This window comes from Bidens hawaiensis, unplaced genomic scaffold, assembly GCF_021521415.1.
Source record: "Bidens hawaiensis isolate Kalapana, Puna unplaced genomic scaffold, B.hawaiensis_p1.1 tig00010164_1, whole genome shotgun sequence".
In the NCBI taxonomy this organism is placed as follows: domain Eukaryota; kingdom Viridiplantae; phylum Streptophyta; class Magnoliopsida; order Asterales; family Asteraceae; genus Bidens; species Bidens hawaiensis.
In genome coordinates this window covers 99,622-171,710 of record NW_027491770.1, presented here as the reverse complement: position 1 = coordinate 171,710, position 72,089 = coordinate 99,622, and the positions used below count along the sequence as shown (strand labels likewise).

At 36.7% G+C, this 72,089-nt stretch overlaps 3 protein-coding genes, 1 non-coding gene and 2 pseudogenes across 5 annotated transcripts; 3 read left to right on the top strand and 3 right to left on the bottom strand.

Moving 5' to 3' along the window:
• The first annotated feature begins 31,308 nt into the window (after positions 1 to 31,308).
• Positions 31,309 to 34,482, top strand: LOC143534426 (aspartic proteinase Asp1-like). The gene is made up of 8 exons (XM_077028922.1): positions 31,309 to 31,633; positions 31,997 to 32,114; positions 32,212 to 32,432; positions 33,403 to 33,627; positions 33,708 to 33,846; positions 33,938 to 34,138; positions 34,223 to 34,295; positions 34,370 to 34,482. The coding sequence occupies exons 1-8, from the start codon at positions 31,461 to 31,463 to the stop codon at positions 34,480 to 34,482; spliced, it is 1,263 nt and encodes a 420-aa protein (XP_076885037.1). The 5' UTR covers positions 31,309 to 31,460.
• A 3,919-nt stretch (positions 34,483 to 38,401) lies between these two features.
• On the bottom strand, positions 38,402 to 38,690 carry LOC143534415 (uncharacterized; annotated as a pseudogene).
• A 15,961-nt stretch (positions 38,691 to 54,651) lies between these two features.
• LOC143534424 (uncharacterized) lies at positions 54,652 to 55,068 on the bottom strand. The gene has a single exon (XM_077028921.1). It carries the CDS (start codon positions 55,066 to 55,068, stop codon positions 54,652 to 54,654), a length of 417 nt encoding a protein of 138 aa, XP_076885036.1.
• Positions 55,069 to 55,084: 16 nt separating this feature from the next.
• On the bottom strand, positions 55,085 to 56,182 carry LOC143534423 (uncharacterized). Its single transcript, XM_077028920.1, has 2 exons — positions 55,962 to 56,182; positions 55,085 to 55,880 (listed from the first exon to the last, which is right to left on the bottom strand). The coding sequence occupies exons 1-2, from the start codon at positions 56,180 to 56,182 to the stop codon at positions 55,085 to 55,087; spliced, it is 1,017 nt and encodes a 338-aa protein (XP_076885035.1).
• A 235-nt stretch (positions 56,183 to 56,417) lies between these two features.
• LOC143534433 (small nucleolar RNA R71) lies at positions 56,418 to 56,522 on the top strand. Its single transcript, XR_013135550.1, has one exon. It is a non-coding gene; the product is annotated as a small nucleolar RNA R71 (small nucleolar RNA).
• Positions 56,523 to 63,684: 7,162 nt separating this feature from the next.
• LOC143534422 (clathrin light chain 1-like) lies at positions 63,685 to 66,320 on the top strand (annotated as a pseudogene). Its single transcript, XR_013135548.1, has 3 exons — positions 63,685 to 63,845; positions 64,344 to 64,497; positions 65,854 to 66,320. The product of XR_013135548.1 is annotated as a clathrin light chain 1-like (transcript).
• The last annotated feature ends 5,769 nt before the right edge of the window (positions 66,321 to 72,089 follow it).

The window sequence follows — 72,089 nt, the reverse complement described above, 5'->3', positions numbered from 1 at the left end:
CGAAGAAAAGAAAATAAACTAAAATTAAACTAAATTATCCTAATTTAAACTAAACTAAACTAGACTAAACTAGCACTAAGCGCATTGAGTCCCTGGCAACGGCACCATTTTGACGTAGGCTGTCGCGGTCTACTCAAACAATCAATTTTAAAGACTTAAATACCTATAAACTAGTACGGGTAAGTAAGGTCGTCTCCACAGGAACTCAAGGAAAGTGCTAATTTAATATTACTAAATTACTTATTAAACTAAGGCGGATATACGATGTCAAGTGGTTTTTAGTTGTTCGAAAAAGATTTAATTAAAACTAAATGATTACTAAAAAAGATTTGTAAATACTATTAATAAAAATCATTCATTCTAGGGTCGGGTGATGTGATTTTCAATTTAATTCCAGATTCACTTATCTTGATTACGCAGTAATTAGTAGACCTAGTAGTTTGATTGTGATGGCAAACGATACCCTAACCGAATTGATGACACAATTGAACTCGGTCTACCTAATTACCAATTTATGTTTTGTGAAAACCAATTAAAGAACAATATTTGATGATCAATAGTGCAATGACACAAGAGCCTAATTGTAAGTGTCGATGAACAAAACCAAACAAGTGATGTATTAACTAATAATACCAAAACAAAAATTGTTTAAATAATTAAGCAATAATTAAACAAGATATAAGCAATAACTCAATCAAGTTCTTAAACATTAAGCATATGAATATGGTCAGAAGTTTAAAATATACAAACCCTAGCCTATAATGAACATGGGATTTAGCCGAGCATCGACATATCGATTAAATGACTTATCTTTGATCACATGCAAACCTAAGATGAACCGAAAGCCTTGGAATGGTAGAAAATCGCCCTAAGCAGCCTCTTTTGCCTCTGGAAGTCGTGATGTACCGAATGGTGAGGTTATGGGGTTTATATAGGACAAAACCTAGATTTTTTCGATTTTAAGTCGGTTCGCGTCCCGCGAAGTTGCCTGGGCTTCATCTTCGCGTCGCGCGAAGGACAAAATAGTTGGGCTCAGATTCCTGCAACTTCGCGTTGCGCGAAGTTGCCCTTCATACATCTTCGCGCGACGCGAAGATGCAAAACAACAAGAACAATAATTTTCTTCTCTTTACTGCCTCGTGATGTGTGCGCTTCCAATCTCTCAATTCTAAATCTTCATTCCAAGCTTGTAAATATTCTCGATAAGCTCCATAACTTCCAAGTCCCTGAAAACACATAACAATGCTTGAAGTACCGATGTTCATTCATTTATTTAACTAAAATTAACTAATTAATATATAAAACTAACTAACTTTTACCCAACCATCACACACCCCTACCGCTATTTATCCATTTTATTTTATATTAAAAACAATCTTATCTTACTTTTCTAATAAGCAAATGTACACTCCGTGAAAATATCCCACCCAATTTTGGGTTAAAAATGTAAATTCTGGAAGTTTGAGGGTTGAAAATAAAAAATTTTGATATTGAGACTCATCGCTATGCGACAGAAAATTACGCAGTTCAAGAAAAAGGTGGGCGTCGTGCTACGCGACGGCAACCTTACTGGTCCATTTCGCTACGCGATGACCAGGTTAAGTAACCCAAGACACGTGTCTAACGACGTGTTAAAACGTGGCACAACCTAATTAATTGTGGCGTCGCGCTATGCGATGGCCCTGAGGGATGGCTCATCTCGCTACGCAATGGTCTGCAAAACTCAAGTATAGAAGGGCAGCTATGGGTTTAAACCATTTCATCCAATTTTCAACTTCATTCTCATATAGTTAACCTAGGGAAGCGTGCTAGGGTATTTCGAGGTTCCGAGGGCTTGATTTCGCGAAGAAACGAGGTACCGAGACGTTTTTGCACGATCTGTTGTGCTGTTAAACGAAGCACGAGCGGACATGCTGCCGATTTTCTTAGTTCATATTTTTGACTAGCCGACTAAGGTAGGATTATGCTTTAGTTATTCTATTACACAGTTACTATACCTAGTTAAGGGTATAGTCATTAAACTGTAAACGTTTTCCATGTAAAGTTTTATAAATCAAAGATGTTACTTCCACGTGAAGTAATGTTATCAAAAATATTATTTTGATGGGCAGGTAATAACTGGAAGGGGGATATCATTAGTAGACTCTTCTTGCCTATGGTAAGTAATTCGTACAAATCCCAATCAACCGCGGGAACAGTTTACTTACATGGAGAAGTTTGCCAACGTGATAGACTCTATTAGGCCAAGACGTGCTATACCAAACGTCATATGTATATATAAAGTATTTTCAGAAAACGACTATAACTCTACTAAGGTTAGGTCAGACCTAAGAGTCTGCTGATCAGACCTTGAGTTTGCTGAACTGAATCAGACTTCAAGTCTGCTGATCAGACCAAGAGTCTGTTGAACTGAAACAAACTTAAAGTCTGCTGAATAAGATAAGATATACCATCTAGTTACTTATGCATGCCTATTACAAATATAGGTTAATAGCATACCGAGGATAAGGATTCTGATATCACCGAACTGACAACATAAGGTGAACACATTAACCTTTTTTGGTCTGAACTGATTTTACTCTTGTAATAGATAGGTTGTTTATTGCAAAGAGTCTGATAAATGTTTGCAAGAGATTATTTGTCTCTAAAATTGTTCTAATACAAAATAGATAATAAAAAGCAACTCAGACCGAATACACATGTGTCTGGATCCATACATAACTAATAATTGGCATACAAAACCAAGTCAGTCATAACTAGTTCTCCAGCAGGGTCACATAGCCTAGGGGAAGGTTATATCCAAACAGGGTCTATGTACTCGGGGAACCTTTGAATTGTGTGTGTAGGGCAATTGTACAAATCCCGGGAATGACAGGCGTTACTACTGAGTTTGTGAAACAGGAAACTATATTTGTATTTAACGACTATTATAAACAGTTTTATCGAGTCAACGTTTCACCAGCATATAGCTGACGTGTTTTTCAACCCATGCAGGAAACTAGAGTTGATAGTGATATACAAGGATTTGGAGTCATAATGTTAGAATTTCGCACGGGATGGCTCTATTTTGGTTATTATAAAATCCTTGTATAAATAAGATAATACTGTTTTGTAAACTAAAATTCGGGTATTTAATTCCTGAGTAATTTTGACAACGTAAATTAATATTTAATATAAAGACTTCCGCTAAAATGAACTCGCTACTCTGATATATTTACAAAATAGGTACCAACCCGGGACGTCGCACCCAGGCCCTGAACCGGGGTGTGACAGCAAAAATAATAATGCTTAGGTATCAAGCCAAATTCAATCATATCCTAATTTTCCCTCTAAAGACTGTCCGTTGTGGATATGTGAACAAGGGCGTTAGCCAAAAGCTGCGTCCAAGTCGGGCGCGTACACCACAACGTCGTCTAGTGAAGGGGAACGCAAGCCAAGAAGCGTGAGCCCAATGTTTTCTTGTTGGATGTGGTGCCATGGAGCTTGAAGATAACCTGCAAAAACCCTAATTTAGGTTTGGAATTGTCGTGTTTTTTAATAACAAATAAAATGGATTAATCATGGACTTTTAATGTCAAGACTTTTGATGAATTAATTCACCGTAAATTTCATTTGGAATTGTCATGGCAAGCGTTGCATGAGCTTTGGTATCCAATTCTAATCAGAATAATCCTTAGGATCATTCTTAATCATTTTGTTTCCATCCAATGTGTGACATTCGTGACAAAACCACGTATACTACAGTACTTACATATCGAATAAACGATTAACCATTTATTCTGTAACGAACAAACGAATAACCAAATGATACTAGTTATGACCCGGATATCTCATGGGGGGGGGCTTCTATAAGTGATATACGTATATTAGAAGCTAACATGTTGATATTTTGGCCATAGTATATAGCAAACCAGTTAAACAAAAAGAGTCTCGTTTAACAATACGTTATGACTTTAAACACGTACGCTAGTACCAAAACAAGCATCGTATCTTCTGTCAAGCCGAAAAAGACTTACAAAACACTTATTTGAGATGTTTTAAGCAACTCATGAAAATATTTTGGATTTTTACAACCAAATGGTATGTTTTTCTTAATTTGCAAAAAATATGGTCGACAAACACTCGCTTTCGCGCTTTTCGTCACACCTGATCTATTTTTCTTGCCAAAAACCGTACCCAAAATAAATTTGGACTCGGGATTTCGCACATGGCACGCAAAACAATGCAAAATACGTCAAAGTGGGGTCCTCTTGGACCCCTCTGTAGGGCAGCCACAATAGGGGGACCCCGCCCCCCTTTGATATTCTCATTTATAAACTATTCCAAACCAACTCTAACTCACAAAATATCTTGAAGATACCTGGACCAGCTGCTAAACGTCTCTTTTTCATCAAAACTCTAAAGTAATCTTTCATTTTGATGAGTTTTGAGCTTGATTAAACATGTTTAAGTACGTAAAATTAAGGTTTGATTAGTAAAATCCATATCTAACCATGTAAAACTCTTCAAAATGATCCAAAAACATATTTGATGTTACAAAAAGTTAGGAAGCTAAATCAAATACTGTTTTTTGGCCAAAAACACGGATTAGAAGATTTAAATCGCGTTTTTACGGTTCAAAAACTCGATTTAGAACCCTAACCAAAACCCTATGTTACAAGGATGGATGATTGATGTTTAATGCTTGATTTTGTAGTACATGGGATACATTATCTAGGCAGCCAAGAACCTGGAAAGGCGAGAAGAGAGCTTAAGCGATCGAAAAACGCAAAGGTATCACCTGAAACACTCGTTTAGGGGCTGTTTAGGATTTGGTTATGACGTGCTTATTTTTAGCCTATGAAATTGTTCTAGGAAATCAGGGATCATATGTATGAGCCCCTGTCCAAAATTTGGGAATTTTTCGATAATCGGAGAATATTTGGCGATTTTATTATCGTTTGTTAAGGTTTATTGGGGAATAATAGTTAAACTCCTTGAAAGAATTATTATATTTTGTGGAGAACCCAGTTAATGCATCACAAGATCACATATAAATTTTGGGGTTAATTGGAGAACCCTAGCTATGATTACTGGATTCGCATTTATTCAAGTTTTAACGATCATTTTTGACTAAAAAAGGTATTTTAGCAAAATAGTTGAGTTCCGGAATTTTTACAAGGAATTTTGGAAGCCAATTTAATCACTCAAAAAATTATCGGATTTTTCAGAAATCGTTTGGTATAAACAGACTATTTACCTGTTAAAAATAGCATATAAAATGAAATTTTATAAATTAGTGAATAAGTAGATATTTTTATAAAAATCTACATATATAAATTAGTGAGTGTATAAATTTGTTGGGTCGGATTTTTGATAAGGAAGATTGGAATCTTCTCAACCTTCTCAGAAAACGGCGAAGTATGGACTTCGAGCAAGCATAGACGATTGAGCATGGTTTTACTACTTCGATCAAGGTCTTCTGAACCTTAAATGGTTGATTCTTCTAAAGGCTTCGAGCAAGCTACACTTCAACGAGCAAGAGTGTTCTTCTATCGAGCATGGATTGCCAATCGAGTAAACAGCTTGATCATACAAGTTTTAACCAAGTGTTACGAGCACAGGATGATCGAGCACATGGGGACAAGCATGGATGCAATAAGAAGATGTCACGTGATCAAAGCAAGGACTTCGATCACATTTCAGTTCCCCGAGCAAGATTTACATCCAAGCATGCTAAAGATTGCTGAATAAGAAGACTGAAGACATCAGGAAGAATGAGCTTGCTCGATGGACTAGTTCGAGCAAAGCATGGACTAGTCAAGAGGGATGAAGCTTGCTGGAGGAGAATATCTTCACTGAAGATATTCTAAGTAAAGTATGCTCGGGGACAATCGTCGAGCATACCTAGCATAGTGAGTCTGCTCAAGCAAGATTGCTATCTTTCTTGAGGACTCAACACTTGTATTATTTTGTATTTCATTATGTAATGATTAGGAACTTCTAGAAGGAATGTCAGGGTCTATAAATAGGGTCCTAGGTTTCTATTTAGGGCACGGATAACAACGCACACAATACGAGAAACATTCCCAAAGAATATTCTATTTGTTTCTTCGTACAACCGCCGCCGCCGCCTTCACACACGAAACCCTAGACATTCCTTTCACTGTTACATTAATGACTCATTTATTATAGTGAATCTTTGTCTGTGAATGTGCTCTTATTGAATACTTATTATCGTTTCGTGTTTGGTATCTTCACTCCTTCGTTCCCACTTGTTGGATATCCTGATTCCCCCGAGATATTCAATAGGCCTTTGGGTTACAGAGTTGGTGTGTTCTTGTCAACCTTTCCTAAGGTTTCACCCGACTCACGGTCCTGAAAAGTGGTATCAGAGCTTTGGAAGCTCACTGAAGGCCACAGGACAGAAGGCTTGTGAAAAAGCTTGAGGCTTTACTCTGTTTCTCTACTGCAAATCTCAGATCTGCTGAAATGGAAGATCAAGAAGTCTCTACCAACAAGATTCCTAGACTACTTGGGCAAGACAACTTTATCAAATGGAAAGTGCTCTTCAAAGCAGATGTAAACTACAACGACCCAGAGCTTTGGACTTCTATCTATGACGGAAATTATGTTCCTTCAACCGCTCCGAACAACAATGCCACCGTTTAGCTAAAGATGAAAAAGAGAGATGACAAAGCACTATTTATGCTGAAGTTAGGTCTGTCTTAGGAGATACTGACAACCGTCAACCATCACAAAACTGCTAAAGAAATGTATGATGCAGTTATTGATATGTTTGAAGGAAATACTGAACTGAGAGATATCAAGAAAGATAGACTGAAACAACAGCTTGATAGGTTCAAGTTTAAGGATGTAGAAAGACTGAAATCAGCTCTGCGAAGGTTCATGGTGATTGTTAATGATATAAGAACAACAGACCTACAGATATTAGATTTCGAGCTAAACAAGAAGCTTTTATCCTCTTTGTCTTGTGAGTGGTACACAGCCAGCAAATTCATCAAAGAAAAGGTGAGTTTCCCCAACTTTAAGTTGGATGATTTGATTGCATTTCTCAAGGCTGCAGAGCATGAGATGATCGAAAATCATATGATTAGAGAGGGCAAGCCAAGTTTTCAAGTGAACAAAGCTCTTGTAGCACCAATGGGCAACCTCTCAATCAAGAACCAGCAACCTATTATTGAAGAGCCATCAGAAACAAGTTCAACATGCAGTGGCCAGTCAAGATTTAATGTTCAGCAGATTGAAGATGATACTACCTCTACAGCAAATGGGCAGTCAACATTTATGCAGAACAATAATGCTTAAGGAATAGACTATCAAGCATTGTTCTCTATGTTTACTGAGTCATATCATGCCTTTGTCGCCAAGAACCTGATCAACACAAGTATTGTGCAGGAACATCTTGAGCAAATCGATGCTGATGACTTGGAAGACATGCACATAAAGTGGCAGGCAGCTATGTTAGCCGTGAGGAGCAAAAGGTTGTATAACAGAACTGGAAGAACAAGCTTTAATGGAACTAATGAGAAAATTTACTTTGACAAGTCAAAAGCCATCTGTTATAACTGTCAACAACCAGGATATTTTGCTAGAGAGTGAAACATTCCAAAGCAAGTTGGCAACCAAGTGAATCAGAACCAATTCTATCAAAATCAGAATAAGAATTTCCAGCACCAGCGAACTCAGATCACCAACCAAAACCCCTATCAAAATCCAAACAGACCCCAGCAACAAACCTTTCAACCCCAAAGAAACAACCAAATGCAGATTCACACTAATCAGAACAGAGTTAATTAGAACAATGTGAATCAGGTTAGGGATCAGGGAAACGTTGCAGTAACAAGGGTGCCTCAGGATGGGGAGTTTGATTGGAGCAATCATGCAGCTGAGATTGAGAAGGCAAATGTTGCATTTGTGGCAAAAGTACAGGATAAGTCTGAATCTTCAAATGCACAGGTACAATCTGATATTTCAATTTCTGATCTTCTTGTTACCATTGATGAACTCAATCAGGAGGTTGGAAATGGAAAACTGAGTGTGGGAGAAAGGAAGCATTCTTGAATGTATATGAAGCAAGTGAAGCAACTAATGAGACTCAAATCAAGGGGCTTGAAGAGGATTGTATGTAGGCATATCAAACCCAATCAAAAATTGAGGGTTTGAAAAAGATGTATGCTGAAGAGAAATTAAGGAATGCTAACTTGTTAATTCAAATGGTATTCTTGAAGAACCTTGTTTCTACAGGAAATATAGTGGGTTATGTGGATAAGATGATAGAGGAAGAGAAGTAAAAAAAGGTACCACCACCTTTCTGTGACAGCTACCCACTAAAGTATACAAGGAGAGCAGAAGTGAATATCTGAAACAATTCAAGAATGTGTTTGATGATAAAGTTGAATTTGTAAAACAATATGATGATGTGTTGTGGATAAGAATGGAGAGTTTGTAGTGAAACAGAATGAGGAACCAGAGATTAAGAAGAATGAAAAGAATGAAAGTGAGAAAAAGAAATGAAGTGAGTACTCAAGTGAAGATAGTAGTTGCAGCTGTGGGAGCACAAACTCATCTAAGGGCAAGAAGAACAAGGGATACAGCAAGAATAAAAGTGAAAATATTCCTCTTCTACTAAAGATGCCTCCAAAGTTGAAAAAGCACTATGAAAAGATTAGAAAATAACATGTGGTGTTTGACATTTGTGCTAGGCCACAGCCAGAAAACAAAAGAAAAACTGAAGAGACAATGAAATCTTCTTATGATCAGTCACATCCTTCAATTTATCCAGTCTTCTCAAACCATGAACTATTTGATATTGGAGATGTGGAGTATGTATCTATGAGAAGATTTGTTGGAGAAGAAAATGGAAGCTATTCAAGAACCTCATCCAAGTTAAAGCCTGTAGTGTTTGTCAAAGAGAAATATCATCTGGAGCCTGATTTGAACAAACCAATCAAAATGGATTTCAACAACTCTTTATGTCCTAAAACTTCCCTAGGCTTTTGACTTCCCCAAACCCAGTGACAAGATTAAAGACAAGCAATTACTTGAAGACATGGGGAGCTATGCCAAGGTCTGGTGCAAGAAGTGTGATGCCTATGGTCATCACACTGACTCTTGCTGGTTTGAAGAGGAGGAGTTTGTGGTTCCTGATGTGGTCTGTGGCTTTGACATGAAAGGATACAAGAAAATGTATCAAAGATACTTGAATGATGAAAAAGGCAGTTTAGATGATGAAGAGAAGAGATCAGTGCTAGAAAAGAGAATGAAATAAGTCTTGAAGATCAAGGATGATACACAGGTATCAAGCAAACCTGCAAAGAACAGAAGGTCAAATGATAAAGGAAAAGAAAAGATTAGACCTGGTGTTCTGAATGGGGATAAGAAATTTTTTATGAAGCAGGGTTATGAACCTAGAGTGTTTCAATGGAAGACTAACAAGGAGTTGACTAAAAAGAAAGACTATGTGATTGAGCAAACTGAAGAATTAATCAAGTCAAAAGTTGTGAAAGCTGAGTCAGAATCAGACTCAGAAGAAGAATGTGAAGTTGTATATGAAGACCCACTTCCAGTTCCAACTCCTGATGAATCTTCACCTGATACTAAATTACAAACTGATGCAGTTTGTGACTCAAAATCCAACTAATTCTGTTTTGAATGTATGTGCAGGAACAGTCCTTGAACAATAATGACTTAAGGTACATGGACAGTGGATGTTCCAGACACATGACCTGTGACAAAAGTGCACTAATCAATTATGAAAGAAAATATGAAGGGCCAGTTGCTTTTGGGAGTGATGAAAATGGAGGAAAAATAGTTGGAAGAGGAACACTCACCAATGGCAAGGTATCCTTTGAGAATGTGCTGCATGTTGAAGGACTACAATACAATCTACTCAGCATTTCTCAAGTTTGTGATAAAGAGTACAAGGTGGCATTCAATGATGAACACTGTCTGATTTTGAAGCCTGAGTTTGTGATTCCAGCCAACATGATCATGATGATGGCTCCAAGAAATGGCAACCTCTATGAGCTAAGAATGAATACTGCTACATCTAGAGGTGGTTCATGCTTTGTTTCCAAAGCCACTGAAAATGAAACCAAACTGTGGCATAGGAGGATGCGTCATGTAAATTTGAAGAACATGAACAAGCTAGTGAAAGGTGAACATGTTGTTGGCCTTCCCACAAGAGAGTTCAAGTTGGAAGAAAAATGCACATCGTGCCTTAAAGGGAAACAACATAAATCCTCACATAAGAGCAAAATGATAAACACCATTGATGAGGTCTTGAAACTGTTACACATGGATCTGTTTGTTCTAGTAAGTGTTCCAAGTATTGGAAAGAAGAGATATTGCCTAGTGATCACTGATGATTATTAAAGGTTTACTTGGGTATACTTTATGGGCAGCAAGGATGAAACCCCAGAATTGATCAAAACCTGTTGTTGAATATGGAAAATCAACTTGAAAGAAAGGTCAAAGTCATTAGAAGTGACAATGGGACAGAATTCAAGAATGGATCAATGGAAGAATTCTGCACTTCTAAGGGAATATTTCAACAATATAGTGCACCTAGAACTCCTCAACAGAATGGTGTTGCAGAAAGAAGAAACTGAACATTGATTAAAGCTGCAAGGACCATGATTGCTGATGCAAATTTGCCAGTCACTTTTTGGGCAGAAGCAATCAACACTGCATGTTATGTGTAGAACAGGGTTCTACTAAACAAGGCTCAAAACAAGACTCCATATGAGGTTATCTTCAAAAGAAAACCCTATGTGAAGTTCTTAAAGCCTTTTGGATGCAGATGCTCACTGTTGAATACAAAGGACTATCTAAACAAATTTCAATCAAAATCTCTGGAATGTTTCTTTGTGGGCTACTCATCTCATTCAAAGGCTTACAGAGTCTATGTGAAGGAGCACATGGTGTTCATTGAGTCATCAGACATAATATTCAATGAAAACCACTTTAACAATGTTGAAGGTCCCAAATGGCTTTTTGACTTAGAAAAGATGATCAAATCTTTCAATATTTACAATAAAGATATGGATGACAGCATGTACAAAACCAGCTTTAAAGACAAAGGAAAACAAAAACAAGTTGATCTGGACAAGCTATGGTCATCTGTTGCTCCTAATCCAAATGGATTTAACTTTGAAAGAAGCAACCAACAAACTTCTGAAGTTGAGATGAATAAACAAGATTCTGCAGTTGAAGTGTCTAATGAAGGTCCAAGTGATGTGGAGAGTGAACCCATTTAAAGTTAACAACCTGCTCAGACTAAAGGGATAAATCAATTTGAAGATAGGTTTCAGTCTTTGTTTGACTCTCTACAAATTGGGTCAAATGAAGCATCATCATTAGAGATTAATCAAATAGACATGTCTGTCTCAAGATTGGTCATATTTAACTCAGCAGATTCACTTTCAATTCTCTCTTGAGCATCATCATTAGAGATTAATCAAATTCAAGCAGCTGATGAAGCTCAAGAGAGAATTGAAAGTGAATCTGCTGAGTTAAATATGACCAATCTTGAGACAGACATGTCTACACAACAATTTGTACAGACTACTTCTGTTGAAAGAAATCACCCTACAGAGAATATAATAGGAGACTTGCATGGAAGAGTGACTAGAAACTCTTCTAAAAAGGCAAACATCTGTCTGTATGCCTGCTTCTTATCCCAAGTTGAACCAAAGAATATTAATCAAGCTTTAAAAGACAATAGCTGGGTAGAATCTATGTAGGAAGAGTTAGCCCAATTCACTGACTTACATGTATGGGACTTGGTTGACAAGCCCAGAGGCAAGTATGCTATTGGAACAAAATGGGTGTTCAGGAACAAGAAAAATGAAAGAGGCATAGTGATCAAGAACAAAGCAAGATTTGTGGCTCTAGGATGCTTACAGGAAGAAGGAGTGGACTTTGAAGAGGTTTTTGCTCCAGTTGCACGATTAGAGGCTATCAGGATCTTTCTTGCATATGCAGCATCAATGAATATTAAAGTCTATCAACTTGATGTGAAGTCTGCATTTTTAAATGGAAAGATTGATGAAGAAGTTTATGTCACACAACCTCTAGGATTTGAAGATCCAGTGCATCCAAACAAGGTTTACAAACTCAACAAAGCATTGTATGGACTGCATCAAGCACCAAGGGCCTGGTATGATGAGTTATCAAACAATCTATTGGAAAATGGCTTCTGCAGAGGAGCTATTGACAACACCCTATTTTACAAAAGGTGGAACAAGGATCTGCTGCTGTTGCAAGTGTATGTGGATGACATTATCTTTGGCTCTACAAATGAACAAATGTGCAAGGAATTTGAGCAAGTAATGAAATCCAAGTACAAGATGAGTTCTATGGGGGAAATGAATTTCTTCCTTGGACTTCAGGTGCAACAGAAAGCTGATGGAATTTTCATCAATCAATCAAAGTATGTACAGGAGATTCTTAACAAGTTCAAGTGCCAAGACTTCAAGACAGTGTCTACACCAATGGATACACATGAGAAAATGGTACCTGATGAGAAGGGGGAGCCAGTGGATCAGCATGAATATAAGGCCAAGATAGGATCACTGGTGTATCTCACAGCATCTAGGCCAGATATTATGTTTGTTATGTGTGTCTGTGTCAGATTCCAAGCTAACCCCAAGGTCTCACATATGCTAGCAGTTAAGAGGATCTTCAGATATCTAAAGGGAAAACCAGATTTGGGAATTTGGTATCCAAAGAACCCTTCCTTTGACTTGATGGCCTACACAGCTAGGGACTATGATGGTTGCAATATGAGTAGAAAATCAACCTCTGGAGGATACCAGTTTTTAGGGAACAGGCTGGTGTCTTGGCAATGCAAGAAGCAAACTACAGTGTCAATCTCTACTGCTGAAGCTGAGTACATTGCTGCTTCTGCCTGCTGTGCACAGGTTCTCTAGATTCAAAATTAACTGCTGGATTATGGTCTGAATTTCTTACTTACACCTATTTTAATTGATAATACTACTGCTATGTTCATTATTAAGAATCCAGTCCAACATTCTAAGACTAAGCACATTGAAATTAGACATCATTTCATTAGGGACTGTCAGGAAAAAGGTTTAATAGAAATGAAGAGGGTAGATACATCTAATAATTTGGCTGATTTATTCACCAAACCATTAGATAAAACCAGGTTTCATTTTCTGTTAAAATGCCTAGGAATGATAAATGCTGATGAAGTTTGATTTAGGATGTGTGCTTAAGTGAGGTGCTTACTGATTATCTGTGTTACTCACTTTGAATGTTTGCATGATGTTATACTATGCTTAACTGATTATTCTAGTTGCATAAATCATATATGTGACTGTTCTTGTATGAAAATCTTGTTGAAATTGCTAATTACAGCTTTTGGTACTTTGATATGTGCTTGCATGATGTATTTATGTGATTCTAAGTACTTCGAGCATGAATCTGTGCTTGATATTATGCTTGCTGCTCCTCGAGCACAAGCAAAGGTTCTTGTAAGACTATTCTAAGTCTTTCGAGCACAGATGTCATAGCTCAGTTGCTTGAGCATAGAATTTTGTCTTTAAAAACTTTTCCAAGCATTTCGAGCATAACTCTGTGTTTTTATGGTGTGTTTGATGTTCTTCGAGCATAAACAAACCATACTTGAGGTTTCTCAAGTAACTCGAGCACAAGTGTTGTGTTACTTGTGGTCGATCATGGACATGTGTTCTGGAAAACTCTAAGTATTCCAAGCACAAGTCTACTACTCGAACACGGAGCTAAGTCTTTCAAGCACAAGCACTAAAATGATAAATTTAAGGTTGCTCGACAGGCTTTCGAGCATGCTCGATGAATTTCTGAGCATGCTCGACAGACTTATATGTTGATTTGGTTTGTTCTATGCTATCTGAATGAATGTGTTTGACATCAGTTAAGTGTGTGCTTGTTAACTATGCTTAAGTGAAATCACTATCTTTCAAAATCAATCCTTAAATTGAATTTTCAGAAAATTTGATTTTTGAAATTGTGAAATAATTTTAACTAAGCAACACTATTTTTGGTGATCTCATGAAAGATATGATAAGACTATCCAGTTATAAACTTTGAAGAAGGATAAAAGTTTTTGAATAGAAATAGTATCCAACCTTTGGGAAGTGATAGAAAACTGTTTAAGATGACTAACCCATGGATTATAAGTTCAAAAGGCTTCGAGTACAGTCATTGGCAATGTATGGTAGCTTTCCATAGTCTGTAGTTGTCATATGTGATATAAATCTAAATCTGCTAAGTATGATGTGGTGAAACATTGGAAGATAAGGTATGCTCTCTAGCATATCTCTCGAAATGATAGGCAGAAAGGTTATTATCCAATCATACACGAGCCTGTTGATGTTTCTGGTCTAACAAAATATTTACATACATAATTTATCAAAAGAAAAGAAAAAGAAAGTTATTGAAAAATATAAAAGGATCAAAAATAGAATAAAGAGATAAGTTATCTGATATCATGACTTAAGGGGCACTAATGGAACTACAGGGGTGGGGCATCCAAATAAGTCCTAAACACCCTGAATGTAAGGCATGTAAGTCCGGATGGCATGTAAGTCCAACGTTCAACCTTATAGTCTGTTATCTACAATAAATATATATATAAATAAGCATCTGCTCATTATACAAAAAGCAATTTTGACCAGGGCATCAGGGGGTCAGAATCAATTCGGGGTGATTTGGAGAAAGCTAAATAAGCCTTGAGAAGAGATTAGAAGCAACCTGAAAATATAGTGATAACCATTCCTATCTTATGCTCTAATTGAACCCGAAATGTATCACGGAAAGCAATGACCATTATGCTATGTGTGCCTGCTGTCAACCTGACACAAGTCATAATAACACTGACCATGAAGTGGTGTGATCTTGTCTTAAATAGTCTGATCCCATGTTGAGATCTTTCTGTGAAATTATTTTGAATAAAATATTCCACTAGAATTTGATTTCTTATATCACCTTAAATAAATTGCTCAATTTAACTCACTATTCTGAGATGATTATCCTTTATGAAAAGTTGAAATTTTGAGCACAGAACATGCATGATCATGTTCGAAATTTGTGTCATAACAGCAGTGATTGATCAAACTGATTTGAAAATTCAATTAAGTGTTTCGAGCAAAGAAATTGTGCTTGCATGTGCTATATTGTTTCGATATACTATGTGACCTGTATGATTCATCTATATGATTACTTTTGAGCATACTGAGTTGAGCATGAATCTTACTTTCGAGCACCTGATATTATATGAAAATTGATGTTATGTGTTTCGAGCATGATTGCATGATGAATTGTCAGACCCAAGTCTACAAGCACAAATAATTTAGTGTTTCGAGCATAGCAATTTGCTAGGTGCTTTAGTACGAGAGTGCGAGCTTAAGAAGTTAATGGATCATTTTGTTAAGTAACTCGAGCAAACTTGTGTGCTAGACCCTTAGATTGTGCATTCGAGTACAGGCATAGGAAGGATTCAATCTACTAAGGCTTTCGAGCATAAGGGTACATCGAGCACATTGAGCTATAGCAATCTAAGTAAGTCGAGCAAAGGTTACAACACTATTAAAAATGCATCTCGAGCATAGGGTATTGTCATGATAGATTTCTAAGTATCTCGAGCATGATGCATAGTCGAGTAGGGTTAGATTGCAAGTGGGACTCAGGTATACATTTTCAGTAAATTTTACTAAGTACATTCGAGCACACTACCCCTTGAGTATAACTCAATACTCAAACATATAATCTAATGATCATTAAACATTGGCTAAGGCATCGAGCACAAGTCTACTCGAGCACACTATCACGAGTATACCAGTGCTCAAGGGCATCATATTCCAAGTACAACGAGCAAGGGTTGTACAATGTACTCGAGTACAGTGGGAGCCAGCTGTTGTTTTGGCTATATGCTCGAGCAAGGGAGGTACATTAAATTTGAATTAAATGACAATTGTCGTGCACTAGACGACAAAAAAAGGTACTGTACCACCCAAACGTTAGGTATAAAAGGGGGACTTAGAAACTTTTTCACGCATTTCTTATTGTCTCTATTAAACCTAGACGCAAACCCCCTTTTGCTCGTATTGCTTCCTGCTTGCTCGAATACTTTTACACACTCGATTATACTTCGAATACAGCCATTAGCTCTGTTTTGACTTCGGTAAGACATCGTTATTCAATAATCGTCACACCGATTTTGAAATTAGGGTTTCTAATTGATGTACAAACTAATTGTTTACTTGTTTTTGCAGGTACGCATATTACTACGGAATAGGTTATTGAAGAAGCTATTATCATCCACCTATCTTCGAATATTAGTTCTGCAACTTTGTGTACTGACATATTTTCTTGTTTTGCAAAACTGATGGCCTTCAAATTCGAAAAGAGGCACAATATGTGCGCTCAGTTAGAGCTTGATGATGAGAACATGGAGTTGGAAAACATGATAACTTTTCTCAGAAACTCCAACTTAAGGGTAGCACTAACTGAGAACCCCACAATTTACAGGAACCATCTTACATATTTTTGGGGATCAGCGACCTATGTCAATAATGTGAACGGGAAGAGAATTTAGGCCTCTATCCTCAATAATGACATTGAAGTAACAGAAGCCTCCATCAGAGCTGCATTGGAACTTAATGAAAATTTTGATGCTCAACCATCCTTTTCGGTCCCAAGACTGTTAAGAGTCTTTCAAGAGACTATGGGATACCAGGGAGGCGTAAAAGAGGCACAGTTTCAGAAAGGAAGTTTTCCACTTATCTATCGCTTCCTAATCCATCACGCTAACCAGTCCTTATCTCCAAGGAGAGGGACTTGGACATTATTGAGCAGAGAGCTCGGGACTCTCACTGTGGTATACTCTACCAACAACCCTTCAACATTCCAAGACTTATCTTCCAAGGGTTAGTGTCAAATGCAGAGAAGAAAATCAATCAGAGATTTCTAATGTATCCTTGTTTCCTGCAAATTTTGATAAACAGAGCATTCCCAGATCTTCAACGAACAGGTCAGATATTGAAATTACAAGATCCCAACATCTACAAACGCATGAAAGATGCCAAGAGCAACTTTTAAGACAAAGATGATTGGGATGTACTCCCATGGTTGCTTGTGCCAGCACTAGGTGCTATTGATGTGCCTCGAACTCCCACCAATAGTGATGATGAAGAAGATAATGATATGAATGATGATGGAGATGATAATGATCAAAACGATGATGGGGACAATGGTCCAGAAGGTGAAAATGCCATGGTTATTGGTGGTAATGATGATGCACAAGAAGCTATTGATGGAAATGTGCCCATGATCGAACAATCTACTCAGATAGGAGATGCTACATAATTGGAGGTAGGTCAAGAAACTAATGAACCGGTTGAGGGTGAAGCTGTAGAGGGTATGGATGACGATGTATTTGTAGCGAATGTTATATCCAATGTTGCTGATACCATCGAAAAGATAACTCCACCAGATTCACCACCACCTGAGGTTTACAATGATGACACAGACTCAATTTACTTCAATGATGTAAATGACAATGTTCCTTCCTCACCAGCTACAACTGAACCAGCCGTCTTAGAATCTGAACCAATCACACACACTCATATCCCTTCACCACCAACATCACCACTTATTGTACCTATCATCACATCACCTCTCTCTCAACCTTCCCAACCTAATCAAGCTACAAATTTTGAAACCCCACCATCCTCTCCATTACAAGAAACTCATGCCACTACCACTACCCAGCCAACACAACCACTTCCCGCAGAATCTGAGCCCTATAATGTCCCATCTCCAGAAACTGCTGAGTCAGAACCCTTCTCTGAACCTGCACCAAAGCCAAATCAAGAAATCCCACCTTCAAGTCTGAATCTGTATGATATTGTCTGTGAAAAAGCCAAGTTTGAATTAGAAAATATTATGCTGAAGGAGAAGAATGCGGTTTTGGAATCCAGGAACAAAGCTTTGGAGTCTGCGTTAAATGAGGCACTACTGAAAATTCGAACCCTAGAGGGGCAGTCTAAGGTTGAGAAGACCTCATATGCACCAAAATAGGGGGAGAAACCTGTTGAAGCAGAACATGATAGTGCAGAAGGATTAAAGGTGATTAGAGAAATATATGCCAGCTCTGATGAAGAAGTTGTGGATGTTGGACCATCAGATGCATTAAACATGATAAATCTAGCATATGAAGATGGAGAATCTGGTGATGAGGGGGAGAGTGAAAGTGAAGATGAAACTGAACAGGATAAGATGAAAAGGAAAGACAAAGGGAAAGGGATTGCTTTTACAGATGATGATTTACATCCCCTGTCCTAACACAAAGTTCAATCTGATGATATACTTCACAAAGAAAATATAATTGATCCTGATGTAGCAGAAGTTGAATCTGTCAAGACTGCCATAAGATTAATGAATGAAGATTTGGAGTCTTTGAATAAAGAAAATGAGGAGGAAATTCCTCAAGAATTCCTCGAAACACTAATCAAAATGAAAGAAAAAGATGAGGAGATTAAGAAAATGACAAAGGAGGCAGATGAGGAAATCAAGGCCACACTAGATGCTCTCAAAGCAAATCTGAATGTTGATGAAACAAGAGAGTACACAAACTGAAGAACCAGTGATGACTGAGCCTAAAGAGCCAGTGATGACTGAGCCTGAGGAGCCTATAGTAACTGAACATGAACAATCTGAAACTGAACCTGCCAATCCAGAGAATGAAACTGATAAAGAACAAGAACTTGGTTTGGGTCCAGTCAGTCAGGAAGAAGATGAAACTGTTGAAGTCTCTGCAAGTACAATGGTAAAACTGGTCATAATGAAGGATCTTATAAACATTCTGAATAACCCAGAAAGACATCATCCTGAAATAGTATTAGCAGCAAGAAAAAGGCACAACAAGACTTCATTAATATGAGTAAAGAAAGAGAACCAAGAGTTGAAGAGCTCGTTGAAGCAAATGAACCCATCATTCATGAAGAAACAGAAGAGAATGAAGAGACTCATATAGGTGAACCTATTGTTGACGAAGTATTTGATAAAGAACCAGAAACTGAAACGACTCTACCAAACTCACCAGTCCAATCAGAACCAATCTTAACTGAGTAGTCTAAACCAAAAACTAAAGCGAAAGAATCACTAAAAAGAAAGGAAAGAACTGAGAGTGAAACACCTAAATCTAAAAGGCAAAAATCAATAAAGGTGATGGTGTATAAGAGAAGATTGGAGACGCTTGAACAGAGGAAAAAGGCTAAATCGAAGAAGGTGGAAGAACCAATGATTGGGGTACTCCACAACCTTGAAGAAACTATTGATACAGAAGATGATAGTGAAGGAGAAGTGGAAGGTGTTGAAAAGGAGAATGAAGACAGAGATTACTTGATCAGCTTGGACTATGACATAAAGTACCTTCAAAGATTATCCAAAGAAGCTGAGGGATGGAGAATGAGAAAGTCAAAAAGAGAAGCTTTGATTAAAGCTGGTCACAAGCCTGCATTCCTGAACTTGAAATCATTTGACACAACAGACAAGACTCTACAAGAATGCTCTTGTGGAAAATATTTCAGAGTATGTGAAAAAGGTGACAAAGAAGAAGGAACAGACAGAAAAGGTGTTGAAAGAGTCTGATAGCAGGAAAAGCAGAATAGAAAAGAAACCCGATGACGAAATAAGATATGAAACATTAAAGGACAAACATAATGATATAAAGTTTCTTCAACCGTATGGCTACAGCTATAATTTCTTAATAAATCTTTCTCTTGAAGAACTGAAAAGAAAAATTCAACTAGTAAAAGACTCTCACAAAGATCAGAAAATTCAAGAAAAATATGAGAGAGAACAGGAGTGAAGGATGAGATTGCAGAAGGAGAGAGATGAGGCGAAGAGAAAAGAAGAAGAAGTGAAAAGATGGTTTGAAGACCCTCAAAGGGTACAGACATTAAAAGGGATAGTAATGGAAAAGGGTATGACCGAAGAACAGTTTCAAAACATGCCTCATGAACAATTAATTAAAATATACAATAGAGAGCAGAAACTGTATTTGGAAACCCAAAGAAAACTGCAGGAAGATAAGCAGAGAGCCGAAGAAGAAGTTCGGGCAGAAATGACGAGTGCTCTTCACAAAAAGAGAGCCAAAATGTCAAGGTTAGTAGTTCAAACATATGAGTGATGTGGTGTAAAATATACATATTATTATATAAATATTTTTAACACTTTTAAATACGTTGAACGAGGTTTTTATTGAATATTACTCAAATGGCTCATATATGAGTTTTAAAGGTTTCAAGTGTCAACGAGCTAAAAATTAAGTGACCATGCTAAATTATTCTCAAGAGATTAAAATTTAGTATATTAATTAATAAATGGGCATAGGACATTGAAATAAATTTGTGTTCTTTGAATGTCTAGTGACTTTGTAAATGAAAATAATTATATTAATTTTAAAAGTAATATATGTTGAAAGTATTATGCATGTACCTCTAAATTCAATTGACACATTCGTATTCTGATTTATTTAAAATTATGCATGTTGTAGGCCCAAGAAAACAAGATAATAGATATGTTGGGCCGTGGGATTTTGACGCAAGGAGACAGCAGGTAATTGGCGGTGGAGTGTGGTGCAAGTTGATATATATTGGAGGGAATTATTTAAGGTTAAAGGAAGATAGCAGCCAGAAAAAAATTGGTTTCTCGAGAGCAAATTAGAGCCGCAACAGAAGCTTTAAAGATTTCGATCAACACAAAAAGAGAAAAACATATTGGTTCAATTAGAGAGTGCCCGGTTCATCGTCTACTCATTCAAGCAATATTATTATCCGGTTTGAATTTATTATTTTCGTAATGAATTTATTATTTGAACCTATTTATTATCTTTTGGTCTTGAATATGGTTGTTGGCTAAACCCTTAGACCGCCTAGGCTTATGATGAACCTTTGATTGACGTTTTATTTTATTTAGGATTTGCTTTTCGTTATGGGTTTATGAATCAGTAAAGAGTTTAATATTATTTATTCGATGCATATGTATGCTTGGTTTTATTTGGTGAATTTTATTGTTTCATAGATTCTTTGGTGATTGCCTGTCATATAATAGGATTCTGTTAGGTCATTTACTGTGTGTTCTTGACTAGATTATGATTGATTTATAATAAGATCATAGAAACAATATTATTAATCAAATAAATAAAAGTGTACTACTAACCTAAAAAGCTGTAAGGTGATAGGTTATTTGATAGGTCTTGGTTGATTAAGATTGCTAGATTTAGTTCTTCGTAAGGAGTTCGTCTAGGTTTGATTTTTCGACTTTGTCTATTAACGTCGAATGGATTTATTAAACTGCTTTTGACTTCCGCGCTGTAAGGTAGGATTTCGTATAAAGGTACTCGTTCGTAATTAATTAGATAACCGTAAGGAAGTTTAATATTAAAACCGGTGTTCTTAAGAATTTACTAGAAACCCATAGGTGTCTTCTTGAGAATGGTCAGGGGTCCTATTCGGGTTTTTCTTTTAAATGATTATTTTATGATCCCGGTTCCATAACAAAGCATTTTTCCAATTAATTGATAACTGAAACTTTGGGGATTCTAGTCTAGGTGGTTTTTCATCGTCATCTGTTTTCAAATCACTTTAATTGTCTTTTATTTATTTTATTTGTTTTTCTTAATTAGCCTAAAATTAGTGTTTATCAAACCCCCCTTTAATAATAATAATAATAATAATAATAATAATAATAAAATAGTCGTGTCAGTCAGTTGAGTCTAATTAGCTAGCTACGTAATTTAAAGAGTCTTGTGGGTTCGATATCCGAACTTACTTAGTTGTACTAGATTTGACCGGTTCACTTGCCGGTTAGTAGTTTTAGTTAAGTTAAGAGTCTAGAATTATTTCTTAATGTCTAGATTAGCGTAATTTTAGTTAATAAATTTATAACTACTTTTAGCACATCAATGAGACTATCAGAAAATGGTATGAAGAGGCTGGACTACATCAAATAAAGTCAAATACTCAAGGAAGCTCGAGCCGAACCCCAAGGTCTGAGATTGTGAGGCCTGAGCCACCAAGAAATTTAAATTTGCTCACACATCTCTTTTTGACAAAAGATCCAAGACCTTGAGGGTTGTCACTGAAGATCAAGAAGAAACTCTCATCATCTTTAGAGATGATTTGAGAAACTTTTCAAATGAACAATTGAAGAAGATGGCTACACTGGATCTTCATGACAATCAAAACAGAGGTCAATTAGCCGGACAACAAAGAAACGAGCTTTCCAAATTTCTCAAAGAACAAGCAGAAAATGGCTTCCCATTTCTCAACCAAAGAAGGAAAGAGATAAGGAGTCAAGCAGAGAGGGACAAAAGGAACAAGAGAATAAATGGAGTGCACATTCTAGAGCTCTCTCTGTTTGAAGATAAGAGAAGGAAATCCCAAGCAAGAAGCTCACATGAAAAAAGAAAAACTTTAAAGGAGTGCTTAGCTAGGAGGGAAGAGATGAGAGAACCAAAATCAATTGTGCAAATTGATGGAAAATTACCTTCATCTCTTACAACCAGCATAATGACTCAATTTCTCTGAGGAATGCGTCAGGAATACCTATTGCTGTGATTAGAAATGATGGGGATCTTAAATTCCATCACCCTCAAGATTTACAAGACTTACTTGATGCAGAATTCCCCATTGATTCCTCTTATGCTGTGGAACTTGACATGATTAAACAGAAGGCAGCCCTTGTCAAGGAAATGAAAGAAAACTCTTATACAAGGAGCAGGAGGAGAAGATAGCAGAATGGAGCTCAATGACAATTAATTTTATTTCTGTTTATCTTTGTAATTTTGTTATTTTTTGTTTAATGTAAAAACATTAATGTGTAATGCCCAAGTGGCAGAATTCCTATTTATGTAATGATGACATGTTCTTGAATGATATATCTTTGATGTCTGATACATGTGTAACTCTATGCAAGTATGTTTTGGTGCATCTGAGCTTGTTCCAATCTATAGGGAGATTGTTGGGTCGGATTTTTGATAAGAAAAATTGGAATCTTCTCAACCTCCTTAGAAAACGGCTAAGTATGGACTTCAAGCAAGCATAGATGATCGAGATGGTTTTACTACTTCGAGAAAGGTCTTCAGAACCTTAATTGGTTGATTCTTCTAAGTGTTAAGGCTTCGAGCAAGCTACACCTTCAACGAGCAAGAGTGTTCTTCTATCGAGCATGGATTGCCAATCGAGCAAACAGCTTGATCATACAAGTTTTAACTAAGTGTTACGAGCACAGGATGATCGAGCACATGGGGACAAGCATGGATGCAATAAGAAGATGTCAAGTGATCAAAGCAAGGACTTCGAGCACAGTTCAGTTCCCCGAGCAAGATTTACATCCAAGCATGCTAAAGATTGCTGAATAAGAAGACTGAAGACATCAGGAAGAATGAGCTTGCTCGATGGACTAGTTCGAGCAAAGCATGGACTAGTCAAGAGGAATGAAGCTTGCTGGAGGAGAATATCTTCACTGAAGATATTCTAAGTAAAGTATGCTCGAGGACAATCGTCGAGCATACCTAGCATAGTGAGTCTGCTCGAGCAAGATTGCTATCTTGCTCGAGGACTCAACACTTGTATTATTTTGTATTTCATTATGTAATGATTAGGAACTTCTAGAAGGAATGTCAGGGTCTATAAATAGGGTCCTAGGTTTCCATTTAGGCACGGATAACGACGCACACAATACAAGAAACATTCCCAAAGAATATTCTATTTGTTTCTTCGTACAGCCGCCGCCACCGCCGTCACACACGAAACCGTAGACATTCCTTTCACTGTTACATTAATGACTCATTTATTATAGTGAATCTTTGCCTGTGAATGTGCTCTTATTGATTACTTATTATTGTTTCGTGTTTGTTATCTTCACTCCTTCGTTCCCACTTGTTGGATATCCTGATTCCGCCGGGATATTCAATAGGCCTTTGGGTTATAGAGTTGGTGTGTTCTTGTCAACCTTTCCTAAGGTTTCACTCGACTCACGGTCCAGACAAAATTTTCTTAGTTTAATAATAAAAAGATAATTAATTGTGCTAATTTGAAAGTTAAACAATTAAAATTCTGATAAAAACCGGCAGATTTGTGATTAGCGAACCCGCTGGAATATCAGAACATCAAAAGTGGTCAAATATTATATTTTTAGGTTAATTGATTAAAACCATACAATTTTTGAGAAATTCGGATAATTCGAATGAATTGTGCAAGTTTTTCCCCAAACCAAACTATATAAAACGAAAACGAACCCTGTAGCGAAACCAGACATCTAAACCCTAATTTTTCTTTATAAATCAAATCATTTTATCAAACGACACGTTTACTCAAGTTTGTGTGATCTTATCTATTTTCAAAGCATGTAAACGACTAACTCGGCCCAGCACGTGAATCAATGAAATTGAGCCAAGTTCGATTTTAAACATTATGCATTGAACAACGTCACAATCTCAGACTACTGACATGTTCTGGCGTGACAGCTATACCCAGACTAGATATACAGCCCGGTTCAGTATGGAGGTTATACTATTAATAAAATAATAATGATATAATACCGATTATAGGAATCAAGTTGTAACGAGCTAAATGAGTTATAAACTGATATTGTGCTGAGTACACCACTATAAGGTGAGTTTCATGATCCCTCTTTCTAAACTGTTTTAGGAACATTTGGGATGAAAAGCATGTTTATATACAGTGATCTATCTTAAAACGCTTCGTGATGTGAATTATCTAAGTGTTAACACACGAAAACTCCCCACATACACAATGATTGATTACGAGCTGGGGGAATGTGAGTAGTATTATTGATTGATAAATTAAATTGACTGTGGCACGTATGCCAAGGTTCTACTGTAATTAAACAAACTAAACTGAGTATGGTGCGAATACCAAGTTCTACTGTAATTGAACAAAATAAATTGAGTATGGTGCGAATGCCAAGGTTCTACTGCAATTGAACAAACTAAATTGAGTATGACATAAATGCCAAGGTTCTACTACAGTTATATATGTCCATATGTTGATACATATACGCTATGTAGTGTTAGACATAGCTACTCAGGGCATATAGTGGGCGGAACGGGGCTACAGTGGTAGACGTGGGAAATGGAGGTACGTAGCACGAACAAATAGTCAAGGTTTTAATGTAGCTTATCATAATTACATCACAAACATACAAACAAACATACAAACGTACATACATACATACATGCATGACGAAACGGCTATGATTGAGTTAAGGGGGCGTTTGAACCTAATAATACTCCACGCATTCATGCACACATACATACATATATACATACATACACACATACATACATACATACATACACACATACACACATACATACATACATACATACTTACATACATACATACATACATGCATGCATACATACATACTTACATACATACATACATACATACATACAAACTATGGTTGTTATGGTACACTTAACTGATTTCGTTGAAACTTATGAAACTGACCAACTATTCGTAGTTGTCCCGTTTTAACATACTTTTCAGGTGTACCGAAATGTTGTATTGTCCTCGAACCAACTTGGGTGTTGGAGGTTGAACCAGTACTGTGTGGATCTTGTACAATTGACATCATGATTCTCAATTCAACTAGTTTTTCACTAACAACAGAGTTTTAGACAGATCTATTTTTGATCCTTTTGAAAATCCACAAATAGAAATATCAAAATGAGATTAGATTTATGTTTTCAATTGATTGTTATATCAATTTCAGAGATCATTTGCTCTGATACCAATTGTTAGGATTCTAGATCTTAATCTAAACTAATGAATACAATTCACAATCAATTAAACAGTAAACAGCTGGTCTAATTTTTTGTGTGAATTAGTATCACTTTAATTGAAATCATATCTGAACTATAATTCAATTAGTATATGACATAGACAAGCTATGCAGCGGAATTCATTTGTATCAATAGTTTTTTGGTTTTTGGTCATTAGTCTTTGCAAGGTTCAACACTCACATCATTTATTCTAGCTATCCATGAGTCAAAATCATTTTGGCTATAGGATTATAACTTAAAGAATTATGGGTTAATATGCTAAGAGTGTAAACCTAAATAAATTCATTTTAGACCAATTAACATCACGATCAACCTCCCTTAGATCTTCCCAGACGGCCCTTAAATCATATAACACACATAAGGATCATGTTAAAACAAAGTAACACTTAATTCCTAAAAAGCCTATAATGTGATAAAACTATACTTATAAAGGGAAAAGTTAAAATACAAAGGAAGAAGTGTGAGTAGGATTTATGACTACACAAAAAACCCCTTAAAAAATTTCAAAAAATTAATAAAAAAATCATAACTCAAAATATAAATAAGAAACGAAAAAATTAAAAAAAACAAAAATGTTTTCCTCGTCATTCTCGTTCCCCCAAAAAAACGCCAAAAAGATACATTGCAGAAACAAAAGACACAATGACAAAAATGAAAAAAAAGACACAATTAAAACTAAAAAAAGACACAATAAATCGAAAATATAACACAATGCCGAACAAACTATAACACACTGTTGAGTAATATAATACAATATCAAGAAAAAAAAGACGCAATACCAAGGAAAAAAGACACAATCAATGACGAAAGTAAACACAAAATACAATGATAAACAAAAAAGACACAATGATCTTTTTCCCTCAACATTTCTTTTAGAACGAGAAAGACGGTGAAAATTTTTTTGTGTTTTTACTTTTTTTTGTTTTTTTTATTATATTTTGAGTTATGATTTTTTATTTAATTTTTTTAAACTTTTTTGAAGGTTTTTTTTTTGTGACTATAAATCCTTCTCATTTTTGTCTCCGTTTATAGAATAACTAGATTTTATCCCTCGTATTACGGGGGTTGTTTTACATTGTTCATTTTTAATATTTATATATGTATATTTAGATTTTTATTTATTTATTGTAAGAAAGTTAATAATTAATATACTTTAGGTTTGATGATGAAATAGTTTCACAAACAAATGATATGTTATAATCCGGTTTAAAAGTTATCTGGGTTTGGTGATACCCATTACCCGTTTATTTTCTTTATTATAAAATTATTTCTTAATTATAAATAATATATTTTTTAAAATAAAATAGGATATTAATTTTTAGTATATCCCTATTTTATATGATTTTCATATCAACTATTTGATGAGATTAATTTTTAATATAATGAGATGTTATAACCCGTTTAAGAGTTATATGGGTTTGGTGAGACCTTTACCCGAGAATTCAGGTCAAATGCTTGAGAAGCCTTCATTTACAAATAAAGCAATCTAATGGTTTAAGAGAATGGTTGTTTTACATTTTTCGTTTTTTAATATTTAGTTTTTGGATTTTAATTTTCTTTATTGTAAGAAAGTTAATAATATACTTAGGGTTTGATGATGAAAGGGTTTCATAAATAAATAATATGTTATAACATGTTTAAAAATTATCTGGATTTGGTGACGCATGACACGGTTATGTTTTTTACTATAAAATTGTTACTAATTATAAATAGATATTAAATTTTAGTATATCCCTATTTTATAGGATTTTCATATTAAATAATTGGTAAGATTAATTTTTAATTTAATGAGATGTTATAACCCGTTTAAGAGCTATCTGGTTTTGGTAAGACACATCATCATCATCATCATCATCATCATCATCATCATCATCATCATCGTACTCAGTATATCCCACAAATAGCAAAGCTATGGTAGGGTCTGAGGAGGGTAAGATGTAGGCAGCCTTACCTCTACCCCATAGGGATAGAGAGGCTGCTTCTGGTGAGACCCCCGGCTCGATAGTAGTTTTGCATCAAGCCTTGGACATAAGGCACATAGCACTCAATCATCGGGACACCGGCTGATCGGTGCATGTACCCTTATCTTTCAGCTATCAACGCCACTACATGATGCCTGATTAACCGTCCGTCACTTTTAACGTTATTTTCACGAGATTAGTAAAATAACGTCAAAATTAGTGCAATTTCACTTTTGCCCACCCGAGGGTTCACACATATATACATCATATGTGCGCACCGCAAGCAGGGCTATTTGGTAAGACACATACCCATGAATTTGGGTTAAATCAATGAGAGGCCTTCATTTAAAACTCAAGCAATTTGATGGCTTCCATAAAAAGAGGAAGCGACCACATCGCGACACGTGGGATTTTTGGGTTTTCGTTTATATATATTACTAGTTTTAGAGCCCCACACGGGATAATTCAAATTATAAAATTATAGGTAAAACAAATAATTACATAGCGTATATGAAAAAAAGTGTATTACATCTATGCTTGTATCTATACAATGTGTACATAAATTGATTTTATTTATATCACAAAATGATTTTTTTAAATGAACTTAATAAAAAAATGTCCGTACAAAAACGTACCCGAGAATGCTTCTTTCTATTGAAAAATTCATTCTCGGTGTCATATATGTATGAAAGAATTTTGGTTATTAATTAATTTCGGAAATAAGACTTCTCATACGATAGTAGTTCTAACCATTCAGCCTAAATACAAAAGGAGCGTTACCCTTATTGATATATTTATCAATTTATCACCCATCAAAGGAAAGTAGAACATTAAATTGTAACAATGGATGTTCTTCAAGAACTATGTTTTTCTAAGCTACACCATGAAAAATATTTTGATAAGTTTCAGAGGGCTTCTCGACTTTGTCATAATAACAACATAAAAAACAACATGTTAACCCATTCAATTTTGTGAATATTTTGTTTCATTTGAGCATATTTAGCATGCCATGCTTCCCATACGATGTTCTGATCACCATTGAAAGAAAAATTAATGTTGACATAAATATTTCAAATTTGATAAAAGTTAAGCATTGATAGGCACGGGGGTGGCATGTCGAAAGTGTTCGCAATGTTTTCTTAAATTTTAATAGTTGAGGGGAAAATAGTCAGTTTGCCAAATCCCGAACCTTTTGATTATTTCAAAAAATGCCCTTAAAAATAAATTTGAAACCCGAATCATGTTTAAAATTTTAACTTTCATACTTTTGACATTTTAAAGTCAACACTTTGAACCCATAACAAATTTGACGATAAATCTATTTTGCATTCTCAAGCTTTTAAAAATACTCTAAATTTTCATTTTTGACTCTAACAAATTTTGACCAAAATGTAGTTAACTTATACCAAACAATCTATTTACCAACTTTTAACCCATAAAATCAAATTTAAGTTCCACAAAAAAACCCGAAACAATTTTCATTTGAGAAACATAATTTGTTGTTGATTTTTGAAATTCACCAAGTATTTTAAATATATAGTAAAATAATATGTTAATAATTATATTTATAAAAATATATAGATATTATATAAATATAGTGTAAAAGGAAAGTGAATAATTATTGATTTATTACATATATTAGGGTATATTAGTTTTGGAGGGAAAAAAATATGAGAATTAACCAAAACATGACAAGTGTCCACATTTATTTTACTTTATTAGAATAGGTAGGTAGATTAGGGTATATTAGTTTTGGAGGGAAAAAATTATGAGAATTAATCAAAACATGACAAGTGTCTACATTTATTTTACTTTATTAGAATAGGTAGGTAGATTAGGGTATATTAGTTTTGGAGTGAAAATTATAAGAATTAGCCAAAACATGACAAGTGTCCACATTTATTTTACTTATTAAAATAGGTAGGTAGATTAGAGTATATTAGTTTTGGAGGGAAAAAATTATAAGAATTAACCAAAACATGACAAGTGTCCATATTTACTTTACTTTATTAAAATAGGTAGATAGATTTGACCCAGTCATAAAATCCTTCTTTTAGACGCAATTGACATTTTAGCACTTAATTTAGGAATCTTGTTAAAATATAGGCCTAGGATTAAACCTCGTAAAATCTGTTATGACTTGGTAGCCTAGTGGCAACAATTGTTTCTTAAACATCCAAGGCTCAGAGTTTAAGTCCTGAGAAGTAAAAAACAGTTACGTTTAAAAAATAAAGAATAAAAACTCTTAAAATTTTATAAAACAAAAATATATGAATATAAAGCCCGTATATAAAGAAAAAGAAGACAAACGCATGAAGCGATGCCATTGTTGTGCCTTAGTTTACAAGAAATTCCCTCAAGGCATCATCCTCAAGCCACAATTGTTTTCTTATAATATAGCAGGGTTTTATTAAGTTTTATTACGAGGTTTAATCCTACGGATTAACCAATTAAAATGTTCTAACACTTTTATTTTTATTTTAAACTTAAATAATTATTAATATCGTAAAAGTTTTATAATTTCATATTCCTCTCAAATACAATAATCACACTAATTTATAGAAAACTAGATTTTATCCCCCGTATTACGGGGATTGTTTTACGTTATTTGTTTTTAATATTTATATATGTATATTTGTATTTTAATTTTATTTATTGTAAGAAAGTTAATAATTAATAAACTGGTTTCACAAATCTTTGTGTCCGGTTTAATTAAATAACAAAATTATAACCGATTTAAGCGAAAAATGAACCGAATAAATCTAATTAAATGAAACAAAAAGTGCCGAATAAATCGATATCTTGTTTATAGAAGTCCTTTACTTACTAACACTTTGTTCTTCATAAAGATATAATATTTATTTTTTGGATTTTAATTTTCTTTATTGTAAGAAAGTTAATAATATACTTAGGGTTTGATGATGAAAGTGTTTCATAAATAAATGATATGTTATAATTTATAACCCGTTTAAAAGCTATCTGTATTTGGTGACCCATGACCCGCTTATGTTTTTACTATAAAATTGTTTATTAATTATAACTAATATCTTTTTCTTTTTAAATTGGATATTAAATTTTAGTATATCCCTATTTTATAGGATTTTCATATTAAATAATTGGTAAGATTAATTTTTTATTTAATGAGATGTTATAACCCGTTTAAGAGCTATTTGGTTTTGGTAAGACCCATACCCATGAATTTGGATTAAATCAATGAGAGACCTCAATTTAAAAATCAAGAAATCTGGTGGCTTCCATAAAAGAGAGGAGCGACCACATCGCAACACATAGGATTTTAGAGTTTTCGTTTATATATATTATAGATAAACAATTTAATCATATTAATATCTTAAAAATTAGTGATTGAAATAAAACATAATCATAAGAAAATAAAAGAGCCTTTATATTTAAATAATCAAATAAATAAAAAAAAAACTAATAATATTTTTTTATGTAGCATAGTCATCAATCAAGGTATCGTCACATCATAGCTTCTCTCTATATATAGTCACTCAACACACCATAACGGGTTTTGACACACAACTACAAAAAAAAAAAGGAATCATCCAATTACTATTATACCCTTTTATTTCCCCTCATTAATCACCCAACACACGATGAAGGCAAGGGTAATCTTGGCATTGAGTTTTCTGTTGATCTTGGGGATTAACGTATCGGCTTCCGATGATCGGCGTAAAAGATGGTGGGACTGGCCGTCGTCTTCTAAGGCAGGCAACTCAATATGTTCGTCCGTCGTACTTCCATTATACGGCAATGTTTATCCTCAAGGGTAAATTATATATTCTTCATAATTAAATGCTCATTCATTCAACTTGACTTTTGAGACATTATTTTATTTTTATTTTGATTTATATTTGAAGATTTTATGTTTTAGCTATCTTGGTGTTCATGGTCTGGGTTTTGATAATTACATATTTTAAAAAATAAACAGCTGACTTTTGAACATTACGTCATCAAAATTGGCACACCCTCAACGAACAACCCTAACTTATGGCTTGTTTTAAGGAATCATGTTGATTTGCTCTAAGATTTAGGCAGTTGCTATGTTTTTTTTTTTTCGAACGGCAAGCAGTTGCTATGTAATGAACACATTGTCACATGAAGACGTTTCTATTTATGGTAAAAACAACAGGTTTTATTATGCTCAAATAAATATAGGACATCCTCCTAGGCCATATTTCGTGGACCCTGATACAGGCAGCGATTTGACGTGGCTTCAGTGTGACGCGCCTTGTGTGCATTGCACTCAGGTTGTAATTGACTTATTGATATGATTCGTTTTTATATCATTTGATTATGTTTCACTGACACGATTTCTTGTTACTATGGCATATGTGTATGTATTAGGCCCCACATCCTTATTATAGACCAAACAATGACTTGGTTCCTTGTAAAGATCCACTTTGTGCATCATTGCATGCCGGAGATCACAGATGTGATGACCCAGGTCAATGTGATTATGAGGTCGAGTATGCTGACGGTGGTTCATCTCTTGGTGTCCTTATCAACGATGTCTCGCTTGTTAATCTTACTACGGGTGTACGGATCACTCCTCGTGTCACTATAGGGTTAGTAACACTTATTTTAGCCAAACTTACTTATGGGTGTGATTTTTTGACACGATATGAAGTTGACATGAAATTCAGGGGTTTGTGTTTAGTCTAAACATTTTCGTGTCAAGCCATCATTAACCGGTTGACGTGTTTGTTTAAAAAACATGTTTTACGCCAATTAGTATTCATTTAGCATATAAATGATAGGTAATTATTTAATATTTTGGATAAAGTTAAAATGTAAAGGGAGACAAAAATGAGAAGTGTGAAAAGGATTTGTGGCCACACATAAAACCATAAAAAATAATTCAAAAAAGTAATTAAAAAATCATAACTCAACATATAAATAATAAACGAAAAAATTAAAAAACCAAAATGTTTCCTCCGTCATTCCTGTTTCAAAAAAAAACGACGAAAAGACACAATGCCGAAAATGAACGAACAAAACAAAGATAAACAAAAAAAAGACAAATAGATCGCAAAATATAACACAATGTTGAATAATATAACACAATATCAAGAAAAAAAGACACAATCAATGACGAAAATAAACACAAAACACAATGATCTTTTTCACTCAACATTGTGTCTTTTTCGAGTTCTTTTTTTTAGAACGAAGAAGACGGTGGAAACATTTTCGTGTTTTTACATTTTTCGTTTTTGTATTAAAATTTGAGTTATGATTTTTTAGTTAATTTTTCATTATTTTTTTGAGGGGCTTTTTTTTTTTTTTTTTGCTACAAATCTTTCTCGTTTTTGCCCCCATATATAGAATAACTTGAGCCATACACATTTATTTGTTAATATGCAAAAAGATAAAACACAATACAATTATTCAAGTCAAACGGTCTGTGTTTGTATTAACCCGCAAATAAGCACGTGATGTTTGGGGTTCATGCATCTTACACAATTTATGGGTTGGTATCACACTTTTGGGTAAAAAAAGCATTTGGTTTTCTAATACTTTGCTTCCTGTTATTTCCAGGTGTGGATATGATCAGATCCCTGGTCCGTCTTACCAACCTCTCGATGGGGTTCTCGGGCTCGGGAAGGGTAAAACCGGAATTGTCTCACAACTTCATAGTCAGGGTCTAATCCGGAATGTTGTTGGCCATTGTTTTAGCAGTCGTGGAGGCGGGTTTCTCTTCTTTGGAGATGATGTATATGACCCTTTACGTATCGTATCAACCCCAATGTCACGCGATTATAGGTTTGAATAGACCCGTACACAGATTTCAATAGAAATTTAATAGTTATTCTTATAGAAAATCTGATGCATTTTGGTTTCAGAAAGCACTACTCACCTGGTTATGGAGAAGTCATTTATGGTGGAAAACAAACTGGGCTCAAGAATTTACTTGTAATATTTGATAGTGGAAGTTCATTCACATACCTAAGTTCTCAAGCTTATGAAGGCTTACTTTATTTGGTAAGTTATTATCACAAATATTAAATATAATAAGAATATATCATTATTATTGTTTTTACCAAGTTACTATCATTATTCCATAATATTATAGGTAACAAAAGAGTTGAGTGGGAAGCCTATAAAAGAAGCACTAGATGACAAAACACTACCCTTTTGCTGGAAAGGAAGAAAACCATTTAGAAGCATAAAGGATGTAAGCAAGTACTTCAAGCCTTTAGCATTGAGGTTTTCTAGTGGATGGAGATCCAAAACCCAGTTTGAAATCCCCCTTGAAGGATATCTTCTAATCTCGGTAACTCCTCTTTCTTAACCTAACGATACATCATCATCATCCAAATAACGAAGTTTTAAAACTTGATGCGTTTATTTTGGGCAGTCGAGAGGGAACGTATGCTTGGGAATTCTTAACGGCACTGAGGTCGGACTTCAAAATTTCAACATAATCGGAGGTAAACTTTCGATCGAGTAACAAATTAAAATGATGATATAAACGAATATTTTAATTTATGGTTTGCATTTGTAGATATATCGATGCAAGACAAAATGGTGATATACGACAATGAAAAGCAAACCATCGGATGGACTACCGCAAACTGTGACAGACCACCGAAGCTCGATACAAGAGCATTTGATTAATACCATGTATATAGGTCTACAAGACTGATAAAGAGAAACTTAGTTTATAAATAACATTTAAAGATGTACACTCTTATAATACAAACTTCAGTCAAATTGTATCTTTAAGTTAAACCTGAAGAACACACCCATTCTGGTAGACGAGAAGTGGCTCGGTGACATGAAGATGCAGCTTCTTGCTTGCAGACAAGTAACATTTATGCTGTTCAAGGCCAAGAAACCAAAAAACAAAGTTTGTAAGAACCAGGAGATGAAGATAACAAACAAAGATACGTGCAAATCGTTGTCGTGAATCATGAAACGAAAATCTTAGTAAACAAAATCCAGATGTTATACTTGTTTTTGTTCATTCTATAACACGGATCTAGTGACTAGAAAAAACATTAACAAACTATAGATGCGCAAAAACTTGTTAACTCTTGGAAGCAGAACAAGATTTAAACGATTCGGTTTTGACGGTTCATTAACAGTTGAACTGCCCAAACAGCCCAAACAGCCCAAACGGAAGCAAGTTGGCCAGTTCAGATGGTTTGAGATTTTAGCGGGTGGGTCTTGATGGTTTAACGGTCTGGCCGACTTTGAAACTTGAATCTGGCCGCTCGACCTTTTTCATTTTATTTAATTATTTTTCATTTTTGGAATATGAAGTTGCATATATGTATTAGTATCACAAACCATCTTTATCACTTTAACACAAATATAAATTAACAAAAGATGCTCCAACAGCCAAAAACCAAAGCATCAAACCGCTTAACTAACCGATCCGGCCAGCCCACACGACCCGCCAGGTTTGTTTGTCTTCTCCTAAAACCATAACTATCAATTTGCCTCTAGAACTTTGTAAAGACCAAACGAACTAGACTGTGGACACCCCCTAAATTACTTTAATTTGTAATGATTGTTGTTCTACAAGACAAGTCTCTGTAATTATCTACCAGAGGTAAATGAGATAACAGTTGCAATTAGTATAACACAGTTGTATCCAAAAGATGAAAATGCAACCATATATTAGCCTATGCGTGTTTCAAACTAATGAGAAAGCTAAAGGTTGGAAGTAGTTTATGCGCAATGTATGAGCTAGAAGAATCATAAAAACCCCTTACCCGGTGTTACCAGTCATTATGGCAGCCTTGCGTACCAAGGTTCTTGTGATTTTGCATTAGCGTTTATGCAAAAGGGTCATTTCTATAAGGCGTGATCCTATGGTCTTCATGTCACTAAGACCGTGCGTAGTGGATAAACGCCCCTATGGGGGCGATGTGGGCCATGTGGTGCCACATCAACATAGGGGCATTTAACACAAAAGACGTGTAGTGGATAACCCCCCCTTTCAATCATCATCATCATCATCATCATCATCGTACTCAGTATATCCCACCAATAGCAATGCTATGGTAGGGTCTGAGGAGGGTAAGATGTAGACAGCCTTACCTCTATCCCATAGGGATAGAGAGGCTGCTTCCGGTGAGACCCCCGGCTCGATAGTAGTTTTGAATCAAGCCTTGGACATAAGACACATAACACTCAATCATCGGGACACCGGCTGATTGGTGCATGTGCCTTGTCTTTCGGCTATCAACGCCACCACATGATGCCTGATTAACCTTTCGCCACTTTTAACGTTATTTTCACGTGATTAGTAAAATAACGTCAAAATTAGTGCAATTTTACTTTTGCCCACCCAAGGGTTCACACATATATACTTTTGCCCCCTTTTAATCACTACCCCATTATTATTTTATTATTATATTTTTATTAAAAATAAAACATAAAAGCACCTCCACCAATCATTCCCCACCCAATCATCACCCCACCAATCAACAACCTTCACCACCGGCGCTATGTGGGGAGCGCCCCCACATCCAAACCCTCCAAGGTGCCCTGTTGGGAGAGGGGGGGGGGGGGTGGGGGGGGGGGGGTTGAAGGCACCCCACTACAACTTGGTCTAAGAAGCAATCATTCTACCCAAGGCTTTCTGTTGAAATCTGTCAGTCTAGGTGCATCTCAAAAGAATTTTAAGCATGGGTCAACTCCTACATTAAAAAAGTAGCTCCCTTACAGTATAGAAAGCGGTTTGTAGAAACACAAGTTTCTTGTGGAATGTGGAGTAAATCAAACCTAGGAGGTCAAAAGTGCAGGGTGCTCATGCGCTGCCTAAGTGTTAAAAAAACACACGCCTAAGTGCAATAATAAATAGGCTTAGAAAACTAATTTTAATCCAAAACTAAAATAAAAAAAAGCAAACCTAGTATAACTAGTAATCAAATTATAACAAAACCTTTTGCAGCAATTAAAAACATAAAAATACACTTTGAGTAAATTATAAGTTTGAAGTGTGTGATTCAATGAGCAAATTAAAAGTACAAGTCAAAGACTCGATCTTTAAGTATATAAAAAAAGTGGAAAGCGTACACCTGCAAGTTAGAATCTGCTGCAATTAACACATACAGATTAGAAAAAAAAAGCCCAAACCTTATAAACAAGGCATCAGCTTAGAGAAGAAACACCTTCCTAAAAGAAAGAAGGAGAAGCATAAACTATCGACTTGAATACCAGGCAACCACCTCACATGAGCGCCTAGGCATACAATCCATATAAAATACGATACTTTCCCATGCATATTAGACTCGCACAAGTCTAAAGATAGATTATTTCACCTAAATTAACTCACATGACCAACCTAAGATACACTTAATAGTTAATAAACTTGAATCCCTAAAGTTCAATGATCGTCCGGACAATCCAGACAGCAAATTTACTATTGTGTCATGATAATCATCCTGCTGGTAACAAACTAACAACTAGGCATACTGTGCTATTGGACAGTGTATTATCCAGAAAAAAAAATGCAACACAGTTTGATGATTTAATTGTTCTCTAATCTTAAGCTGTTCATGATTAATAATTTAAAGTATTGGTTATGGCAATCAAGTAAGGCACTTCAGTCATCTTAAACACAATAAGCAATGCTAATATTCATGCTTCGACTTACACGCATCATCTAACCGAAAGCATAATAATCAACCTTTTAAGAATAGCCCATTTTGACTTTTGACCCAAACTCATTTTGGCCAGAACCCGTTTTGACCTGTTAGCCAGCCCAACCCAACTTCCCCTTTTTTCAGTTTTGCCAAGCTTATAGAAACTACAGACTGGAAGTAGTTTGTTTGATACGTACTAAATAAAAGATGAAAAGAATCGTAAAAACCCGTTCGCCCGGTCCTACCAGTCATTATGGTAGACTAAGGGAATGACAGCCAAGATTCGTCAAGATTGTGTGTGCTGGGATAAATTTTTCAATGTAGTTTCGCCCTAGTGTTTATGCGAAACAACCCTTTTGCATAAACCTGTGGTCCCCAAAATCATTCTATCCAAGCCTTGCTCATAGAATCTAGGCGCATCTCAAAATCTTTTTAAGCATCGTTCGACGTTACATTATGAAAAGACGCCCCTTGAGTAAAGAACAGGTTGGTAAAACCACAAGTGTCTTGTAGTGTAAATCAAACCTAGGTGGTCAAACACACAAGACGCGGACCACTCACATGTCGCCTAGGCGTACAAAAAAACATCAAAGATACTATAAGACCACTTAATATACATGAATCCCTGATCTTTAACGATCCTTGTGTGCAGATACCAAATTTGTAATTGTAACAACTAGGTATGCTGCTATTGGGCAGCGTATAGATTCAGAATAAAAAATGTAAGAGCATCCACAACGCTGGACCTCCACAAACCGACACAATAAGCAAAGTTATAAATCATGCTCATATCATAATATCATCTAATCTAATATAATCTAAAGCATAATAATAATGATAAAGGGTAACATGTCTATTTGAACTAAACACGATACAATATCAATTAACATCAAATCAATGAAGGAGCATAGGTGTACCTTCCTTCAGGTACACTCTATTTATTTGCAATAGCGATCAGCCTTCTTCTTAACCCGATCATCAACGGACTTGACCTTGGCTTTGGGATCATACCCAAACTACACAGGAAACAAGTCATCGTACTTCATTTTCTTGGCCGCGTCAATCGTGTAAATATCATCAGCATCTCCACCGCCTTCTTCGGCAGCAGCAGTGAGGGCGAAATCATCAGATGGTGGTTTGCTGTGTTTTTTCTTCTTCTTGTGGATGGGTTTGGATCCCTTTGAAGGTGAGCCGGCCTCCTTTCACTCGCTCGTACGCATCCGACATCGCTGCTGATGATGGAAACAAAACTAAAACTAAAACTAAAACTAAGCCTTTGCAACCTATTTATTCAATTGCTTTGCTTAATTGCCAAATGACGGTTAATATATATAAATATAAATGGTTTATATATAAAAAAAAAATTAAATATCTAAATACAAAAAATGTAGAAAATTATAAGTGATAAAAGAGTAATTTTTAAAAGATAATTTGGAAGGAAATATAGAAAGATAAATATGGTAATTATTAAAAATATTAATTTAATTAATGTGAAATTATAGTTTCAATAAGAATATTCAATATAATAAACGTTTATTACATGCGCCTTGTGGCATATATTAGAAAACTAGGTTACTAATCCGTGTACTATACGGGTAGAAATTAAAAATTCGTCATCTAAAGAAATCTGATTGTATATTTCAATATTATTAGGTTATTTATTAAATGGTCTTTTTCTTTGGATAACTTCATACAGGATGTATTTATATTTTTTCTATCTAATTAAATAAATTTTTACATGTTAATTAACATTAAAAAACTTTAGATTGGGCAAAGATAAAATCAATGGTTTTTATTTGCAAGTCATTCTCAAATGACAACGAATTAATTTTTTCGAACGACAACATAATTTATAATTAAGTCACTCATATATCAAACAGATATAAATTATAAAAAATTACAAATATTAATATATATTAGGGAAATTTCACAATTTACACAAATATATAAATATGAGAAAATACATATTATTCAGTCTACTTGATTGTTAAACACTTCAATAGTTCAATGCCTTTGAAAATATGTCCAAAGAAAAAAAAAGATTTAATTAATTAAGAAGTAAAATGGCAAAATGGGCAAATTATAATTGCAAGTATTCGAGTTAGATGGAAAAAAGACAAAATAGATCAAAGACTTGTTGACAAAAAAAAAAATAAAAGTCATACCTTCATTACAAAGGTTTACATAATTTTTCGGTCCACTTGATTACGCTATGGTCCGATAACCCTGAAAATAAGTTGAAAGAACAAAAAGTTAATGAAGTTAGAAGCAAAATAGTGAAACGGGCCAATACAATTGCATCTATATGATTACATATCCGGGCCAAAATGACGTAAGAATCAAATATTTCGTGTTCTACAAGCTCCAGAACAACTGGAGCTGGTTCACCTGCACCGCCATTAGCAAGAAGCCCAAGGGTACCGAGCCGCCTCGGGGCGCCCATGAATGGAAGATAAAGTTCTTCTGGATCAAGGAGGATGTAATTCCTTAGGCCATAACTCGCCATTCTTTGGCGGAGAAATTTGCGGACCTCACTATAGCTGATTTCAAAAATCAGCCATGGTTTAAGACCCTCACCCGCACCCCAATTCCCATGAGCCTGATCCCGGAATCAGCTCTTGTGTTGGTGGGGATGAGCCGCCAATGGCCTTTTTCGGAAGAATATCCCTACTTCTCTAGGGATGACGGATGTAAGTGTTTTCCAAATTTCTTTTTTTTTTTCTTTTTTTTACACGCTTGTTTGTTGTTTCAGCGGAGGGGACTGTTTTTGACATTCTAGTGGATAACGTCCGTAAAGTGGCATGTACCGTCGTCCACTCGACACACAGAGCTTCCCATCCTTGAGAAGACAAAGGAAAACTTCCTTTTCCCTGAGCGCGGGCGTCTCGAACCCGTTCTCAATGAGAACATTTTTGCCCAAGGTGCGTATGTCTTAAACCCTCTCCCCTTACTGCTGTGGATTCGTATGGGATGATCGTGCTCCTTTCTTAAGCGAGGAGTCATCGTCCTACGATGAGCATTCACCTATTGACTATGCGAGTGTTCTACGTGCGATTGTAGATCTTTCCCGCAAGAGGAAGCGGAAAGATGATGTAGGTAGTGTGTAACATTTCGGATTTTCCAAACCCGTATTCGTGTACAATTAACCTGACCCAGAAATATTTTAGATTATTATTAATCAATAAGCAAATATTTAAGTTTCTAATGTTCACATTTTACCCCTCAAACTTTAGATAATGTTTATATCTCTTATTTTAAACATAAATAGTTCAATAATTAACCTTTTTCCAAAGTACAAGGACTAAACGTGTAAAAATGAAAAATCCCATCCTTGGCCACCCGGGGCACCGCGCGACGGCCACCCTACCCCTTGGCCGCGCAGCGCTAAGGAGGAGCTGGTCAGATTGTTTACTCGATTTCGTTTCTTAACTCGTTTTTGGTATAAGATCATGTATATTAGGCATGTTTGAGTGAATTAAGGTCCAAGAAATCATAGTATAACTAAAATACAACTACCTATTCGTTTCCCCCTGATCAAGATCAAATCTTTATAAATACTTCGTTGATTCTTTCATTAAAACCATATATTCTTACTTAAACGAGTAAAAAGCCCATAATTAGTTTGTTTTTGCTATTCTTATATAAACAAGCCTCATTCATCTGCCATAACACTTTACACAAACCCTAGAGGAGCCTTCTCAGCTGTCCTACCCTCTGTTCATCCTCATTCATCTCGGTTTTTGCTTATTCGTTGAAGATACAAGCTTGTTCATTTGACTTTGCATGTGTATGGACCTTTGACTCATCGTATCTGTTGATTCTTTTACTTTCTGGTTAAGTAGTAAACATAGGAATCATTCATATATATTCCCTAGTCAATAACCTTCAATTAATTTCGGTGGTTGAAAGGTGTTGATTGGTCAAATCGTTTAAAACTCGTTAAAGGGCAAAATAGTCAACTAGTTTGACTTACCGTTTTCTCATACTTCTAGTCGGATTCAACGTTCGTTCCAGAAAACTTTTATTCTTGTAACGTAATTTTACGGCTACTGACAAAAACCCGACTTCCGACTCGCTGCTCGGATTCTGGTCAGTACCAGCTCGCTTAAATCTTAAAACAAACATAACTTAAATTCTAAACGTCCGTTTGGATTGATTCCAGTGGCAACGAGTTCGTTTTTATTTATATTATCATATCCTAAAGTCTCAGATTCTGAATTGTTATATCGTTTGACATGTACTGGACGATTCGCTTATTCATTAGCTCGCTTATTCGTATTTATATTCGTTTGTCGTTAAGCTAAGGTGATTTTTATCACTCCCCTATTTTACTCAATTTTCACAACGTTTTGGGGACATATGCATATATCATATTATACATATATAACAAAAATAGCAAACGTGTAATTGTGTGTGATTAATCAAATATACTTGTTATGTGTTTACTTGTTTATGTGCGCATTCGTGTTCAGTGAGGTCCCGCATATCCCCATGTATTGGGTTCTCATTATTATTGACCAACACCCAATTCGCTTGGCAATGGTTTAATCGACAACTTATTTGCTCATGGTTTGATTTCATCACCGCATTACTACGTTTTGCTTATTTCTCTTAACATTATTTTATTGCAAAACTGGTGATAAACTCACTCAACATGTGTTGTTGACAAACTCTATTTTCTACGCATATGCAGGTTATCTAGTGAATTGAATAATGAAGTTTGGATATTTAGACAAGACCATAGGATTTAATGAAAAAAATCATCATTTAAACTTATTCTATTTATTTACTTGAATTGCTTTGTTTTATTTGGATATGGTGTGTGCATTTGAAATAAAATAATTAAATAGATATTGCCACATTTATGTTATGATGGTATCTTCGAGCTGTGAGCAATCGGATCACGCCCCGGCATTTCCGCCTTAGGTTGGGGTGTGACATAGTGGAACTTCCCAGGCTGGGCTTCTACTCATGAGGACCCAGCCGTCAACACCTCAGAGATGGAAGGTGTGACAATTGAGACAAAACCAGGTACACCATGTTATGCAATTACTGACTTAACGATTAAACGCGTATTACGTAACAATCGAACGATTAACCGAACGGGTCTGGTTATGACCCAGATATCTCGGAGGGGCCATCTATAAGTGATATACGTTTAATATAAGCTAATATATTAGTATTATGGCCTTAGTTCGATACCAAACAAGTTAAACAAAAACATGCTCGTTTAACTACCCGCTATAGATTTAAACGCGAAAGATAGTTACAAACCAAGCATTGTATCATCCATTAAGCAGAAAAATACTTACCAAACACTTATTTGAAATGTTTTAAGTGATCCGAGAAAATATTTTCGATTTTTACAAACGTATAGTATGTTTTTATAAATTTACACAAAAATAGCCGAAAAACACTTGTTTTCGCGCTGTTTGTCGCACGCGATATGTTGTTCATTCCAAAAAACAAACCTGAAAAAAATTTGTACTTGGGTTTTCACGTATGGGCTTGTAAAATCGGATTATTGGGCCAAAATAGACCCAAGAGGGCCCAACCCCTATTCCGGTCGCAAGGGGTTTAACCCCTCCCCCCAGCACATTTTTTTATGTATTAAAGCAAGAGATATTTTTATATATGAAAACTTGTGAAATACATCTGTAAACTCCTTCTTCTTCAAGCCATCCTTCAAAACCCTAGGTATTTTGATCATTTTAATCATTTTTAACTTGATTTAATGATGTTTAACAACATATAAACATGGTTTAATTGCCAAAAATCATTCCTAACCATGTAAAAATCCTAAAAATGGTCCATAAACAGGTTTTGATCATACACGTGTTAAGGAACCTGTTTTGATAGTTTTTTTTGCCATAAGCACGGATTAGAAGGTTTAAACGGCGTTTTTACGGTTTAAAAGTTCGTTTTTACACCCTAGCCGAAACCCTATTAGAAAGGCTTTGTTTGTGATATAGTACTTGTATCTAGCCTTATAGCAGCACAAGAGCTTGAAAACCTTATTAGAAAGGCGAAAACGAGCCAAACCCGCTAAGGTAATACCGAAACACTCGATTATGGGTTGTTTAAATTAAGGTTGTGATGTGCATATTTTTAGGTCTTGAAATTTTTCAGGGACATTAGGGACCATATCTTTGAGTCCCTGTCCAAATTTGGTAATTTTTTACCATCCGAGAATATTTGGCGAATTTATTACTGAATTGGGACGTTTAATTGAGAAAAATAGTTAAAATGCTTGAAAAATTATGAAATTTTGTGTAGAACTTTTATTTGGTATATTTTGATCACATATGAAATTTGGGATCATTTGAAAAAGCCTAAGTATCTTTTGTGCAATTGCGTTCATATGAGTTTTTATAGTCGAATTTGGCCCAAAAAGAATATTGAGAAAGGTTGTTACATTCTGGATGTGATACAGATGGTTTTGGAATATAATTTGAGCATCCAAGAATTTTTGTAGAATTTTTTTAGAATTTTTGGAAATCGTTTGAGATAAACGGACGATTTTCAGGCTAAATATAGATGGTAAAATGAATTTTTATAAATTAATAAACCAGTAAATAAATCCAGAAATATTTTTATAAAAATATAAATATTTTATTTGATAAGTGGCTAAATTTTCATAGTTTAATGATTAACGGTTAATTAATTATGCTAATTTGAAAATTAAACAAATTCAATTTTAATAAAAACCGGCAGTTTCGTGATTAACGAACCTACGGGAATATCAAAACACCAAGAGTGATCAAAATTCATATTTTTGGATTAATTAAGTAAAAGCGAACTTTTTTATGAGAAACCCGGACAATTTGGATAAAGTGTGCGCATTTTTCTTCAAAACAAACTGAATAAACGGAAACGAGCCCTGTAGCGAATCCGGAACCCCAATGTGTGATCTTTCTTTATAACTTAATCATTTTATCGACCAACACATTTACCCAAGCTTACTTCCCCATAACTATTTTCTGAACGCATAAACGAACAACTTGACCCAGCTGGGAAAACGGGGAAACTGAGTCAAGTTCGGTTTTAAGTATTAGACATTGAACAACATCACAACCTAAGCCTATTGACACTTTTTTGGCATTCCAGCTATACTCAGATTAGTTATACAGCCCAGTTTAGTATTGAGATTATAATAATATTAAAATATTAATATTATTATAATATTGATTATAGGAACTAGTGATAGCGAATCAAGCAAACCACGAGCTGACTCAGTACTGATTATAGTGAGTTTTATGACCCCACTTTCTGAACTGTTTTACGAACTTTTGGGGTAAAAAGCACGTTTGTAAATATCCATATACTTATCTGAAACGTATGATGATGTGAATTATCTAAGTGCTAACACATGAAAGTCCCCACTAACTTAGTGATTAACTTCGAGCCGGTGGCTTGTGAATAGTACTATTGGTTTGACAAACCCAGGCGGGGCCAGCACGGTTTGCTGAGACATTATCCCGTTTGCACATAACCATAATTATACAAACCAGCTATGTAGTGTTAGACATAGCTACTTGGGGCATAATGTGGGCAGAAGGGGAGCTACAGTAGTTGATTGAGCGTGGGAAATGGAGGCACGCAGCACAAATAGTCCAGACTTCACTATAGCTTAGCATAATTACATAACATATATACGTACATAAATACTTACATGCGTATATACAGATTATGACTTGTGATTACGCATACTTGTTTTCTTGAAACTCGTGAAACTCATCAACCATAGTAGTTGACCCATTTTAAAAGTACTTTTCAGGTGTGATACCGAAGTTGGAAAATCCGTGATTTTGTGCTGTCTGTTACTAAACATGATCGGTGCGGTGTGAATAGACGCAAGGTTACTAGTACGACTAGAATAACTTACGAGTATATTTTGTTGGAACACCTAGTTTGTAAACTTAAATAGACCAATGTAATATATTGTAAATTAGTTTTTAATGTTTCTTTATAAACAATGTGGTTGATACTAGAGGTGTTTGTTGCATTCCCGTTTACGCTTCCGCATTGTGCTAGTTGGGGTGTGACAGAAGGTCCGACGACTACTTCCGCCAGCCAACCTAAGGGTTCAGAGAGGATGCCTGACGTGTGCGAATATATATAGATATATATATATATATATATATATATATATATAATTTAAATAAAGTTTCACACAAATCGGGTTTTAAAAATGGTTTTCACCAACAACCAAACCAAACACGAAAGGCAAGTGTACCTATCGTTTCTAGCAAAGTATCGGTAAGAACCGAGTGTCAATCCATGGACACGGTGAACTTTTGATACTAAATCCTTGTAATTAATTTAACCAAACAAACAATCCAAGTAATTTTTCAAGTAACTTAAACTAGCATATAACAATAACAAAGCAAATAAAATACAACTAACAATCAATCCAAACAAAGCTACTTAGACTATGCATCCACTTACACTTAGTGACAAAATAACAATGATAATGACAAACATCATAAGCACCAATATCAAATTCCAATCAAGGCAACCTAATACTAGCAACAAAACATCATGATAGGTTTTCAACAAGTTAATAACCATAGATTAGTAAGTTTGTCAAAACTACCTAATTTCATAATTAAAGGAAAGCTAGCATGAAAACAATAAACTAACCACCTAAAATCATGTAAAATAGACAAGTTCAAGAACACTAGTTAAGACACATGAATCTTTCAAATTAGCAAAATATAAACTAAGGATTATGGCCTTAAACTCTAGCAAACATCAACCAATTCAAAGAATCTTGTTATCACCATACAATTTTTCAATATCAAGTGATAGGTTTCATGCTTGTTAAAATTCATAACCAAGTTAGTTTCCACTAGTCATTCCTAACTTAATGATATAAACAAAGTATGCATACACAAGTAAGTTCATAAACAAATGCTCAACACATAGTTTTCCAACATATTATGGTGAAACATCTATCAAACTAACAAGACTAGGAATTAAAACAAGCATTCAACCATCAAACTCTATTCAAGAACATGTCATAAACTTGAAGAACATCAACTTGTCAAAATCATGCATAGATAAATATCACATAAGCAAAAGCTTCAACATAATCTAAGTAACAAGAGTATTTAGCCCATAAGGCTTAATACAACAACCAAAATCAAAGTAATCTTACAAAACATTGTCAAGAACAAAAGATTGCAAAATAAGATGAATGATGATTGCTACTTGAAAGGATGATCACACAAAGATGGAAGCCTTGAATTCTCTCTGGAACACACACAATAAATTTCCAGCAAGTTAAGAGAATTCCCCTAAGGCTCCACACTTAAAATGGATGTAATGGAGGTGTATTTATGCTTTCTGGACGTCTGGCACGGGCCCTTGCACGGGCACGCACGGTCGTGCATATAAGTGGAAAGTCAACACCCCGCTTTAGTCTGACCAAAAGGTTAAATTTCTCTGTTCTGGCACGGTCATTGGGTCATGCAAGTCTTGCACGGGCATTCGCACGGGCATGCACGGTCGTGCAGGTATGGCAGAATGCTGTTTTTGCCTCCGAAACGCCATCTTTTCGTGTTTTCTTTGTCGGGCGGGCGCCCGGACCTACAAATTCACAAATAACTCAAATAAGTACCTAAAACAATGAATTTGCATGGAGTTCGGTATATATATGAGGTTAATTTGATGCAAAAAAGATGTACACTTTGTGTTACATCAAACATCCCCACACTTGAACTTTGCTTGTCCTCAAGCAAATAAAACAAACTCCACAATAGCAACAATAACCCGCAAGCAATAATCATTCAATTTTTTAATAGATCAAGTAAGCATTGGATATATATATCCAAACAAACCTAATAAGAATGAAGACATAATCTAGAGAACATTACAAATTTTCATCACATTCCCACCTTGCAAACCTCACAATGTTCACTCATACACTCGGCTATATTTAGTGATCATGCGTGTAATAGTGCATGTTGAGAACACTCGATGCCAAGACGATGACTAAGCAAGGCATAGGCTTGTTTAAGGGTCAAATCAAACCGACACATATATGGCATAAAACATGAGTACTTGAGGGTTGTAACTTGGCTTAGGGTTAGGGTGAGGAATTTTTGGGAAAAGTGGCTAAACAGCTAGAAAATCCGGAACTAAGTTAGCTATAAAACAAAATCTAACTAAACCAAATGGTTTAAATGGGCCGAGAGCTAACAAACCAAAAATTGCTCTTTGAAATTAAGTTTCACCTAATATGTGATGAACTAACTTCTTATTTTTCTCTTCTTTTCTTATAAGAATTTGTTTTTTTTTGTCATTCTATAAACTTTACATACAAACTTGGAAGATAGCATTGTGCTTTCCCAAGTGAAAAAAAAATGAAAGAAATACAAAAATAAACTAACTAACTTAGCCGAACCGGATTTCTAACCAAAAATGGGTGAAAACATAAAAGACTATATGGCTAAGTGGCGATAGAAATAGGGTGAAATAGAAAAAACACGGGAAAAGGCTAAACATGGGCTACTAAGCGGATATGTGTGTAAGGAAAATATAAGTGGAAAAATGGCTAGACAAAGGGTTTATCCTAAATTACTCAATGGTTTATGCCATGTATATGTATATGGTTTTAAAATGCAATCCCGAAAACAAGTTCTACCTTACAATGATCACCCGGCTCACTCAATTGCCCATAAAAACATGAGCAAAAATAACTGACGAGGCAAACTCACGGAAACGGGCGGATTGGGTAACTTTTGCAAGGTAAGAATGTCAATCTTGTTTGTCATGCTTAAAGGTATGTCTTTTTAAAGATTTTCGGCTTGAATGTCTTAAAGGTTTGTGCTTTGACAAAACAATTAAAGTTGAATTAAAATTTCTTAGTGGTTATTATTTGCTACAAAAATTTTCTTAGGAGTTTTGCAAAAAATTTTAAATTTGGACAAAAAAAATTCATAAAATTCCCTCCCCACACTTGAATTGTGCAACGCCCTCGTTGCACAACAAAAAAACTATAAAATTAAGTGCAAAAGAGAGAACATAAAACTTCCCTGAAAAATGCAAAACTGCCAGACCAGAGACCCGATTAGATCCAAGTGAAAATTCGGCAATGCCAATTGTGCAATAGGACCACCTGCAATGACAAAGCAAGTGTGAAAACGTTATTAGAGCGTTTACGAGCCAGGATCTAGTCGCAAATCGATACGTTAACTCGTGTTCAATACGTTAATGGAAGAATACATTAAGCATGGATGATGAATACATTAGATGAGGAGAGAATCCGGCAGCATAACGTTACAATGGATAAATATGGCACAAATCTCTTGTGCAGTTTCACTATGGAAAGCCTATTTATAGGCTGGGCTCATTCGTTACACTGTATTAACGAATGAGACTTCTCATTCGTTAGCATTCCTAACGAATAAGTATTTCCATAGCCCCATTCGCAAGACAAGACAAAACCATAGCAGAACAACAGAATGCAAAATACAATCCAAAACACATCCAAAGATAACATTCATCATAAACTCGAAAGAGAAAAGGTTTACACAATACAATGAAAACTACCAAAGTCTAGAAAACACACATACAAATAAACTTCTAATCATCATTCATGTCATCGAAAACTGAGCCAGTAGGCTCCGGGTCCCGGTTCGCGAACAGGGAAGCACCTACGGATCAGCGGGCATAGTGAACTGGCCGGCCTGCACTAGAGGGCTCGGAGGGTGGTCAAAGAATAGGCCAGAGGAAGGACCAGTCGGGGAGAACTGTACGTCAAAGGGGGGCTGCTGCATGCCCGAAGGGTGAATCGATGAAGCGTCGTAGGACCATGAAGGTGCATCGGGAACCGTGAACCCGCTGTGTGTAGCGTGGACCTGACCTTATGCGTACAACCACTCGAAGCCTCAGCGTGTGTAATCGGCGGTATAATCAATTAGGCCCCGCTGATCGATCTGCTCGGCCCGGATCTGCTCCTGAGTAAGCTGGAACTGCTCCTGGTTGAGGCTAAACTGGTCAAACCTCTGCCATAGATGTTCATAGTCCAGCGGTATCGGACCTGGCTGTGGCTCCTCCTGACCATGCATGTCATCACCAGCAGGGGGTAGCGGGTCCCAAATGCGACCCTACCTGTCAACCAATCTGGTCCGGTTCCCTACCGCCCTCACAATCCTGATTGCTCGGAGTCGGGACAAATCCATGAGAATCCCCTCGCCCATCATGGTCAAATTCCGAGCAGCCGGTAAGTCCATAACTCCAAGTCGATGGGCGAGTTCAGCTATGAGCATCCCAGCACAAATGGAACTACCAGAAGTGGACTCACCCGCTCGACTGAAACATTCGGCCACACTAAACCCAAGATTACAATCCTGCCCGTCAATAATGCAATATAAGTGAAAAAGATCTCGAGTCACGACATTGCCCACACTATCACCGCGGGCCCCAATGCAATAAAGAACAAGGCGATGTAGGGGGTCTAAAAGTAGTGTGGCCTTTGACGAACGGCCGTTATGCGGTTCTCCAGTAACCCGCATCCAAAAGGCGTGCCTCTCCTCCGAACTCGGGAAATCCCTCAACCCGTCAAACATATCAGACTCAATCTCCTCATCGGTATAAAGACCCATGGTGCTAGCCAGGGTGGCGAGTGACCACGTATACCACTTTCCCCCTAACCGAAACCGGACCCCGTTATTACTGTCATGAGGATCCATAATCAGTGGGTCCATAAAGAAAGAAGACAAGAACTCCAAAGTAAGCTCGAGAAAGACAGGCCGACGAATAAAGAGAAGACGCCTCCACGGTGCTGTAAGTAATGCATCAAACGCTCGCGCTGGTTTATGTGTTCCAGCCTCTCATAGCACGGGACGCGTCCCATCACGAATTTACTCCTCCTCGGCCACAGTTCAGCGAAACGTTCACGAGCGGTGCTGCTCCTGTCATCATTCCCAATAAACCGGCAGAACGGGTGCCTGCGGCCTGACATTTGTCAAACAAGAGATGAATAAGCAAAAATGGATAAAGGAAAACGAGAAACGGGTTAATTAACTCTTTGGCATGGTCATGTCAGAAGCAGTGCAAGGTAGTGCGGACCGACAGGACCATGCATGGGGCTTCGGGAAACAGATTGGTCGATCGGGGTTGCACTGGCCGGAAAAACGACCATGCACGGCCGTGCGGGAGCGTGCCGGCGGTTGTGCAGACCCAACAGTGGCCGCGCCGGCGGCGGTTATGGCCAGAAAATCAGCCCAATCGACCAAAATCAATGCAATCAAGCCAAATGCAGTCAAATACAACCCAAAAACTAACTAAAACAACAAGAAATTAGGGCAAATCCAACCCAAAATGATAAGATTGGAAAAACTCCAAATTCCTCATGAACAAACCCTAATTTCTACATAAACAAGAAAAAGGAAGATGGAATGGAAGATAAAACATACCTTTGGTGTGAAAATCCAGTGAAGAACAAGAGATTCGGGGGTTAGGGGGTCAAAATCGGCTGTGGGGAGAGTGGAATGGATGAAAATGGGGTAGGTAGGGGATAAAACCTGATAAAAAACGTCTGCACGGTTCTCGAGACAAAGCTGCATGGCCGTGCGGGGTCGTGCACGAGCCCGTGCAAGGTCGTTTTGGCCTACCAATTCTCATTCTGCCAATTTGGCAGTATTCCACTCAATTCCAAACCAAAATGGTTCCCGATTTTGACCATTATGAGCCCTAACCCATAATCTCTCACTCAAAGAACGAAACCGGAAAGAAACAAAGATAGCTTCACTCTTCGAAAACAAACAAGAACAAAATAAACACACAAAAACTACAAAGTTCCTAAACATGCAAAATTTTTACGGAGTCGATAGCTAGACTCAAACTCCCCACACTAGATCATGGGGTAGAGGTCGACAACCTCCAAAACAGTCTCGACCGGCTCACCTAAATAGTGTTTCAAACGGTGACCATTCACCTTGAAGATGCGTCCATCCTCATGGCCAATCTCAATGGTACCGTACTCGAACACCTGTCTCACACTAAAGGGGCCGGACCATCGGGATTTTAACTTCCCAGGGAATAAACGAAGGCGAGAATTGTAAAGCAAAACACGATCGCCCGCTTGGAATTGTTTGTGGTCCTTCAACCGGCCGTCATGAAGCTTCTTGATCCTCCTTGTAAATCCTTGAATTCTCATAAGCTTGGCCTCTCAACTCCTCAAGCTCATGCAACTGACCCATCCTGTTTTTACCCGCGCATGCAAGATCAAGATTCGCACATTTCAATGTCCAATATGCCTTATGCTCGAGTTTAACAGGGAGATGACAAGCTTTCCCGTACACTAATTTGAACGGTGTTGTACCAATCAGTGTCTTGTAGGCAGTACGGAAAGCCCACAGTGCGTCATCTAATTTTTCAGACCAATCCTTACGGTTCTGACTAACCGTCTTCTCCAAAATCCTCTCGATGCCGCGATTTGTGACCTCAACCTGCCCACTCGTCTGCGGGTGGTATGGTGTAGAGAAGCGATGATGGACACCATACCGGGACAATGCCTTTTCCAACTGGGCATTACAGAAATGTGTCCCTCGGTCACTAATCAGTGCTTTGGGGGCACCAAAGCGGGGAGAACAACTTCTTCAAGAATTTCACCACTGACCTAGCATCATTTGTGGGCAAGGCCTGTGCCTCGACCCATTTCGAAACATAATCAACGGCTACTAGGATGTAACGGTAGCTGAAAGAAGTCAGGAAAGGTCCCATGAAGTTGATGCCCCACATATCGAAAACCTCGCAGACCTGAATCGGTCGCTGGGCATCTCGTCTCGTGATGGAATGTTGCTCGCCCTCTGGCAAGCATCACAAGACTGCACCATGTCGTGAGCGTCACGGAAGATGGTTGGCCAGAAAAAATCGGCGTCAAAGACCTTCTTCACCGTGGATGTGGCTCCATGGTGTCCTCCGGTCGGGCCCTCGGGCAGTGTTTTAGGATTTTTCGAGCCTCGTCACCATACACACACCTACGCACGAGCTGATCGGCACCAACACGAAACAAATAAGGATCCTCCCAAAAACAATGCTTAACATCAGAAAAGAATTTCTTCTTTTTTGGGTGAGTAAGACCCTTAAACGCGATCCTACTAGCAAGAAAATTCGCAATGTCAGCGAACCAAGGATGATCCTCATCCCGTGTGTCGATATGCATGAGGAACTCGTGGGGGAAATTGTCATTTATGTGAACCCCCACTTGTTTCGATGAAGCTAAGCACTCAAGACGGAAGAGATAGTCGGCCGTGACATTTTCAGCACCCTTTTTGTCACGGATCTCAATGTCAAACTCCTGTAGCAGTAGAATCCAACGAATAAGTCTCGGCTTCGCATCTTGTTTACTGAACAGATAACGAAGGGCTGCATGATCCGTGAACACAATGATCTTAGAAAGGACAAGATATGACCGAAATTTATCGAATGCGAAGACAACATCAAGGAGCTCCGTTTCAGTGTGGCCTTTGACGAACGGCCGTCATGCGGTTCTCCAGTAACCCGCATCCAAAAGGCGTGCCTCTCCTCCGAACTCGGGAAATCCCTCAACCCGTCAAACATATCAGACTCAATCTTCTCATCGGTATAAAGACCCATGGTGCTAGCCAGGGTGGCGAGTGACCACGTATACCACTTTCCCCCTAACCGAAACCGGACCCCGTTATTACTGTCATGAGGATCCATAATCAGTGGGTCCATAAAGAAGGAAGACAAGAACTCCAAAGTAAGCTCGAGAAAGACAGGCCGACGAATAAAGAGAAGACGCCTCCACGGTGCTGTAAGTAATGCATCAAACGCTCGCGCTGGTTTATGTGTTCCAGCCTCTCATAGCACGGGACGCGTCCCATCACGAATTTACTCCTCCTCGGCCACAGTTCAGCGAAACGTTCACGAGCGGTGCTGCTCCTGTCATCATTCCCAATAAACCGGCAGAACGGGTGCCTGCGGCCTGACATTTGTCAAACAAGAGATGAATAAGCAAAATTGGATAAAGGAAATCGAGAAACGGGTTAATTGACTCTTTGGCATGGTCATGTCAGAAGCAGTGCAAGGTAGTGCGGACCGACAGGACCATGCATGGGGCTTCGGGAAACAGATTGGTCGATCGGGGTTGCACTGGCCTGAAAAACGACCATGCACGGCCGTGCGGGAGCGTGCCGGCGGTTGTGCAGACCCAACAGTGGCCGCGCCGGCGGCGGTTATGGCCAGAAAATCAGCCCAATCGACCAAAATCAATGCAATCAAGCCAAATGCAGTCAAATACAACCCAAAAACAAGGCGATGTAGGGGGTCTAAAAGTAGTGTGGCCAAAATCAAGGAGCTCCGTTCAGTGGTCGTGTAATGCTCCTGCGCATTGTTCAGTGTCCTACTCGCATAATAAATCGGATGAAAATGCTTATTCCGCCTTTGACCTAAGACAGCCCCGACTGCAAATTCGCTCGCATCACACATCAACTCGAAAGGTAAGGACCAATCGGGGGCAACCATGATAGGGCATTCACCAATTTCTCCTTAAAAAGCTCGAACGCCCGAAGACATTCAGAGGAGAAAATGAACGGGGCATCTTTCTCGAGGAGTTTCGTCATCGGGCGGGCGATTTGGGAAAAGTCCTTTATAATCGCCGATAAAATCCCGCGTGACCGAGACAACTCCTAATAGACTTCACCGAATTCGGTGGCGGAAGCTTCGAAATGGTATCAAATTTGACTCGATCAACATCAAGCCCCGCCTGTGAAATCTTATGCCCTAACACAATTCCCTCCTTCACCATGAAGTGGCATTTCTCCCAATTAAGAACAAGGTTAGCTTCCTCACATCGGGCCAACATTCTCTCCAAATTTCTCAAACAATGATCAAAATAACTCCCAAAAACAGAAAAATCATCCATGAAAACCTCCATGGAGTCCTCATATCATGAAAAATCACCACCATGCATCTCTGAAACGTGGTTGGGGCATTACACAGTCCAAAGGGCATCTGCCGGTAGGCGAATGTGCCATAGGGACATTTGAATGTCGTTTTCTCTTGATCCTCAGGAGAGATGGGGATCTGAAATTATCCCGAGAAACCGTCAAGAAAACAATAGTACATCTTTCCCAACAGTCACTCTAACATCTGGTCAATGAAGGGGAGTGGAAAATGGTCTTTCCTCGTGGCATCGTTGAGTTTGCGGTAGTCAATGCAAACTCTCCATCAAAGGTCCACTGACCAAATCAGAAACCTCTCTAAAACACAACTGAGTATCCAAAGAGTCCTCCTCACACGTGTCCTGTATGTGCTCACAAACGCAAGAATCAATGGTATCAATGTAGAGCACGTCATCATGATCATGTGGATGGTGCATGGATCTCCCAATATCAAAGGTAACCTCCTCATCTCCAACTCTAAGAGTGAGTCTGCCAGTGTAGACATTGATGAGAGCTCTAGCAGTGGCTAGGAAAGGACGGCCTAAGATGAGTGGTACATTTTTATCCTCATCCATGTCCAAGATCACAAAGTCAACAGGAAACACAAATTTGTCGATTTTCACAAGCATATTCTCAACTATACCTCTCGGGAATTTCACCGAGCGGTCAGCAAGCTGAATGCTCATGCGAGTAGGCTTAGGCTCACCTAGGTCTAGCTTTGCAATAAGGCATTAAGTTTATGCTAGCACCTAGGTCGGCTAAAGCGTTACTAACCGACAAACTACCGATCAAACATGGAATGGTAAAACTGCCCGGATCGGTAATCTTTTTGGGCAATTTATTCTGAAGGACCGCAGAACATTCCTCATTCAAAGTCACGCAAGAAAGTTCTTCTAATTTATTCTTATTCGAGAGGGCCTCTTTCAGAAACTTCGCATACTTAGGCATTTCTTTCAACGCATCGAGAAACGAAAGATTAATGTGAAGATGCTTAAAAAGTTCTATGAATTTCCCGTATTGCTCTTCCATCTTCTGCTTCTTCAAATGGCCTGGGTATGGAATGGGAGGAACATAAGTCCTGACTGGCTCTCTGGTTTGTGTGGTAGTTTCAGGGGTTAACCTCGGGTGCACCTCACCAAGAGTCTCAGTCTCGATCTCATCGGCAATCGGTTTTGGTGTGGAAACCGATGCATCAACAGGAACGGTAGATCTACCACTCCTCAGGGTAATCGCCTTAGCCTCGGCATTTGGATTAATCTCAGTGTTACTCGGAAGGCTACCTTGTGGTCTCGCAGAGAGGAGCTGAGCAATCTGTCCAACCTGATTCTCAATGGTCTGAATGGACGCTTTCTGATTCTTCAACTCGAGATCGTGTCTCTGGAGAGTCTCATCAATCTTCAGGTTCCTCTGTTCAGCCAGTTTGTTTGAGGTCTCAGTTTTAGCCAAAAGCTGAGTCAAAAGATTTTCAACACTAGACCCACCACTAGACTGACCACTACTGCTGGAACCCTGAAACTGAGGCTTTTGCTGTTAAGATTGGTTCTGGGTTTGATTCTGGTAATTTGGATTTCGATCAAACCCCGGTAGCTTTTGATTCTGATTTTGACTGCTACCACCATCTTTCCAACTGTAATTTGGGTGGTTTCTCCATCCCGGGTTATAGGAGTTGCTGTAGGCATTGTTTTGGCGGCTCACAAAGTCAACATCCTCCACCACCATGGCCTGCTGGCACTGACTGGTCTGGTGTTTCCCGTCACGCACCCCACAACGAGAGCTAGACTTAGCCAAATCGGATTGCATCTAGTCAAATCTTTTGGTCAAGGCTTCTAACTGAGCAGAAACAAGGGTATTAGAATCGACATGAAGACTACGAGGTGGATTATATGCAAAACTCTTCTTAGCAGCTCGCTCCAAGGCATCCAACGCCTCATTGGGAGTACACCTACCAAAATCTCCTCCCGCAACCTGATCAACGGCCAGCTTCTGTGTTCCGGATAAAGCATCAAAGAACGTACGACACTGAAGACCGTGACTCAAACCGTGATGAGGGCATTTTCTCAACAAGCCTTTGAACCTCTCCCATGCAGCATGAAGTGACTTATCATCATCAACACGAAAACCAGTGATTTTTGCCTGGTATCTTGCAGTTTTATTGGGTGGAAAGTACTGAAGAAGAAACTGCTCAACCAATTACTTCCAAGTGGTGACGGAACCGGAAGGGAGTGCCTCTAACCACTCCAAGGCAGCCCCGTGAAGTGAGAACGGAAAAAGTCGGAGTCTCACGGCATTGTCCGTACACCCCTGGATCTTGAATGTTGCACAAAATCGAAGGAAATGCACAACATGAGAATGAGGGTCCTCGTTCGAGAGGCCATGGAAAGAAACAGAATTTTCGACCATATGAATAATACTCGACTTGATCTTGAAACTCACAGTAATCTCGGGCTCCGTGACACCACTGCCGTAGCCATCGACGGACAACGTTACGAAGTCATCCATGCGACCTTGATTGTTCGGATCCGCCATCTCCTCAACCTCGGGATTTGCATCGTCCTCCACAACTTCGTTTTCAATGACCTCAGCAATCTCGCGTGCTCTCCTCCTCAAACCTTCTCGAAGATGTCGCTCGGGTTTAGGAAGGGGGGAACAAGATCAGGACCGGGTGTGGTGGACATGCATCACCCGAAAGAAACGCGGAATGGAAACAAACAAGACACGGAAAACTACCTAAAAATATAACTAATAAAATACAATAAAAACAAGATGAATAAAAATGAAATAGACTAAAAAAACATAGAGCAAAAATATCAACAAGGCAAATCAATTACTCGTATCGTTTCAAAAGTAAAACACCGAATCCCGACAACGGCGCCAAAAACTTGACGTGTGCGAATATAAATATAAAATTTAAATAAAATTTTCACACAAATCGGGTTTTAAAAATGGTTTTCACCAACAACCAAACCACACACGAAATGCAAGTGTACCTATCGTTTGTAGCAAAGTATCGGTAAGAACCGAGTGTCAATCCATGGACATGGTGAACTTTTGATACTAAATCCTTGTAATTAATTTAACCAAACAAACAATCCAAATAATTTTTCAAGTAACTTAAACTAGCATATAACAATAACAAAGCAAATAAAATACAACTAACAATCCATCCAAACAAAGATACTTAGACTATGCATCCACTTAAACTTAGTGACAAAATAACAATGATAATAACAAACATCATAAGCACCAATATCAAATTCCAATCAAGGCAACCTAATACTAGCAACAAAACATCATGATGGGTTTTCAACAAGTTAATAACCATAGATTAGTAAGTTTGTCAAAACTACCTAATCACATAATTAAAGGAAAGCTAGCATGAAAACAACAAACTAACCACCTAAAATCATGTAAAATAAACAAGTTCAAGAACACTAGTTAAGACACATGAATCTTTCAAATTAGCAAAATATAAACTAAGGATTATGGCCTTAATCTCTAGCAAACATCAACCAATTCAAAGAATCATGTTATCACCATACAATTTTTCAATATCAAGTGATAGGTTTCATGCTTGTTAAAATTCATAACCAAGTTAGTTTCCACTAGTCATTCCTAACTTAAGGATATAAACAAAGTATGCATACACAACTAAGTTCATAAAAAAATGCTCAACACATAGTGTTCCAACATATTATGGTGAAACATCTATCAAACTAACAAGACTAGGAATTAAAACAAGCATTCAACCATCAAACTCTATTCAAGAACATGTCATAAACTTGAAGAACACCAACTTGTCAAAATCATGCATAGATAAATATCACATAAGCAAAAGCTTCAACATAATCTAAGTAACAAGAGTATTTAGCCCATAAGGCTTAATACAACAACCAAAATCAAAGTAATCTTACAAAACATTGTCAAGAACAAAAGATTGCAAAATAAGATGAATGATGATTGCTACTTGAAAGGATGATCACACAAAGATGGAAGCCTTGAATTCTCTCTAGAACACACACAATAAATTTCCAGCAAGTTAAGAGAATTCCCCTAAGGCTCCACACTTAAAATGGAGGTAATGGAGGTGTATTTATGCTTTCTGGACGTCTGGCACGAGCCCTTGCATGGGCATGCACGGTCGTGCATATAAGTGGAAAGTCAACACCCCGCTTTAGTCTGACCAAAAGGTCAAATTTCTCTGTTCTGGCACGACCATTGGCATGACCCCGCACGGTCGTGCAAGTCTTGCACGGGCATGCACGGTCGTGCAGGTCTGGCAGAATGCTGTTTTTGCCTCTGAAACGCCATCTTTTCATGTTTTCTTTGTCGGGCGGGCGCCCGTACCTGCAAATTTTACAAATAACTCAAATAAGTACCTAAAACAATGAATTTGCATGGAGTTCGGTATAAATATGAGGTTAATTTGATGCAAAAAGATGTACACTTTGTGTTACGTCAATGCCCAATCCTTCTAAACCAAGAAGGTTCGCCTGGGCGACCGGATCCTCAACATTGCCACCAAGGCTAAAGGTAAAGATTTCTTATTGAATTTTTTCTGTGTATCTATGACTTTAACGCTTCGCGTTTTGGCAGGCCTTGCGAAGGTGGTGATTAGTGAACCATCTCCTCCGTCTCTGCCACCCCAACAAGATCTGAGAGAACGTATGAGCCTGGATCTAGATCTTATGATGACAACGTGTTGTTCGAATTCATCATTACTATTAGAATTATGATTAGGATGTTATTACTTTACTGTGTGTAGTGTGTGTGTTCTGGAGTGATTTTGACAGAGTAACGGTAAGGAATACGATTAAGCAAAAACTATTATCACATCATAATACTTTACAATTATTTATAGAAGATGACCTCATTCGTTAAGACATACCTTAACGAATGAGTCATTCGTTACATTAAACTAGACGAATGACCTAGAGTCATTCACTAAACATACATTATACGAATGTGCCTTCATTCGCTGTCACATTCGTTATTCAAGGATAACGAATGACACTTACATTAAGCGAATGTGATGCATTGCCTTAAAATTAATGCGAATGGACTAATTACATAATTATCAAAATGCCCTTAACATATTAAACTAATATAATAATAATAATATAAAAACCGAGACGATCGAATCATGTATCAACAAACTCCCCCTCGTCTCGAGCTCTTTATACTTTACTTCTTGAACATCTTCGTTGTCCAATCGTTGCAGTTATGAATCTTGGTTGCGTAGCAAATTCGTACAACTAGCTGAAACTGCATTGCAAGATCATAGTTGCTTACGTTAGCGAATTGGATCTGATTATGAAATAACGCATTGTTATCAGACTCCGATAAGTTAACTAGCCACATAGGATCGATAACGCGAATGAACTGTGTATTCATTCCCGATCCTAACACAATCACCGCTTCACTCGTTCGATTAAACGAAGTGAAAAGACTCTGAGGGAATGTTTTCATCGGAACCCTCTTCATCGTCTTTGGCGTTTCACCTGTAGTATCATTTTCCTCCAGCCAATGCGCAGATCGATCTCGTCAATATACTTGTGTGTCGGCACCTGCGGCTTAAAGAATTTGAAACCACAATGAGCTTCGTGAAAAAGATGCTCATAGAACCACGTGGCCCATTGATATTTACCTCGATTCAAAAATGGTTGGTTGGCCAAAGTTCTCACATCCCAACGAGGCATCGTCAAAACATCTCATATACGTTTAAAATAATATAAAATGTGTTCCCACTTCATCACGTATACCTTAAGATCAAAATCATATTGCCAAGATAAAATATCACATTTGACAGACTTCGAGCACTTGTACTTCTTCATCTAGTATGCTGATGCTCGAATTTTTGCTTGGCGAATATCTTTTTGTTCGTTGTAGCGAAGCGTTTTGATCACTTATCGACGTTATGCTCAAACATATCATCCAAAGCACATTTACATTTCTTCTCTTTCACCGATACTTTACTTTACTTGTCTTAGCTTGTTGATTCCAACGATCACGTTCTTGCCTGAGACGTTCCTCTGCCGCGTCAAAATGTTCTGTCGTGAAAAATGGAATACCAGAATCAGAATTATTCGTGGTATACATATCTGGATATTCCTCGGCAGTCACATCTTCTGCTTCCACCTCATCATAATCTGGCACATTCCCACGTGGAATGCCAGTATTCGTACTTTCCTCAAACTCGACCTCGACGTCTACCGTCTTTCCAAACTCTTCCACCTCATCCTTGTTCAATTCTATGTACTTATATAAAACCTGTGTAAACTCACCAACTATTAAGTTAGTTGATCGTATTTTATATATATGCTACAGGTATTGTTAGTAGAAGATGACACATAGAGAAGACACTATACTTAGGTTATTTAAACCAATTGACGAACTATTTAGCTCTATCTATTTTCCGTGTATTTCTTGTCTCAAACTTGTGTACTTGACTTGTGAATTAATTAATGATAATATTGTCACTTAATAGTGTCACATGTGTTTTGAGCAATCTGTATGTCACACTCGGGCGTTTCCGCTTTAAGCCGGGGTGTTACACCTTACTCCCACCGGAGTAACAATTGGAATTTGTTGATTCTGACTCACTGTAAGTGAAAACCATAAACAACCAACAATACTAGCCTCAAAGCACGGATGACGCCAATGAAGAAGCACGGATCTAACCCGAGTAGGATCAGATCTTTGTTTCCACCAAGTATGAACTACAATATGAACCAACAAGTCAGACGTAATCAGATCTCAGCTTGATTCCTTCAAAACAGACACCGTGAAAATTGCTACGGGAAGGACAGGGGGTCTTCTCGTAACCACTCTCTGGCGTGAGAATAAGTACAGTACTGTGAAAGGAGAAAGTACAAAGTAATTGATGTAATATGCGGGGAGGGAATGAATACCTCATGAAGATGATAAAGGTATTTATAGCCGAGGATGGAGAAATGTGATTGGTGGAGTTGTCACTATCTAGAATATTCCTTTCTACCTGAGTGGACACGGGTCGCGCCTTGATTGTGTGTGACAGCTTGGCCACGTTCATGGTTGTTACCAGGTGTCCAGCTGTCTCTGTCTTATTGGCCGACGTCCCTGTCAGGGAATGTTGTGGTAATCTTCTAAAACTATATTGTTACAACTGCTCTTTCTTGCCACGTAAGGGGTTCTTATTGTTTCTTCCTTGTGTGGAGCTTCATGTGGTCCGCGGATGAAGGATCTTCATCCGCAGGTATTGTCGATGACCCACGGGTGTTATTCGTGGTCCACGGATCTCTTTCTGTCTGCGGGTCACTTTTGTTACCCTATCTCTATACCAATCAATACTTAGCTCAAGAGGTACTAGCCACTAGTCGGGGTCGCAAGTGAAGATGAAGTTGTAAACCAAATCTGAGGTAACGGGTAACAAATACGGGGGAGAAAGAGAATACTAAGCCAACACAAAAGCGAAAGAAAGGAATAACTTCCTTCTTCGAAATAAGCCAACACAAATGAGGTGGATCTCAATCTCTCATCACACCTCTGGCTCTCATCCCGTCATCTAATATGCAAAGTCAATTTCCTTCTAGAAATACTTTTTATAAAACAAACATATAGGTCTTATAAACTTATGCATAAATAATAATGTCATAAAGTTATGCCTAGAAATACTTTTTATAAAACAAACATATATGTCATATAAAGTTATGCATAAATAATAATGTCATAAAGTTATGCATAAAAATCTTCATTAAGATTAAAAAAGAAATACTTCATATTAAGATGCAAAGAAAATATATATTTTTAAGAAAATAACTAAATACATGATTTATCATAGGTCATTGGGTCTTCTAGCTTAGCGATAATTATCGTAAAACGGTTGAAATTCCGTTACATGTAGGCTCGAAAAATACGTTGTTAAAAAACAAAACACATGATTTAATTCACTTGCAATCAATCAATCATTCATTTGTACATTTTTATTTTATACATATTTAATATTTTTTCACATATATTAATTAACTATATAAAAATAGTTTATTTATTATTTGTATAATTTATTTCACTTAATACTAGTACATTTAGAGCATTTACAATAGGTTTTATAAATCGTGTAAGTGTGTACCCTATCTGTTAGAGTATGATTCTAAGTGGCTGTTAGTGGAGAACAGTGAAGCTGCTACTGTTTATCAGTAAATTTACAAAAACATTACTCGTATTTTATATTTTTTTAATACTTGTTGAAGGTGGTTGTTAGTAAGGGAAAAAGAAATTATAATTATAAAGATATAAGAAAAGTATCATTTAATCAAAAAGTAGAGAAGAAATATAATTATTTTTAGTGTAATTATAAAAATTTAAATTATAAAACTACTGTAAATGAATGCTCCATTGACTACAATCACATTTTTTAAGATATTTACATGTGTACTCTATAGCATATATTAATGGTAACTAGTGTTGCAGTATGTTTGATTCATGACTCATGAATATGTAAATCCAGTAAAATGTGGACTTCCTTTCGCTCACTTTCTTTCTAAAATAACATTTAAATCTCTTGCGTGTGGTTTCATCTTACACACTCAATGCCAACTTAATCAACAATAAACACACTTATTGAATCACGACGATTGTGTTTTCTTTTACCGGTTAACTCTCACACACCTTTTAATCATACTTGTAAATCTATACTTTCGTTTACTAAAAACATTGACCAATAAGGAGTGATGACTATATAGAAGAAGAAAAAAAAAAGAAATTAAAAAATGACATGCAGCAAAGCAAATATCAACTAGTTTTAAATGTGTGAAATGTATTACCTAAGTTTTGCATAAAAACAAAATTATTTTAATCCCATTTAATTTATTCTTCTCTTGTAATACAACGACAACAACAACGAAAATAATAATAATAATAATAATAATAATATTTTTTTGAAAAATTGAAAATAAATAATCCTATTTTTTGTGTATTGGCCGATAATAATCTCATCTTAAAAATCACTAGCAATGGTTCCACCTTTTAACTATTTTTGTTTCACCAGTCCTCCGTTAAAAAATACTTAACGTCGTTATGTTTTTTCCCTAGTTTCAAACCGATGTTTTAGGGCTTTTGATCGGAAGAACAATATGAGTCGACAGATGTAAAACATATTTAGAAACGATGATTGAAATGGCTTGATTTTTGTTAATTGAAAATTCAAGCACCCGAGTTGCTGTTTCGTAGTTTGGAAAGTAATAATAATAACAAAGAAAGAAGTCTATCATATTCTTTAACCGTGACAGCCCAATTAGCCAGCGACTAAACAGAGGAAGAGAAGAGAAATGTGTTTGGATCCATTTTCCCGGGGGCCGCTTGGACTCCGGTTACTTTCCCACCCGGATCCATTCGGATTCGGTGATCCAAATGGCACTCATGCATACAATATCGCTGACACTGAAATGAAACAAGACCAACAAGGCTTCGCTCTTCGCGAATGGCGCCGGTAACTTATTAGCCTTATCTTCTTCTTGTTTTAGAGCTGTTAGGGTTGGATTTGGGATGTCCAATTCAATTTAAGTGACGGATCAGTGGACAATTTATTTGTATATTTTTGGTTCAAACACTGAGTGGCTTTTGTGTTTAGTTTTATCTATTGATCCGGATTAAATAAAGAAGTTTTATGTTGACTACAAATCAAGATCTATATGTTGTGATATTCAGTTCAACTGATCATTGTTCCGCCCAAATTATTTAGGCTCAATATTTTAGACCTTAGGACCAAATCAGCAGACGTTAGTTCATTTGATCCTTTCGGGGGGTCTTTTTTAAAAAGCCTTTAGATGTTGCTATCATATGTTTGTTTGTTTAATATCGTCGCACACTTTCAAGTAAGTGTTTTCGGGTTAGGGTTGATTGTGTCTTATTTCTATGTTGTGTAAATTAAAAGGTTAGGCTTGCTATGAACCGTATTTTAGCTTGAAATTTTGTGTTTCTTGTGCAGACTAAATGCAATTCGCTTGGAAGACAAGGAAAACAAGGAGAAGGAATTAAGAAACCAGATCATGGAAGAAGGTGAAATGTACAAGCGAGCTTTGCATCAGAAAAGACTCCAGACCACCGAGACTAACAAGCTCACCAACCGAGAAGGTGAAAAGGTAATTCTAGTTAAACGGACTGCGCAATTTGGGTTTGGTTTCTAACTAGTGAGGTCAGACTGGGCAAACATGTCCACACTCTTTGTTCATTTTTATATTTTTAACCCCAAGAACTGTGGTGCTAAGCATTTGAACACACTCTGGATCACTTTTGACCTGCTTCTTTTTAACTAAGATTTCATAGTGTGCTCATCTGACCCAAAGCGACCCACGTATAGTTAAATGGATTGAATTGTTCGCCTCTTAAGTCTTAAGAGCTGCCATGCATGCTTGCTCTAATTGAAAGCAGGGGTGTGCGCCGTATGCATGGATCAGTTTTGGGGTCAAAACCAAACAATAGGGTTTTTATTTTTTTTAAATCCTTTGTTTCGGCATTTTTGGTTTGGGTTTGGTTACGTTTCAGCTTTACCATTTGAGCTTAATTTGGCCCATAATAAAGAATTTGAACAATACTTTGGGCCTAATTTTTTATGTTGGCTAATAATTAATTGATTATTATAAGTTGGGCTAATGTTTTTGGGTTAACACTATTTATTAAATTCTTATAAGGTACTAAATGAAAAATGAAAATTCTTAAACTCGGTTTGATTTTTTTTGTTTTTAATTACATGCAAAACCGAAACCGAACCAAAAGTACGGATTTTACGAAAAATGAAAACCAATCCGTCGGGTTTAGTTTGGGTTCGGTTAGTTGGGGTTGGCTAATTTGGTTCAGTTTTACTGTTAAGGATTGGGTTTTTTTGGGTTTTTTTTTTCCAGTTTTATGCACACCCCTAGTTGAAAGTGAACTAATGTGATAATTTCATCAAACCTATGTTGTTTTCTGATTTCTAATCTTTTATAAAAATCTTGAAAGATTTAATCACTCAATGATTAGTTTCTTTAATAATTGTAGTATTTGTTTTGTTAACCATCCAAAATTTGATGAATTTGTTACTCAAACACACTTGGCACTATTATTTGTTTGCAAAGGGTAGGGTAGTTTCTGACCCGAACCTAGCACGGAATTCATAAGTTAGGCGCTAGTCTAAATGGATTTGGCTTGAAGTGTTGAACCTGCAAACACGTAAGCCACGGGTCGACCCATACCTGGCTTGTTCACAGGCTGATTATTGCTGTATACACATGTATATTTTGGGTTGTAAATTTGTAATTCGAGTGTGCCAACCTGTGAATACTCTTGTCGTGTTTTGGTTAGCGTGTCATATTTGACCTACCAACCCGCGAACACGACCCATTTAGCACCCCTTTGCTCACACCTCATTAGGACTGCATTTTTAACTCACATCTTTGTGATTTATATCTCAATAAGATCATCTTTTTTGCTTTAAATCAGTATTTGTTTGTTTAAAATAGTTATATCTAGCAAAGCAAGAGAAATTCCACAAAGAAGCCGATAAACAATACTGGAAAGCAATAGCCGAGCTAGTTCCTCGTGAGGTCCCGAACATTGAGAAACGAGGCAAGAAAGATAAAGACAAGAAACCATCTATTGAAGTTATTCAAGGTCCGAAGCCCGGGAAACCAACCGATCTCTCCAGGCTGAGACAGATTCTGGTGAAGTTGAAGCAATCGCCGCCAGCACACATGGTTCCGCCACTACCACCTGCTGCTGCCAAGGATTCTAAAGACAAAGAACGCAGCTCCCGCACCAGCAACAGCTGCTAAAGATGATGCTCCTAATGGGACTGTTGAGGTTTTGACTGCAATAGTTGACCAAGTGGTTACTGCAGTTGCTGCCTACTGATTTGGTTCGGGTGGATGGTTGTATAAGTATCTTGCGGTGTTTGATTGTTTTCGGACGCTTTGGTTGTATTGTTTTGGTTATGATGGTTCCGAGTTGATTCTATTATTCATTTTGTTATGATAATGTTGTTTCTGTTATACAAATAATTTGTTTTTACATGTGGCTCTGTTATAACTTTATGATTAGATTGGCATTTTCATTTGTAACAGACAAGCACTTTATAGAAAACAATGACAACGTACTTAAATCATTAAGACTGACCACATCACTGATAGAACTGGCCAGCAATAAGCCCCTTGTTTTAAAAGTGGTTAGACTGATAGAGCCGGCCACATCACTAATTCGAGATCAACGTAGGTAAACCAGGTTAGCGGTTGAATCAGACTTCTTTCCAATATGCGATTTTTGATAATATTAATAACTAGGTTAGTAACCCGTGTAATACACGGGCTGAATAAAAAATATAACATCAATAAAAAAGATGTTTATATACGTGGTATAATTTAGGATTGTTTAACAATTTCTCATATATAAAATTAAATATTACATTATATATAAATTTGTTCATAAAATTGTCCATAAACCTTAAAATATCGCATTGTACACAACATATGTGGTTTTCCCGTATTAATTATTGAATGATAGTAAGGGATAACTTTAAGGTTTTAAAATGGTAAAACAAATCAAGAGTCAAGCCAAGTTTAACTAAATTTTCACATAACGCAAATTCTGAGTATTTAAATGTACACACGCTCGAAAAAAGACTTTTAATAGTTTATGCATATATTAGTTGTTTTGCGCAAATCAAAAGGATATTTATAATAATATTTTGAAATAAAATATTTAAAAATTATTTTAAAATGCGTAATAAATAAATAAACTTAAACGTTTTTTATTTCTGAAAATCACACTAAATGAGAGTTAATGAAAATTTAATTTAGGAATTCTAAAAGTAATAATAAATGTTGAAAATTAATTAAATAAGGTTTAATTTTGAAAATAACTTATGTGTCATCCTATATGGACACTTTAGAAAGATATCATGTGTCCATAGCATGTTGCTCTAATCTAACTATTATATTAAAGCAACATAGTTTACACATAGCCTTTAATTAAGCTATTCACATAAGATTCCACCTCAACAATTTCCAAAATTATAATTTACACTTAATAAGCTATTTAATTTTAATATACTTATTTATATTATTAAAACAAAATCATTCTTTCATAATGTATGTTATTATGAATCCATAAAATTAAAATATGTTGTATTAAACATATTTTTAGACATCTACCTATTATAATAAAGTAAAATAAATTGGGACACTTGTCATGTTTTGGTTAATTCTTACAAATTTTTTCCCTCCAAAACTAATATACCCTAATATATGTAATAAATCAATAATTATTCACTTTTCTTTTACACTATATTTATATAATATCTGTATATTTTTATAAATATAAATATTAACATATTATTTTACATATATTTCAAAATACTTGATGAATTCCAAAAATCAACAACAAATCATGTTTCTCAAATGAAAATTGTTTCAGGTTTTTTTTTTGGAAGTTAAATTTGATTTTATGGGTCAAAAGTTGGTAACTACATTGTTTGGTACAAGTTTGTAAGTTCCCCCCGGGGGCGTCGCCGATCGATACGAGATCCGCACGAGGTCTAGGAGTGCGGAATCCTCCTAGACTCGTTTATTGGTGTAGAAGACGAAGAACACGATTACACACATACAAACACACGAACAAACACACGAATGGGATAAACACATCTGCAGATCATTTATATAATAACCGAAACACATTACATACCAAACACGAAAACAAATGACGGCCGACCCGAGGTGAGCTCTACCTCGGGCCGTTCCACACGACTCTCCCTCTCGGTTTCTCTCTAGACAAATAAATTGATCACAAAACCCTCTAACTTTCTGGATCCCCAAACCTAAACAAGACACATATATATATATCGAAACAACTTCGCGGGCTTGGGCTTGGGCCAGTAGGCGAAGTTGTTCTAACTTCGCCTATGGCAGAAGTTGTTACAACTTCGCCTATGGCGAAGTTGTTATAACTTCGCCTATGGTGAAGTTGTTCTAACTTCGTACTTCGTTTCCGCTGATCAGAATTGCATAGCGACGGTCACAAAATGCACCAACAGACTCCCCTTTGACCGTTGCTCTCAATTCTAACAAACACAAAAGATCATCTGTTACAAAACATGCACCAACAGACTCCCTCTTAACTGATGATCTTCTGTTTGCTCTTCAACTAGCCGTGTCTGAAACTGTCTTGTAGCTTCACAAATCTATCAATCACCCATCGTCTTCCATATCTGATCTCCCCTTCAGTGTAAGCTTCTCCGACTATATAGATTGAGGTCTTTGAAATGCATGCATCCCCGTGCCTAATTGATCATCTCAACCAATCACGTGAGTCCTTCTGACTTCACAACACGTGAAGTTGGGCTCCCTCCACAACTTCACCAACACGTCGGCATACGATAAGGTTTAATCTTCAACTACTCAACATCAAGTGATCAATTTCATCACAAAACTACATTGACAGAATCTAACACACATGACCATTAATTAATCCGAAGCATCTTCAATCACCAGGGATAACGATCAAGAACATAAACACTTTAATTCCCGATTAAATCCAACTTGTTCCAGAATTTTCACTTTAATAAATAAGCATCACATTTCAGGATCCAATTCTCGAACGCCTTGAAAATAACATAAATAATATGCTCTGACCGCAATCCAGTAATGACAAAAACCTTCAGTTCAATTTGACTTTCTTCAGTTGGTCAACCTCGAACAACAACAATTTCATTGCACACAAACACCCAAATATGTGTCAATATCCAGTTTCAATCAATATCCCATTCACAACCTCAACTCCATATCCAGAGTTGACACGTATTTGTTCACACGTAAGACCAAGAGATAACAAGTTTCACTCGTTTACGGAACAACGTCTTCGGTCTCACAATAATCGCGTACACCTGGCCATACAGACGAAAACTCCAAACAATTTTTTTTTTTTTTTAACTTCGCCTAAAGTCAACTTCGCCTAAAAGTCAACTTCGCCTAAAAGTCAACTTCGCCCCTCCTTAACTTCGCCTGTCCATAACTTCGCCTAAACCCTAAAATTTAAGCGACAACTTCGCCTGAACCCCATAACTTCGCCTGCGGCGGCTGTTCGGCCAAAAACGCATCAGAAACGTGCCAGAAACACCAAAACGCAGATCTCGAACCATAGCATAAGAGCCTAAGGCTCTGATACCACTTGTAAGTTCCCCCCGGGGCGTCGCCGATCGATACGAGATCCGCACGAGGTCTAGGAGTGCGGAATCCTCCTAGACTCGTTTATTGGTGTAGAAGACGAAGAACACGATTACACACATACAAACACACGAACAAACACACGAATGGGATAAACACATCTGCAGATCATTTATATAATAACCGAAACACATTACATACCAAACACGAAAACAAATGAAGGCCGACCCGAGGTGAGCTCTACCTCGGGCCGTCCCACACGACTCTCCCTCTCGGTTTCTCTCTAGACAAATAAACTGATCACAAAACCCTCTAACTTTCTGGATCCCCAAACCTAAACAAGACACATATATATATCGAAACAACTTCGCGGGCTTGGGCTTGGGCCAGTAGGCGAAGTTGTTCTAACTTCGCCTATGGCAGAAGTTGTTACAACTTCGCCTATGGCGAAGTTGTTATAACTTCGCCTATGGTGAAGTTGTTCTAACTTCGTACTTCGTTTCCGCTGATCAGAATTGCATAGCGACGGTCACAAAATGCACCAACAAAGTTAACTACATTTGTGTCAAAATTTGTTACGGGTTAAAAATGAAAATTTTGAGTATTTTTAAAAGTTTGAGAATGTAAAATAGATTTATCGTCAAATTTGTTATGAGTTCAAAGTGTTGACTTTAAAATGTCAAAAATATGAAAGTTAGAATTTTAAACATGATTCGGGTTTCAAGTTTATTTTTTAAAGGCATTTTTTGAAATAACCAAAAGGTTCATGATTTGGCAAATTGACTATTTTTCCCTCAACTATTAAAATTTAAGAAAATATTGCGAACACTTTCGACATGCCACCCTCATGCCTATCAATGCTTCTAACTTTTATCAGATTTGAAATATTTGTGTCAACATTAATTTTTCCTTCAATGGTAATCAAAATGTTGTATGGGAAGCATGTCATGCAAAACTATGCTCAAATGAAACAAAATATTCACAAAATTGAATTGGTTAACATGCTATTTTTAATGTTGTCAAGAAGCCCTCTAAAACTTATCAAAATCATTTTTATGGTGTAGCTCAGAAAAACATAATTCTTGAAGAACATCCATTGCTACAATTTAATATCCCACTTTCCTTTGATGGGTGGTAAATTGATAAATATATCAATAAAGGTAACGCCTCTTTTGTATCTAGGCTGAGTAGTTAGAATTACAATCGTATGAGAAGTCTTATTTTCGAAATTGGTTCATAACCAAAATTCTTTCAATTATACATATATGACACCGAGAATGAATTTTTTAATAGAAAGAAGCATTCTCGGGTACAATTTTACACGGACATTTTTTTTATTAAGTTTATTTAAAAAATCATTTTGTGATATAAATAAAATCAATTTATGTACACATTGTATAGATATAAGCATAGATGTAATACATTTTTTTTTCATATACGCAATTTAATTATTTGTTTTACTTATAATTTTATAATTTGAATTATCCTGTTTGTGACACGGGCTCTAAAACTAGTATAAATATATTTTAATATGTTTTTTTTAGACAAGGTATGTTATTGCATATATTATTAAATTTAACTTTTTTATTATATTTTTTAACCACCCGTGTATTACACGGGCTATATCCTAGTATAATAGTAAGATAAGATAAGATGTTTTTACATAGCATAAATTTATTTAGTATAGAAAGGGACTCTACAAGGATTTAGAATAATCTTTCAGTTATACTTTTTGTTTCAAATCCTTTTCTAGTTGAGAATCCATATCTAATAACTAAGGGATATAGGTTTTAGCTTCAACTTCATGCTCTTGAAAATTAGTAGTTAAGGGCGATGTACGATGGGCTTGACGAGCTGTCTTTTTTTGTTTTAGGTTTATGCAATTTATGATTCAGGATCTTGTTTGCCAATCACATGTTTTAGGGCGGGGATGTAAAAACTTTATGGAGTGTCTTCAACTGTAATAAACATTGGTTGAATTTCATTATTTTAGCATTTAAAAGTGTTAGTTAAAACTCACTGTATGAATGGAAACTCACAGTAACTAACAACTAAACACACTTTTACTTGGAATTCGACTCAAACATTAATCTTTAAATTAAAGCTAAAGAAAAACTGTTTGCCTAATTAATTTCTTAATATGGTTGTTGAGCAAAAAGTTACAGGAAATACTAGCATCTATTATAAACAATAATTAGTTTGTAAATAAAAAAGACCCGTCACGAAGCGGTACTATAACGAACCAAACTCCTACCGACCAAACCCTTGTTGCACCCCGTCGCAACGTACGGGCTAGATCTTCAGCTAGTTAGTATATGAACATATGTTTTTACCTATAAGATGTGCATAATCTTAAATATTTTTAATTAAGTATTATGTCTTAATAAAAAAGGGTAATGATTATAAACTTTTGTATGAATATGAAGTAAAACTAAAGTGAAAGAAATGAAGCAGCAATAGGGAAACTTAAAAGCCAAAAGAAGTGTAGAAAGATTACCCACCCAAACTGAAAAAACAAAATCTGTCACAACCAAATCCAAACG

Bases quoted from the DNA above. Each gene is read 5' to 3' on its own strand.
- LOC143534424 (XM_077028921.1), bottom strand. From the start codon at position 55,068: ATGAGCATTCAGCTTGCTGACCGCTCGGTGAAATTCCCGAGAGGTATA.
- LOC143534423 (XM_077028920.1), bottom strand. From the start codon at position 56,182: ATGCAATCCGATTTGGCTAAGTCTAGCTCTCGTTGTGGGGTGCGTGAC. The intron at 55,881-55,961 runs GTTTGATCGAAA...GGGTTCCAGCAG, and splicing joins CAGAATCAAAAGCTACCGGG to TAGTGGTCAGTCTAGTGGTG.
- LOC143534426 (XM_077028922.1), top strand. From the start codon at position 31,461: ATGAAGGCAAGGGTAATCTTGGCATTGAGTTTTCTGTTGATCTTGGGG. The intron at 32,433-33,402 runs GTTAGTAACACT...TGTTATTTCCAG, and splicing joins ACTCCTCGTGTCACTATAGG to GTGTGGATATGATCAGATCC. The intron at 34,296-34,369 runs GTAAACTTTCGA...TTGCATTTGTAG, and splicing joins AAATTTCAACATAATCGGAG to ATATATCGATGCAAGACAAA.